Source organism: Eucalyptus grandis, chromosome 2 (assembly GCF_016545825.1).
Source record: "Eucalyptus grandis isolate ANBG69807.140 chromosome 2, ASM1654582v1, whole genome shotgun sequence".
NCBI classification, from domain to species: Eukaryota; Viridiplantae; Streptophyta; class Magnoliopsida; order Myrtales; family Myrtaceae; genus Eucalyptus; species Eucalyptus grandis.
The window spans coordinates 55,557,472-55,615,845 of NC_052613.1; the positions used below are offsets into that span (position 1 = coordinate 55,557,472).

The 58,374-nt window shown below is 40.4% G+C and overlaps 5 protein-coding genes across 12 annotated transcripts; 2 read left to right on the forward strand and 3 right to left on the reverse strand.

The window, feature by feature from the left end:
• The first annotated feature begins 991 nt into the window (after positions 1-991).
• On the forward strand, positions 992-6,138 carry LOC104433916 (calmodulin-like). Its single transcript, XM_010046821.3, has 3 exons — positions 992-1,256; positions 2,523-2,892; positions 5,958-6,138. The coding sequence occupies exons 1-3, from the start codon at positions 1,181-1,183 to the stop codon at positions 6,070-6,072; spliced, it is 561 nt and encodes a 186-aa protein (XP_010045123.1). The 5' UTR covers positions 992-1,180; the 3' UTR covers positions 6,073-6,138.
• On the reverse strand, positions 6,134-15,222 carry LOC104433915 (probable peptide/nitrate transporter At3g43790). Of its 5 annotated transcripts, none has more exons than XM_018869219.2 (17): positions 14,673-15,222; positions 14,010-14,050; positions 13,443-13,503; positions 13,193-13,295; positions 13,010-13,112; positions 12,834-12,887; positions 12,680-12,742; positions 12,080-12,129; positions 11,904-11,979; positions 11,141-11,347; positions 10,567-10,654; positions 9,937-10,022; positions 9,726-9,833; positions 9,125-9,169; positions 8,902-8,990; positions 7,498-7,541; positions 6,134-6,506 (listed from the first exon to the last, which is right to left on the reverse strand). In XM_018869219.2, the coding sequence occupies exons 1-17, from the start codon at positions 14,953-14,955 to the stop codon at positions 6,394-6,396; spliced, it is 1,614 nt and encodes a 537-aa protein (XP_018724764.1). In that variant the 5' UTR covers positions 14,956-15,222; the 3' UTR covers positions 6,134-6,393. The 5 variants fall into 5 exon arrangements, with proteins under 5 accessions (XP_018724764.1, XP_018724767.1, XP_010045119.1 ...); XM_018869222.2 differs by having other exon boundaries at positions 9,125-9,179; XM_010046817.3 differs by having other exon boundaries at positions 6,198-6,506; positions 14,799-14,955.
• Positions 15,223-15,819: 597 nt separating this feature from the next.
• Positions 15,820-19,240, reverse strand: LOC104433917 (UBP1-associated protein 2B). Its single transcript, XM_010046822.3, has 2 exons — positions 17,764-19,240; positions 15,820-16,070 (listed from the first exon to the last, which is right to left on the reverse strand). Exons 1-2 carry the CDS (start codon positions 19,116-19,118, stop codon positions 16,064-16,066), a joined length of 1,362 nt encoding a protein of 453 aa, XP_010045124.1. The 5' UTR covers positions 19,119-19,240; the 3' UTR covers positions 15,820-16,063.
• A 1,051-nt stretch (positions 19,241-20,291) lies between these two features.
• On the forward strand, positions 20,292-32,943 carry LOC104433918 (la-related protein 1A). Its single transcript, XM_010046824.3, has 14 exons — positions 20,292-21,020; positions 22,488-23,016; positions 25,038-25,191; positions 25,656-25,746; positions 25,936-26,007; positions 26,260-26,717; positions 27,949-28,015; positions 28,862-28,960; positions 29,044-29,366; positions 29,539-29,682; positions 29,835-29,898; positions 30,530-30,675; positions 31,019-31,123; positions 32,367-32,943. Exons 1-14 carry the CDS (start codon positions 20,748-20,750, stop codon positions 32,509-32,511), a joined length of 2,670 nt encoding a protein of 889 aa, XP_010045126.2. The 5' UTR covers positions 20,292-20,747; the 3' UTR covers positions 32,512-32,943.
• A 1,039-nt stretch (positions 32,944-33,982) lies between these two features.
• Positions 33,983-41,324, reverse strand: LOC104433919 (protein argonaute 4). Of its 4 annotated transcripts, none has more exons than XM_010046826.3 (23): positions 41,154-41,324; positions 39,407-39,666; positions 39,097-39,302; positions 38,806-39,027; positions 38,589-38,725; positions 38,417-38,514; positions 38,245-38,342; positions 37,976-38,147; positions 37,729-37,845; positions 37,517-37,624; positions 37,364-37,426; positions 37,177-37,290; positions 36,669-36,834; positions 36,474-36,586; positions 36,243-36,380; positions 36,038-36,168; positions 35,818-35,883; positions 35,497-35,560; positions 35,311-35,422; positions 35,157-35,230; positions 34,867-34,961; positions 34,743-34,774; positions 33,983-34,510 (listed from the first exon to the last, which is right to left on the reverse strand). In XM_010046826.3, the coding sequence occupies exons 2-23, from the start codon at positions 39,662-39,664 to the stop codon at positions 34,335-34,337; spliced, it is 2,760 nt and encodes a 919-aa protein (XP_010045128.2). In that variant the 5' UTR covers positions 39,665-39,666; positions 41,154-41,324; the 3' UTR covers positions 33,983-34,334. The 4 variants fall into 4 exon arrangements, with proteins under 4 accessions (XP_010045128.2, XP_010045131.2, XP_010045129.2 ...); XM_010046829.3 differs by lacking the exon at positions 41,154-41,324 and adding an exon at positions 40,685-40,793; XM_010046827.3 differs by lacking the exon at positions 41,154-41,324 and adding an exon at positions 40,641-40,662.
• Positions 41,325-58,374: the final 17,050 nt, after the last annotated feature.

The window sequence follows — 58,374 nt, forward strand, 5'->3', positions numbered from 1 at the left end:
ATGACCGATCTGTATGAAATATATTTAAAGCTTAAAGAAGAAGATGAAATTGACATGTGTGTTTGGATTTGATAGAATACGACAACAAATTTAGGTTGGGCCTTTCTTTATATTCCCACAGCTCTTGATGTATATAAGGACACGCGATTGGCGATGGACACGATATTTCAACGAGAAATCTTGTTGATCAGCATGATAATCTAGGAGAATCGCGATTGACGATGTGCCTTGAAGTGTCGATGGAGGTACAGCACTTGAGATATTTGGTGTTACAGTCTTTACTTTTTGGAGGAATGAAGAGATGGCTTTACCCATGCCAAAGCTCACAAGCGCAAGATGGGGCTTTTTCAAGAACAATTCGATGCGTGGACATGATGAAAAATGCCAATTTCAGATGCAAACGGAACTAACAGGAATAATGGATAAATCCAATTAATTAATGACTTAAATGAGTTTGAGTAAATTTCAATTCAATTAAAGGGTTTCCTCAGCTAGATTCTTGTCTTCCCTGCTCATAAATTCGATTCGCATTATCTCAACAGTAAATTTTTTGATATTTTTATTATCGATGAAGCAACGAGAAACATGAGGTTCTTTTTCCGACTTTAATTTTCGATTTTTAGGGGGTGAAAAAGGGAAAGGAATAAATAGATAAAAAAAAAAAAAAAAAAGGAGAGGAGGGCAAAAAGTGAGGAAACCGCGCCAACCTGGCACGCAAAAAAAAAAAAAAAAAAAAAAGGAAAATTACAGGAAACGAGAAAAAGATTTCGTGAGACAGATTGAGAGAGAGAGAGAGAGAGAGATGCCTTTCCTCGTAGAGTCGAAAGAGTTGCCTTGGAGGGGCGGCCGAACTTTTGTCCTTTTTCCTCTTTTTCCGGCCTTTTTATTTTTTATTTCATTTGATTATACTTTTTCCTGATTATTTTTATTATTATTAAAATTAGAAATCCCACACTCTGCTGGGCGACTAGTATTAATTCAACTCCTCCGTCGTCCTAGTCCTCTCAGACGAACCGGACGCGGACAAGGACGCGAGCACGACTCTCTCTCGTCTTCGCCTTCGCCTTCGCCTTCGCCTTCGCTTTCGCCGCCCTTTCGAATTCCTCCCCCATTTCCAGCACCAGCAGCAGGCGGCGCTGCCGCGTCGGAGGTTGGGGGGGAGAAAGAATCTCAGAGGAGCATGGTGGATCAGCTCACCGAAGATCAGATCGACGAGTTCAAGGAGGCCTTCAGCCTCTTCGACAAGGACGGCGACGGTCTCTCCCTCTCTCTCTCTATCTCTCCGCGTTAGATTTTCGCGACGTTTCTTCGCTTCCGGTTCGCGCGTTCGGATTTCCGGCTTCCGGTTCGATTTTCGTCGTTGTTTCGCGACGTTTCTTCGCTCTCGACTGTTTTGATTCGGTTCTCGGAGCTGTTAGAGCGGCCGATGGATCCTTTTTTCGGTGTTGGTTCTGGTTTCACGGGCTCCGTCGCGGCTGGTCCGCCGTGCCGTGCGGACGGTGGCCTCTGAATTTTTTTTTTTTTTTGGGGGGGGCTATCGTTTGTTCTTAGTTGGACTTTTCTTATTGCGTTTGAGCTCGTTTGATGTCGTTTTCGAGGAGGGGATGGCAGGTCTGGCTCCGGTTGATATGTTAGGGCTTTGACGATCTCCGGTGATTCAAGGTGAATTCGGGAGGTTGTTCGTGTTGCGTACAGATTGTTCGGTCGACACGTAATCGGATTTGCCTCCTGTTAGATTTTTTCTGTGGAGTTTGACTTTTCTTTCCACAATCTGTATGGAGTAAAATTTCCATGGCCTTGAACTCGGTGTCATCAATTATTGGCAGAAACGTGAGCTGGAAGATTAGGTGCTCCATTACGTGCGTAGATGGACTTTCGTGTGCGTGAGTTTGTCGAAAATCTTCTACAGTAGGAAGCATTTCTTTGTTCTTTATGGCGAGGTGTCGAGATCACTTTGTACCATTTAAGAGAAACTTGTTTATCTACTCTAAATTGACAATAGTAGGTCCTCTTGCTTTGACTAGGAATCGATGAAATAACACAGTAGGATGTAGGATCTTAAACTATTGAGCGATGATTAGCAGTAAAATTAATTTGTTTGAAGGTCGCTTTTGTAGGTTTGGTGTCCGTCATACTTGAGTTCAGTATCTTCTCTGACAATCAGCCTCTGTCATATTCCGGGATCTTTTATTTTTATTTTTTGGCAGACATGTTCCAGGCTCTTGATGTTAAAAAGTGAAGCTGGGTGCTTGATCATGTTGTTCATCACTCCTATGTACTTTAGTACTCGCTGTTACAAACCTGGTTGCTTAGGAGGGGAACTTTCGTTTCATTCTTGTCATTCAATGACATTTCTTTGTCAGAATGTCGGTAGTCTGGAATGTCCGGAGCTGAATGTAAGTTAACGCATGGGAAGATTACGGGAGCAACAATAGGAAATAGTTCTAGTGATGATTAATGTCACCTTTGTTACATGTCAAACCTTCCACCGATGTCCTGGCTGATGTTCAGCTTCATTACAGGTTGCATAACCACCAAGGAGCTTGGGACTGTCATGAGGTCACTTGGACAGAACCCAACTGAGGTAGAGCTCCAGGATATGATTAATGAGGTTGATGCTGATGGCAATGGGACAATTGATTTTCTAGAGTTCCTCAACTTGATGGCGCGGAAGATGAAGGATACCGACTCCGAAGAGGAGCTTAAGGAAGCCTTCCGAGTTTTTGACAAGGACCAGAATGGCTTCATCTCGGCAGCTGAGCTCCGCCATGTCATGACAAATCTCGGTGAGAAGCTGACGGATGACGAAGTTGATGAAATGATCAACGAGGCTGACGTGGATGGTGATGGCCAAATCAATTATGAGGAGTTTGTCAGAGTCATGATGGCCAAGTGAGAACACACCTAAACCAGTCTTCTAATTTCGTACGATTGAATGAAAAGGGAACAGGACAGATAAGTTGATGACGTTTTATTTCGTAGGTGCTAATGAATTGTGTCAGTAGCTTTTGTTTAGGTGGTTGTTTCTTCCTTAATTTGCATCCTCGAGTGGCACTCTTTTGTCTGTATGTTTACTTGTTTGGTCTGCTTTCTATGTTAGTTTAGTCGGACCTTTAGTTTTCTTCTCCTTTTCTTATATGCCACTTAGTTTGGTACATGAATCTAGAACAATTGGAGAACAGCATGTTTTCCCCCTTGTTTATAGCAATTCTGGTTGCTAGTTTAGATCTCTGCAGTTTTTGCGTGAATACTTTCTGTCTTTTAGGGAATTGGAGTTTCATAGTCTCCATCAGTGGCTTGAACTTTTTGCTTGCATATCGACAGTGATAGGGCGGTATCTAATAAATTTCACAGCTGAGCACTTGTTGGTTGATTTCCTATGGAAATGTGCCGTACAATAGCAGGCTTCGGATAAAGGTAACCCAGAAAGCTGGATTTGATTCCTTTCTATTTGATGGCCTATCCCCTTTGGGTGATAACTGATATCATTTGGTGCACGTATTCTTTGTGGGATTGATGTGATTGAAAGGTTGCTACCTTTTGCCTCTTCATGTCTCGCCACTTTCTTTGACATGACAATGGAGAATTGATTCCATTCGCTATTCTCCCATATCTTGCTCGCGCACATTATTTGCTAAAAGGAAATTTATTTCCGTTACAAGATCCTCCGAACCTTTATAGAGGCCTGGAGAGATGGTAAATCATCTTCCTACTTGTCCAAAACTGTAACTAAAATATCGATTTCTTTATCCAAGAACTGTCATGAGTTTTGTTGACTAGATACCGGCTTAATTGGTCCATGGAGTAACGGAGGTGCATGTGGGTTTTGTTCGGGCTGAGTAGGGGCTTTTAATGTTTGTTGGGTTGTGGTGGTTGAATATGTTTGTGAGGCGGAATTCGTCTCCTTCAAGTAATCCACATAAAGGTGAAAATGAAAACCAAGGTGGGATACTAATCTAAGAGCAGGAGGTGGATATTATTATGCTCCAAGTAGTTCCGATGAGATAAAGCATTGGTCGGGTTAATTGCATAAATCGGCCGCTTGGATGGCATTATCTTGCTCGTAAGGTAAAAAGGCAAGACAAAGGAGGCAGCCATTCGCAGGAAATTTGGGTACTCGAGTAGTTGCAATTCCGATGAACTTGTGCGCACTTCGGTAAGCTGGCATTCGGTAAGTTTTTGGTCTTCCTGCTCATTAAGGGGTGAACGGAGAGCATAGTTATCTGCGCGTCATTATTGGTTCGTCATGCAACACCGGCTCGTCCTATTTCAATCTTTCTAGAGATTTCTACATTTTTCGAGATGATTCATTGCATCCTTTACTCTGGTCTTAAATCTTCATTCCCCAGCTTTTTGAACATATACTTTGGTGGCGTGAACTTTGTTCGCGGCCAAGTTGGGTGGGGTCCCAATAAATTCCGTTGGGGGAATATGTTCGTGACCCTTTCTTGTGTTCGAAGATCAGTGAATTTTGCCAACCCTTGAAATTCCAATTCGCCTTTTTTTTTTTTTTGGGGGGCGGTGGGGAGGATAGTGTTACTTTTGTATATGCAATTGCAATGACCGCACGACCAAAAAGTCGGTAAAACGAATGAAAATGCAATTCGTCCGATCTAAGAGGTGAGAGTGAAGATAGAGGATCTCGTGATAGCTTTTGTTTCCTTTGGACTCATGGCGCGATTTTTCCATGGAAATCCATGGCGAGGGATCGATGAAGTATCTCGCCTTCCTCGAAATTTATGAACTTTTCTTCCAATTTCTAATGTCACGTGGATACATCTATAGGCTTGTGTTGTGGGTCTTCGTGAGTCGTATAAGGCTTCTCCGTGGATTTAGTGGGATGATACTGACGTCATTTGTTCGGTTTAGATGGTAAGTTTGTGATATGTAAACTGGGAGAATTCGGTGGTGTCAATAAGTAGGGGTCCCATGGGCTAGAAAATCAACGCATCTTTATCTTGATGGGCCTACTTTGGTTACCAAAAGCTTGATTGACCCAGTTGAGGACGCACTTCATAAGAAAAACTTTGCAAGTGGAAAATTTAGAAAAACATATAAATGTTTTAGGATTTCTGTTATGTCCTACACTAGTGTTTGTCAAATTTCGACACGTCATTCGTCCAGAGTTTTTTTTTTCCTGATGATTTTTGCATAAAGGCTAGAAATATTTTTCTAAGTAAACCCTTGATTGAGAGTTCTAAGAATCCAAGATTATGACCGTCTAATCATTAAGCACGAGGTACCCACTTAAGCACGAGATATTGATGCAAATTATCGTGACAAAAGCCTCCATGAGTAGTATTTTATTCGAATATAATATCTAATATCTCTTCTTATTTTTAGATTGAATATCTCACCTCTCTTTCTTTTGATCTTTTGATCTTTTGATCTGATCACGTGTTTTTAATTTCAAACTTGATATGAATTTACTCCTTATTTTAAAAAAAAGGCATGTGGAGCCATTGTACGATATGCCAATCTCGACGGGTACCATAGTTGCAATGCTAGAGAACATTTTCCTTGGCCTCCTCACTTGCCATGTGGACCTCCACGTTAGAAGATTCGCTGGATGTAACATGGAAAATTTCACAAAGGAGAGACTACAAAAGAGAATTTCACTCGGATTGCTAAGTCCGCGTCCGAATAGAATTTTTCTAAGGGGAGCCTTATCCTTTGCAATCACCTTTTACGCTCTTCTTATTCTTCCATTGTTATGGTTTGCGGATTGATACTTGAAGCTACTTGACGCATCGTTTCCCATGTGCTATATCTTTTTTCTTGCTGTGCATCATAATACCTCATGTAACGTAGCGAGGACAGAAAAAAATGAATCAAGACAATCTTTGTCTTCGATGCAGAAACAATAGAAAACAAAGAAAGAAAGCAGGAAAAGAGATGGCCTTCCGATTTTGTTCTTTCTCTGTCACCTTAACGATCTCTATACCTTTTAATGGCAGGAGAAGGCAAAGGAGGTTACATAACAAAGGGGCCGGCGCAAGCAATGGCACTGGCAAGTCCTGGAAGAAAATCCGTCGCAAGAAGAAGCCCATTTCTGATTGCTTCTTCCTCTAAAAGCCGAAACGTCTGCTGCCTTATTCACACCGTTTCAATCTCGGCTTTCTATCTCCAACCCTTAAAAAATGCCCCAAAGTCTTATTTCTTCAATAAGCGTAATGATGTGCACCAAATGGACAAGCAGACATGTCCAGTATGATGAATACATTTGCATAAGCGTAAATCTTATTTTATCTAGGCATTTTCCAGTGCTTCACACGTTGGGATCTTGTATGCTTTGCTATGATACACCTGCACGTCTATGATGCCCACTGCTAGACTAAAGTCTAAGGTATAGAAGAGTAGGCTTGTAGACATATACATGAACCTCCTGTTGCTTTAAGCAATGGAAGCTGCTCTTCGCTCATGTGGTTGGGCCAAGAAAGGCTTGAAGGTGAGTATCAACCCGATCATCTGAAGCAAGTTCAATACGAAGAAGACCATTTGATCACCTGCATTCCAGAGAAATATGAGGCGTAGGCTGCAAAAAGCAATTTGGTCCTATGGAATGCAGAAGCGCATGGAAGAGATGCGGATATAACTTGTGGTATAGTCACGACCATCTTAAAGCTCAGAGAGCTGATTGGTAACGTTACATCAGCATGCGCCACCTTTTGCACATGTCGTAGCAATATAATAAACATTTAAATTAGCAAGGTTGATACTGGTAGCATGGAAATGAGACGGAACAAATAGGATTATACTGCAATTTTTAACAGGTTAATCTGAAATGAGAAGCAGCACATGTTCTGGCATTTTGCTCAATCAAATTCGGTGCAGGAAACCAGATAAGAGATCCTCTAAATCATGCAAAATCTTATAACATACAAAGAAAGTTAAATAATTACAATGATGAGCTTTTGGTGAGATCGAAATTACAAAAGGCAATAGCATCCACAAACCTAGAATTTAAATCTACATTTACATAATCCAAAATTTCAAAATATATTAATCATCAGATTAATAACATGCAAAGTAATCTCTGGATTATTAATAATCCCAAGTTCATACGAAAACTGAGCTCATACACTCTAAAGGATACACAGAACTGAGATTTTTAGTTGCCACCCTGTATGATCCTAGCAGCTTGAGATCCTAGCTAAGATAGATACTTTCTTATGCTCTACTTCTTGGGATAGTGACATCCTCCGATGCAAACAGGATTTTACTTACTGTAAAATGTCATGCACGGCCAGCTAACTTAAAGAAACAATTGTTTTCTTGTCTCTTTGTCTGAAAGCAGAGTCAAGAACTAGTTAAAATTGCTACGGTACTAGGTAAAGTCGTGCGACTAGATAATTTTCAAATATGGGGAAATAATTATCCACAATCCATCAATAGTAAAGGTGCATACTGAGTTTATGCCGAGCCCTCACACTCAAACATGTGCTGAAAGAACGTGGTTTTAAACAGACCATAGACAATGTGAACATAAATGTTTACCAGGCAGGAAGGTCGCTACTTGCCGCTTCTGGGCCCAAGAAAACCTGCAGAGTACGGAAGAGATTAAGAAAAAGAAGTTACTGGAGCAGTGACATTCACATACCGCCAGATATACTGCCTTAATATCCATGAATTTTTAGCATTGACCAAGTAAACTTACGGTACAAGCACTTACGTGCAACTCTAACTAGACAAGCTGGTTCATTCAGATGAGATGATATGTAATCAAAGGAAAGCAAGCTTAAGAAAGGCTAAATGAGATTAGGAATTATCCTAAATTCACCACAAATCTAATTATCATAACATGAATGAGATTGATGGAACCTCCTTATAACGAGAGTACGGCGGAACTAGTACACTTGTACCTGAAAAGGAAAGCTATCCCAGTCTCAGATACACAGTGGCCTTTTTCTGGCTAGACACTAAGAGTAGAGACAATGCAAGAATTATAAACGCTCGATGCTGGATCCCAGACCAATTGTGACTCAGTTGTCCATGTTCAGACGCTACCACAAGCAACTCTTTATCCAGAATCATTGAGCACTGCCCATTGCTTTGAATACTACAGCGTTAATCTTACATTTGCAGGACTCCTAATCAGATATCTCCAAATATTTCTATTAATTAACTGAACAAAGTGCCACATTTAGATTTATTCTATGTTAGCAAAATAAGGTACATTAATGCCACTTTAAAGGGGTTTCTTAGTTTTGACAGGGCAATTTTCAATTGCTTTCTTATTGCCGCCTCTGATGATCAATTTTGCTGGGACAGAGACATACCAAAACCAATTGACAAGCCTAAAGGAGGAGTCAGATGCCCATGTTTAAGAAGATCTAAGAAGAAAAAAATGTGGCTGTCCAAATCTGTCCCTGCTACTCACCCCTCTGCAGAAGTCAACTTCGCAGAGGAACTAAAAATTTACAGCCAATACATAATTACTGAAGCAATGGAGATTGACCGGGAAAAAAAAAAAAAGAGAGTAAGGGAGACAAGGAATACAGAGGCACTGCATGAGAAGGAATACAGAGAAAATGATTCTTTGACCTCCCTGGCAACTTATTGGCTGATACGGAGGGAAAACACTAAGAATTTTGACACTCCGAGAGCTGAATTGTGGAATTTAGAGTCACTTAGCTTTGTACTTCAATTTTTGGTATCAAATAGCATGACTTATGTAAATGCTATCCTGGACCTCATGGACTCAATATTGTCGGAATGATTTTGTAAATGGGTAGGTGTCCCCTTGGTGCACTTCAATAATCTGATAAAAACACAGGAGGCAGACTGCTGCTTAGCACTACTCCTTCAGTGAGTTGGCTGCTGCCTCTACTGCAAGCTCCATTCAAACTTTTTACAACGAGCAGATATCAACTAGATCTTAGTTGCATTAACTTGACTTACAGGGCACCTCCGCATGCAGGGCCAAATGCCTTTGATATAGACATTGCAGTCATAGAAATACCATTTGCAGCTCCTCTTTGGTGCTGGGGCTGCAAAGCAGTAGGTGAAAAGATTATATGTTTTAAACACAACAATCGTGCTAAGCTAGGTAGTTCTCTCACTAAAAAACAAATGAAACAGCATGCCTATTCAAATTATTTATAAACGTGGACAGCAAACTTACCACAGCATTGTTGAGCAATATGAATATTCCTGTGACAACAGATACCTGCATAGGTCTGATAACATTCATATCGCTTGATATACAATGGAAAGGTTCCCACTCAAGAAAAACTCATTCAATTACAATGACGACATGAGCAATAGCATGAGAGAACATGCCATTGCAAGAAATTTCTCAAAGGAGGCCTTATCAGTATCAAATTATTTCTAGTCTGCAAACTGCTAGCAAAATACCCTCTGGATTCAGTCTAAGCTAAGGACACTGACAGGCTGATAGAACAATTAAAATGAAATGGATATGTAATTGTGAAAATGTAAGTGCTATTCCAATCCATCTTCGTCATGATGGCTCAAATTATCAAGAGATATAGGAATAGTACATATATGTACATCTTTTGATTAAGTAAACGTTCTGTGATTTCCCAGGAAAAAAATCACTATGACATTGAGTTAAGTTAAAAAATATTGTTATGTAACCAGATAATACATGAATTGTGATTACATAACTTGACAACAAAGGCTAACTAGAAAATGACAAAAAGAGACAAGACTTGAGGCAGAAATGATTATCCCCTGTACTTGAAAGAGTGGCAAATACTCACAGAAAGAGCATTCCTTAACATGGATGCAAAATTTATTGCTATGTGAAGTGTCAATCCAGAAAGCATGGCTATATAAGGGTAACTTGACAGCAATGGGATAGATATGCCCTGGAAACAAGTAACCAAAAAACGTTAAATTTCAACTCTATCACAAAAACTACATTAAAAATAAAAATGAAGTGAAGAATCTAGGTGAAAGATCAAACTTTACAGCTGATAGTCGAGTGATCATTATTGGCCCAAGAATTTTCTCGACCCGCGGATATAGAAGAAGTTGAAACAGTAAAAGACCAAACCCTGATGACATTGCCATTCCCAATGGTTAGTTAAACTGTCGAACAATATAATCTGATAATGCAAATGCAAGTCAACCTAAGCTTACAGTATTGAGTACTGAACTTGATGATACATTAGAATCCACACTTAAAGAATAAACTTTTTAATGATAGTACAGTTGCTGCCTCTTTCTTCAACATCCTGTCCAACCCCAAAAAAAAAAAAAAAGAAGAAGAAAAAAACAAGGAAAAGAAGCAAAAACACATGCACCATCCTCTTTCACTCTTGCTACCCAATAGTAATTTGCCTTCTTTTCAGGCCCAGTTGTTCCCACTTCTGCAACAACTTGAAGAAAAATTAAAATGACACAGATGACAAAGCAACCCAGTTACTCAAGAATAAGAAGCTTTTCTTCGTCATTGCATAAGGATCTTTTCCTGATATTCCAAGTTGGCAAGCACATGTTGCAAATAGACCAAACACGTAGTTATACTGGCAAAGCAGTTTTCTATAACATGAGCCTGGTGGGAAATTCAGATTTGCGCAGATCTACAAAAATATGTACCTGAAATAGCTAGAACTTCACCAACATCTTGAGATGAAAAGTTCAGCCCTCCAAACTTTCTTTCACTGACAGCCCACAGGGAGAATATCTGAATGAATGAAAGGGCAATTGATTTTACAGCATGTCATTTTTTCTCAAGACTGAGAACTCGAAAAAAGCAACCGGTCCCAATCTTGCACAGTGTCATGGACCACAAGAATGAAATATGATGAGAGAATTCTTGAGACTGAAAATGCACAAAATGTTTGAAGTTCAAACAATGATTCACCATCGAACAAAATACACCAACTTAAGGCAATAAAGACACCTATGAAACAACTGCATAAGCAGAAAGCAGATGCCCTAAACACGAGTTAGACCCTGAATCAGGAACTTATAGTGGATCTTATATAAGCTTAGGCAGATAAAAGGATCAGCCTTAGATACCTATGATGTCAATCCGAGTTGTAGATCATTGACCTCGCAATTTGTACAATTGAGTAGATTCTATTACTTAAAGAGGATCGATATATATATTACGCACCATGTCTATGAGCACTGTCAGAGAGATATAATGGATAAGAATAGAATTCACCTCTGAGTAAGCAATTTCTTGAAGCGAAAAAACACAATAAACAATGATTGTTGACATCAAAGGCCAATTCTTGAGGAGATTTTCTTCGTAAGTTTTCTGTTCCTCAACTTCGGTGTCATGTTTTGTAGCATCAGATGAATCACAGGAAACTTCCACCTCATCACACGAGCTCCTACCATCTGTTCTTTCATGCATGTGCAGTGTTTCCTGCATTTTCATGTATATTTTATGACAACTTTGCAAAAGCAATTACCTCTAAGTTATAACCAAGACATATTTACAAGTGGAATGGTAATTCTGGCAAAACAACAAAATTCAGTACTATCGTGAAGAATAATGGCCATTTTAAACAAGTAAAGTTATTATCAGCTTCATTTCCCCTACTTAAAACTTTTCTCACAAATGAAGTTATTGATGACTCTACATCAACAGATGGGCTGGTCCAGACTCCCAATGATTCAATAAAAGAAAAATCATGTCCTTGAGTTGCAAAAGGAATTATTCTATGAACTTGGGCAAAGGTAACAGTGCACATAGAGCATATGCATATGTGCAACAGTCACATTTTTACTCCAGTCTATGAACCTCTTGGTTTCATATCGGATAAAATCTTATATGCTGCTCGTTATCGCTCAAATTTCATAGGGACAAAAACATGCCGGACTTTTGAAATATGACATCGAATTGATAAATTCAGATTTACAAGCCGAAAACTGCCATTTCCTGATTGAATGAGATTACTAGAATGTCATTTGAAACTTACAGGTAGCCACCAGCAAGAAATAAATACTCCTGCCGCGTAAATCGATATTAGGAGGCACGGCAAGAAGTAGGGATATCTGCAAAGATGCATATATGCTTGAGAGGTAATATTACCAGCATGTAAAGATGGATAGAAAGGTTATCTATGGAATCCTAATCAAGATGATAGTTATATACCTTCCAAAGATAGAGCTTTGAGAGAACAAACCCGGATATTTTTCTGCAGGCTGATGCACCCAAAGATAAACTGTAAGAAATAAGTCCAAAAAGATTTCCAGACAGCTAAAGGGATAAGAATGAGATTAAGAAAATTCAGAAATGCCTTCCATAAAATTGAAGCTCAAGCCCTGGCACAATTGAAGGACACTGATTCATCAATCTCAGTTTGTTAAATAATAATCCTTTTTAAAATTACTTCTATGGAAAGAAATCACGTGAGGATTAAAATTTTACCATGCAAGCCAATGGAAAATGGAGATTGACAGAAAATCATATGTGCATGTGAAGTTAGCAATAAGGAAAAAGTACAGGTCACCAACCTCCACCTTCCCAGCTCTATCTTACTGGTAAAGTATTCCTTGAACATCGCATTCAGAAATATTGAGTCGGTAGATTGAGAATTATCCAACAAAGTGTTTTTCCCAAAACACGTTAAAGGTAATTCGATCTCACAACAGTGTTTTCTCATGATTTCAAGAATATCAGGTCAAAAGTATAGGGCTTGTAAACTCCTCATGCATGATGACAAGGGAAATTGAGCAGCAGCAAAGCCCACACCTGTGCAAAGAAACCTCCGATAGCAGGGCCTATGATGAGCCCTATGCCTCTTGATGTACTGACCTGAAAAGAAAGGCACTTGCGTAAATTACTACTGCATCAGATGCTGTTTTTGGGTCATGATCACCTGGAGAACAGATGCAAAACTTCTTACAACTGATAGAGTGAGACCACGGTGTTCTTCTGTACAAATCTCTACTGCATAAGCCTAAATCAGAACAAACCAAAGGACCAGCTGCAAATCAGCATTTGCGGAAAAGGAACCATATAACCTTGCACTATGGTGTTTATAATGCAAATAAAAGCTAAGCATACAGAAAGAAACCATACCCTTATAGTACCGAGTACACTGTTGAAGCATCCCAGAAGAAATCGTGTACAAAGGGCCATCCAGAAGCTGGTGCTCAGGCCAAAGAGAGCATTGAGGACAACCCTGATGGCAAATGAATGTTAACAGGCTTTTGAATGAGCTAGTTTCATTGCTATTGCAGTTGCCAGAGGAAAAAGGCTAACACTGAGAATGTGCCGATCAGAATAATTGGTTTTCGACCATATCTATCTGCTACTACTCCCCAGAAAACAGAGGTCAGAGCTCTTCCCACCATGAATGAAGACCCTAGAAGAAGATCCTCATCAATATGTAATTAAAGATTCATTGCACACTGGGAACAAGGTAGGTTATGTGAACTATCTTTTTTCTGGAAACAAGATCCCTTAAAATGAAAAAAAGAAAAAGAAAAGGGAATTAATTTCTCAGCATTACCTACAAATCCTGCATAGAAACCAATGTCTTCCTCTCTCTTTGCGATATGGAAGTCTCTGATCTGACAGTAGAAGTCATGATTAACTGTCCTGGGAAGATATAGAATGGGAAGTCCAAGGGCAGAATTTAAGAAATTTATGCTCCTGAGGAGCTTTGAGATCTAGCTTGAAATGGCAAGAGGCAGATCACTCTCGACAGGTAACTCATTCGACATGTCATAGTTACCATCACAGTGACCATATGGGCTTAAATTGAAGCTTCCAGAGACATGTTTAATCTACCTTGGTCAAAATTCGAATTGAAGTGAGAGACAACCCTAACCAAGGTCCTCCGACAAAGCATTTGGTACCAACAGAATGACAAATGCAGGATCAAGAATAATGTGCAGAAAAATTCAAGGTAGGAATTGTAACAAAGTCCTAAAATGAAGATAGTGCCTGAATGGGACAACAACTTAATCTATCTTTTTGTGCATGCATACAAATTAAGAAACCAGCAGGAGAAAAGGATGCACACTTCATCGCACAATGACTAAAGTGAGTTCTTATTAAAAATGGAGATGCGTACCATGAAGTACACAAATGGAAAAAGTGATGTGATCGGGAGAGCTGAAAAAAAAGCAGCAAGATGAATTATCAGAGCACAATTATATCATTTAATACTGCAGAAGAAACTATGATCCCCCCATCATCTATTCATAAAGTTATACATAATAAATTCGAAATTAAATAAAAATAGGTGCTTTTACATAAATTCAGGAAAAAGAATCGAACGTGACAACATTAGAACCGACAAGTTAAAGGTGAAGAAAACAAAATAGTACTGAAACACTGGTCAAAGAATAAAGTGCCTCGTCAAAACTTCTTATATCGTCCATCGTCTAACATGAACACTCGCTCCAGTTTGAATCGACCCCAAATCCATCGATCGACTACTCATAAACAACCAACTTGTCCACAGTGACAGAGAGGATTAAAGCACGAGGTATAAGAAAATTTAAAACTTAGTTTTGCCACTGCCGCCTCTTATCCCAGTCATGTATGTTAAGGCTCAGATTCATCAGAGGGCATACATGAGACAGAACAACTGAACGCACTCCATTTCACTGTGCAGTACTCAAACCGAAAAAGCATCACGCACCATATCGCAAACTAGCTTAACTCGATAGCTAAATTTGCGTCAAACATCCCCCTAAAGTTACAACCCTTCAACGCAGGATCGGGAGCATACGCAACCGTTTCGCGAGCCACGACAGTTCGTAACAATCAGTTGCCAAACGACAAGTTCCACAGGCTCTGCAGAAGCTCGAAAGACGAGGCTCCTGAACGCGAAGGACAGAGGGAGACACGGGCTGACCAGTGCATAAAGAGACGATCCAAATGTAAGAGAGGTCCCTGTAAGGGATCCCTCTCCGCTCCCGCTTGAGGCGGTCCACCTTGCAGCCGGGACAGTTGTCGTGATAAGCCTTCTCCAACAGAGGCGCGGCGTCCCTGGACTCAGGCCCCTCCGCCATGGCTGATTCGAGAGAGCCCCGATTCGAGAGCTGAGACGCGCTAAAACTCTCTCTCTCTCTCTCTCTACCAAAACGAAGACGAGCTCATCATCAATGGCTGAGAGCGAAGTCAGAGTGACTTCAGGAACGGAGCTTTCCACCGACAGTTCGTCCTGTCGCTGTCTCTGTTTCGTCAAACGTGGGGATGCGCACTCCCGACTCCTCGGCGATTCGCGGGCGGGTCTTCGTCTTCGTCTTCGTCGCGCGTCGCGATCTTTCCTTCCTTTTGCATTTTTTTTTTTTTTTTTTTTTGAACAAACTTCCTTTTGCATTTCGCGTGCTGATTTTTTTCCGCCCGCCATTCGTCAGGCCATTCGTCAGACACGCAAGACAAGACGCGAGATCCAATTTGTCAGTTAGCGAACGCCGCGTCGTTCAGTCACTTATTTACGCAAAACGTGTGACGTGATGAATGACAATCGACTCCCAGAAATTTTTTAAACGGTACGGGGCAATTCGGACCGTTCCTTCATAGGCGATGTGGATGCACATGGACTCGATTGGCTTACCATATTCGTTAGATTGCGTGAACCGCGTGCCACCACATCTAAAGACATTGGACGATTTTTATACGTGAATGTTAAAGCGAAATACCAAACCCAATTTCCCAATGCACCGCACGGGTCTTTGTTACCAGTTACTAAAACGGTTTCAAGATAAGGATTCCAATTTGACGCTTCATCGTGGTGAAACTGCTCTGCCAAAGCCGAGAACTCAATCCAGCCAAGCTTTCCAAGGGTTCGAAAAATTGGGGCCCATTGAATTGGGCGCGACATGGCACAGTCGTCCCAACTTGGCAGAGAGGGAGGGAGAGAGAGAGCCCGATGAGAACTAAAAAGAATCAAATAGCTTTTCTCACGATGAACAGCTCACCAGTTGGTGATCTACACTGCCAATCCAACAAGTCAAATAAGTGATCCTCAGCACATCATCGCCTCAGACCAGAAACTACATTGTCAAATCAACAATGTACAGAAAGATTTTGTGAACATCTGGAGACGATTACTACACAGTTGGCTTTTGAGACGGCATTGCAGCTGTGAAGGGTCCATGGACTGATAAAATCCTTTCAACCGCTGCAATCACAAAGGGAGAGTCGGTTGAGTTTAAGTGAATTCTGAAAGTACCACCCACAGGGTTATCAAAAATCCCAAATAAAGCAAGAAAAAGGAGAACCAACTTTCAACAAGCTGCTCACTGGTCGTTTATTACGTGCCTTAGCATCCAGATTAATTTACAACAAACGTCGCGAAAATGTAATCTAGGGTATTGTCTGAAAGAAGTCAGATACCATTCATTCTAACCATTAGAGCTAAAAGAACCTGAATAGCAGCACCTAATGGACTTTCCTGGTTTTTAAAACCTGCAGACTCATAACCACCCCCAAACCATGAAAGAAGTTTCATGTTGTGCAAAACCAAGATTTGTAATCAACAGAAAGGACATTATAAACACGATTGCTCCCCTGATGCAGAAGGACAATCCCACTTAACTTTCTGATACTGCTTCGAGGATATTGCTGGCAGTTTTAATGGCTTTACATGAGGACAAAGGTGACAGCCTTATGGTAGCCTCAAGTTCTCCGTAAACTCAATATAACTTTCTACTCTCTAATAACTTCAGCATTTAGGCTTTTATATTATTATTATTATCAGTACAATTACAGTTCCCAACCAGATATTTGCCAAGTGCACAAGGGCCTGGACCTATCATGCTTTAACATTTCTAGCCCTTACACAACTCACAATGCTAAAAGTCTCCAATGAAGCATCTCAAATGAAAAAATGGAAATAGAAAAGTGTCTCCTATGCCATTTTGCCATAGACAGCCATTTGGAAACAGGACAACAGTCTTACTCTAATACTTCCATCTCATTAGCATATCTGCCACTTTGAGTTTTGGTGACTGATCTCTCTAATGGCAAAGCTTCTTATACACACAGAAAAAGAATGACTCAAAATCTACAACCTGCGAATAGTAAAAGAAGTCTTTCTTAAGGAAAGATTTCTTATGACATCCATGGACAACATGATGAATTTTCTCCAATTACTGGATCTCAAATCATCATTCACAATCTCAACCCTCATTTCATGACTTAGCCGAACAGCAGAAACTCTTATAGAGAATTGTGACATACAGGCTTTTCTCAACAACGACCGATCAGAGGTTTGAAGTCACATGCTTTGCAATCCTTTGATGATTACTTTGAAAAGGTCACTCTACTTTCAACATTTTCAACCAGGTTATTCTTACACAACTTGGACTCATGATCCACTAACCACCCATAAAAAATTTGATGGAGCACCAGAGCGACATGATGTGTGATGCATAAAGAATGTGTTACATCAGCTTTTCATTTGTAAGAATAATCATTTGATAGCACATTCTGAAAGGTCTGCGAAATTAGTAGAAGTAGCCACGACATTGCGTGACTACTTGTGCAATGCTCTCAGACTTCATAATGAATCACGATACACTACCATTTGCATTCGACCGCCAATTCTAAAATACAAATTGACGCTCTAGGTTAGATATGCCTCCCAAGTCAAGTCTAACCGCATTCTAATTTCTTGAACACTCAGCACTGGGTGTCCACAAGGACAAATGGTTGATAAATATCTCAACTTCTCAAGCATACACGACAAACAAATGACAAATATGCACAGCTTCTACGCATATTAGGAACAAAGATTACAAAGCAAAGCAAATCACAGGCAAAGAATGCCAATAAAACAACTTCAAAACCAAATTACGAAATTAATAACCTACCTAGCGCGCCCTAGATTCGGCCCACCAGATCCGGCACCGGGTTGTCCTCTCCCTACTGATGATACCCCCGAAGATTGGGTCTGACCCAACTGGGAGTTTTGATAAGCACCCAACCCTTGCAAAGCAGCCTGATTATTATATGCATTGATCATACCTGGGCTCATGCTATTAATATCCTGTTGCACGCCAAAACCAGGATTCAATCCCATTGAAGCGCCCGTGTTTCTGCTCAAGGGCGCCGAAATCACACCAGGGAATGATGGGTTCATGACCATCTGGTTTAAGGAAGCCCCGCCAAATCCCAACAAAGGATTCAATAAACCCAAACCGGCATTCTGCCCCAAAAGAACCGCTGCAGGGTGGTAATTCTGACCAACTAATCCCTGATTCAATCCAACCGGAAAATTCTGAAACCCGACATTGTTTGGGCCAGCCGAAGCACCCGCACCACCCACTGCACTGCCCCCTGCGGCTACTGCAGCTGGCACAGCCTTCTTGACGGTTTTGGAATTTCGCCCTTCCACGAAAAGAGAGCACTCTAATTTCGTGCCTTCAAAATTCTTGACAGGCTCTTGCAACGCCTTATTAATACCTTCTAGGGTCTTGTACACGATTACAGCAAATCCCCTAAACTTACCCGTCACTCTATCCATACCCGAAGGCCCATCCTCAATCTCCCCGAACTTCGCGAAGAAGGCCCGCAGCTTCTCCGGGCTGACCAGCGGCGCGACGTTCGCAATGTACATCTTCCGCGAGCTCGCGTCCGACGAGACTGGGGCCGCCGACGGGGGACCGGAGGCCGCGAGCTGGCACGAGGCCGTGCGGTTGCCGATCCTCTTCTGCGGCTCCTTGAGTGCCTTTCGCGTCGCGGCGCGCGTCTTGAAGAGGACGAACCCGTACCCCTTGCACCGGCCGGTGGCCTTATCGGTGACGGCCTTGCACTCCTCGATCGGGCCGAACGGCTTGAACGCGGAGGTCAAGGCCTCGTCCGTGGTGTCCCAGCCGAGGCCGTGGACGAAGATTTTGCGGTGGACGGGGTCCGATTCGGTCGATTTGATGAGCTCGGACAGCAGCGAAGGGTCGTTGGCGGAGGCTTCCTTGAGGATGGCGATGAGCTGGTCTTTGGTGAATGGCTCGAGGAGTTGCTTGATCGTCTCGCTCTTCGACGCCTCGTCTTCGTCCTCGGAGGATTCCGATTCCGACTCATCTTCGTCTCCTTGCTCTTCGGAGGACGACTCGCCCTCTTCTCCGTCTCCGTCTTCGTCCTCGTCTTCTTCTTCTTCTTCTTCTTCGGATTCCTCCTTCGGAGGAGGCGGCTGGGGCTTCGGTTCTGCGGCTTTCCTCTTCTTCGCCATTGAAATTCCACGGACCAGCTCAACGAGTCCTAGGGTTTTGCTTCCGCCGAGGAGACTCCGGACTGCGTTCGTGTGCTTTCCGGACGGCGAGAGCAGAAGCGAACCGTGAGGAGCGAGGGAAGAAGAAGCCAAGCGTAAAGCAGAGCTGACGCGATGATGCTTGAATTGTGGGCCGAATCGTGCGTCGTTTTGGGCCTGGCACGTGTCATAGTTCTGGGCTTAGCCCAAGGCAACCTGCCATTGTAGGTTCATCGTCCTTTCCTTCTCTTTGCTTTGAATATTTTTATAACTTCCATTTTCGATAGGGCCCGTTTCTCCCCATAATGTTTTACGAGGTACATTCGATGCACAAACTACCTAATTCCCGAAATTTGAGATTTTCGGATATTTGAATATCCAATTTACTCCTCCATTGATAGAAGCAATGACGGAGTGCTATCAGTTCGACTTCTCATATCAATAACGAAAGGGAAAAAAATAATGATGAAGAATGGTGCACCCCCTTGTCAAAATGTTAAATTTTTCGATCATATTTTCACATTATTGGGGGGGAGAAACTCGGAAGCCAATAGAGGGTCCACCCCAGTTCGGTCAAATCCACAAGTGTCTAAAGGCATGTTCGGAAGCCCTGGGCTTTTTATTTTGGCCCAATCCGAGGGCGACCCGAGTCCAAGTTTACCCATTGGTCATCTCCACAGGCCTAAAGAGAAGAGCTCGCCAACAAAGATCTCAAAATGCTATGAAACCGACAATTTTGTCCTGCGAAAAAGACTGCTCGCGATATGACACTATAGTTTTTCTGACATCTGAATTCCAAGAGGAAGTATCGCCCACGATGGATGCTTCCGAGTTATTCCAGGGGAGGCCCACCTCATCCGACAGCACACGTGCATCGGACGCGCATAATACTTTTTCCTACTCCCAAAATTGCGTAGTTCTCCGACCAATTTGGGCCTTTGGTCCACTGGGCCCATCTACTAAAGCCCAACTGTCGCTCGTCCTAGGGTTTATGCATCGACCGCTGGCCAATGAAAAGCTCGCATTCCAATTTTCTCAGGAGCACGCCGAGTTTTGGCTACTTCCACTCCGATAAACCCTCTCCAGCCTCCTCTCATTCCCTCCCAGTCCCCCACACGGCCCTACATCTGGAGACAGCGAAAAATGAGCCGCGGCAGCAAACGCACAAAAACCCCACGAGAGAGAGAGCGAAACTGGTGGCTTGAATCCTCCATTCCCACACTAGTTTCCACACTCCTGTCCCCTCCGCTGCTGTCGATCTTGTCCCAAAAACCCTCGCACTCTCTTTCTCTCTCTCTACTCTCTGTCTCTCTCTCACCGTCTTCAACCCTAGTCTCCGTTACGCGCACGCACTCCCTCTCTCTCTAGGATCTCCGTGGCTGCTTCAAGCTACAAGCCTCGCGCGGTCGGTCCTCTCGTGCGCCGGTGATCGTCGGCCGGAGCTGGATATGATCGGCGTCGTCGGAGGATTCGTTTATAGAGACTCGTGAAGGAGGAGCCCTCCCACCGCTCGCTCGCTCGCTCGCTCGCTGCTGATAGGGCGGCGCTGATCCTTGCATTTATCGGTTTTGATTCGGGTGATTTGAAGGGCGCTCGCGAGATCGGGGGGCGATGGTGACGGCCGAGAACGAGAGCGTCGACGAGCAGAGGGAGCTCGCCGCGCCGAAGTCGCCGTGGAAGACCCCGGCGGCGCCGGCCGCGGCTGCGGCTGCGGCTGCGGCTGCGGCGGCCGACGGGGGCGCCGCGGATGCTCCGGTGATGGGCGCGGAGTCCTGGCCTGCCCTTGGGGATGCTCCGCCGCCGCGGACGAAGAGCGCGGAGTCCCTGGCAAAGCCTCCGGCTCCGGTTGCTTCCGACAGAGGAGCTCCCCCGCCAGCCGCTCAGGTTTGGCTTCTGTCCGATCGCTATAGATTAAGCTCGCTGGGCTGTACTTGACGGCGTTTCGGTTTCGACCTGCGATGATCGGTATTAATAGCGGTGTCATTTTGACGTGGCGTTTTATGAGTTGCTCGCTGCATTTGGAACTTGTATCCTGAGGCATATTCGCTCTTGATTTGCACACGCGTCTGTAACGTATCTGGCAAGTGAAGCCCTTTTAGGAGCAGTTTAGCCTTAAAAACGCGAAACCACACTCGAACTTATGCTCTTAACGAGGGATGGCTTGAATGATGTTCTCGATGATGAATTTGATGGGATGTTCTAGACTTTATCTTTATGTGCTACCTATTTTCGTTCTCACATAACCTTCAATTTTCCATTTTTTTTTTTTAAAATCTTTTTATGGGTTTATCAAGGAAGCTTTACCGGTAGAATGTCCAGTTAGTAAGGGGATTGTAATTTTGATAACCAATACTGGTTTTAGTGCGCTGCTTAGGGGTTAGGACGCAGGAGTGAGTTTGGCAAGGCAGAAGTGTTTGCGACTTCCTATTTTCCTTTTATGCTTGTCCAATATCTCTTAAGTAAATAGACAGGATCAAAATCTGCTGCTTGCAGTTTTGGAGTGCTGTGTGTGTTGGAGAATAGGAATTTCCGTTTGCCTCCTTTCTTGCGACATGCTGAGGCGCCTAACATAATATCAAGTTGAGATCAAGTATTTTAGTAACCTCGATAGGTGAAGAAACTTTGGATGGGAAGAGTCAAAAGTATTGCAACTGGCGTCTTTATTATCTGGCATGTAACAAAGTGGATATAGGCAAGATTTAGACAAGTGTAAAGTGGTAATGAACAGATAAACTCATATATACCATGCCATTCAAATGCATGGATCGTACGTTGTCTTATTTGGAATAAGTTTGAGAAAATTAACTTGTTTTATGGGTATCATTTTATCAAGATTGCTGAAATGAAATGATCGACAAATAAGGTGTTAATTTCTTTCCGTTTGCAGATTGTTGTTAACCCTTGTGATAAATTGCTAGCTCTCTGTGGTTTCAGTAGTACGTACTTCTCTACTTTGAACTATGCATGATCAATGACTTCTTTTTTGACACTTAAAGCAATGACAGTACGACCTGTTGTTGGTTTTGCATTAAGAATATTTCTTCTGTTGTTTCTCTCCTTTTGTGTTTGCACATTTGAATTTGATCTGATGCTAAAATGTGAATGTTTTATCACTAATTTTGCTTGAGAAGTCTAAAGTTTTTGAAACTGTTATTATAAAGAAGTACATGCATCCGGTTTATGCAGGAAAACCGGTGGATGCATTAATTTTGATGCTGGAATGTACTTCAAAGAACTTGTACTTTGTTGTTGTGCGTGATTGCTAAGTGTTGCCTTTTCCTTTGCTTTGGTGGAGCTTCATTTCATAACCTGCTGCATTTTCTGTTTCTTTTACATTCACCATTCATGCAGCCTAAGTCTCAAGGGTCTGGAAACTTTAACTCACAGAAGCATTCATCAACACGTCATCAAAAATCAGGTTCCAAGCGCAACCCAAATGGTGGCCCTCCTTTCCCTGTACAATTACCATATGGTCAATTTCCTCCTCACCCCATGTTTCATGCTTTGATTCCTGGCCCCCAAATGGGCGTCCCCGGATATGTTTGCCATCCATGTCCTGGACCTTTTCCAAGTGTTGAGACTCCTTTGGTGAAGTCAGGAGGTGAAACACCTGGACAGCCTTTTATTCCGGGTGCTAGTGGCGTTAATCCCAGTAGAAGTCAACCTTTACCACAAGGAGATCCTAATGCTTCTGCTGTGAATTTTGCAAATAGAAGACCTAATATGCAGCAGTCTGGTGGTCCTTCCCAACCATGGAATCATCGAGTATTTGGCCCCGGAGACACCATTCCAATGCAACAGGTTGTTGGACCAAGAACGTATTTTAGGGGTTCATTCTATGGTCCAGCTCCTGGATTCATGGTTGGTCCAGGTTTCCCTGGTAATAATACATCCATGGCTTCTCAGCTTTAACTGGTGTGTTTGTTTTTATTCGTAGAAATAAAAAGAAGTTGTGTTGTCTTCCTACCAAAAGTTATGATATTATTCAAATTGAAAAATGTATGACTAGATTATATCTGAATTTACATGTATAGATTTAAAAGGTGCGGAAGTTTCAAGTTCTGGGATTAAATAAAAGGTCAAAGTGCGTAAGTACAGGATTTAAAAATAAAAATAAATAAATAAATAAATAAATAAAAGAGCAAAATGTGAAAAGTAAAAGTCATTCTAGACACTCGCTGTATAGGTTATTTAATCCTTCAGTCCGTCCTCTTGTAAGGCAAAGGATTATCAGATGATCTATTCAGCATTGAGAGAATGAACCCAAAAGGGATATTTGGCCTTTATTCGCTTTTCTGTCTTAATTATTTGTCAAGGTGCATGGTCTATATGCAATACTCCAGTTATTTCGTTGGGAAAGGTATGAATTTGGGCCTGGTTCCTTTTCATGGTGGCAATAGATGTTCTTGTATCTGTTCATATAGTTTATCTTTGACTTTTTGACTGGCCAGTGACCTGGCACCTGGAGCACCTTGTTGTGAGAGGTAATCAGCTGCTGTAGTGATGGAAGAAAAGGAGTTTATGAATGATACATCTAATTGAAATATCGCTAAAATTGAGATAGCATCCAAAGCCATGATTGGAATTCATTGAGGGGATAGGTTGCTGGATCTTTTCTTGTTTCTTCGAGGTGCTTGGAATAGTAAAAACCTTTCAAGACCTGGTTTTTACCCTGTATTTCTGATCTGGATTTTCTTAATGGAGTCATGAAAAATTCAGTGGATATGAATAGGTGCATTATCAAAGTATACAAGATGTATAATCCAGAACCATCTAGAAGAAGAGCGAGCTCCAACCATTATTTTGTTCAAACAAGTGATGTATATTAAGTTTCTTGGAAAGTTGAAACTAACTCTTGCCCTCTTTCTTCTTCTTTTCTTAATGTAAAAGCAAATTCATGTACTTGATCTGTTGCTTTGTTATTATTTTTTAACCTTATATGCCACCAGATTAAAGCACATGTTTCACTTTGATGATTATGTCACTTGTTATGGAAACATGGGTCATCAGAGACCAAGGGTTGGTTCGCCAGATTCCATCCTTTCCAAATCCTAGACATGGTTCAAGTATCACCATCCCCTCTCTCACATTATCTGACCGACTTAAAAAGTTCTAAAAATCATGGAGAGAAATATATATATTTACACCAGAAAACCGGAACTTTTCTAGGTGTGGTTTTTTTGTTTTATCATCCTTTCTCCCTTATGTAACGGACTTTTAGTTGTCATTAGTTATTTCACCAGAAAAAAGAAAGCGTGGGTATCATAAAAAAATTCAAAGTGTAATGTGATGTAAATTTATCCTCTAGGTTCAACATATCTGCATTAGCTTATGGCTGGGTTAGCCAAAATGTCCTCTTCTTCATGCCATTAGCCGAGGCTTCTTCTCTGACAAGGGCTTCTTATCAGTGCAAGTGTGCTCATACTTGGTGAGGTCCATAGAAAAGTTGAAATTATCATAAAGATTTATATGGTTGGACTTCTAAATAATGCTGGATGATATTTACTGCAGGATATGAGAGTTGAAGGTAAGAAAAATCCTACTAGGTAATGGGTTGAATTGGTATTAGTGTGGATACAGCAAAATAATTCTATTAGATCAAATAAGTACCTTGTGTTAGAATTGAGAAATTCTATGGCTAAAAACTTTAGTATTCTCTTGTTTATTGCCTGTGTTTACAATTTAGGTAGAATACTGTCACCCATTGTTACTAAAAAGTTTAAAGAAACCTCAGAAATGGGAGAAGGGAGGAAAGCGAGGAATTTCCTTCATATCTCCTTGCTATTTGTTATCTGCCTTAATATTGTTTATTCGGTTCCTTAGATTGCTTGGTCATTTCGATATTATGTTTTTGCCAGGTGTTTTATTACCTCTGAATTAAATTGTTTGTCTCTGTCACAGGTCCTGCATCCATTTGCTATGTTCCTTTTGCTCCTCGAGGACCGTATCCTCCACAATTTGTTTCACATCCTGGAAATCCAGGGGCTAGCACCCTACCCCCAGAAACACTGGCATTGAAGTCGAACATTATTAAACAAATTGAGTATTACTTCAGGTATTGCTCCTTTATTACTTCTGCAAATTAAACCACTGTCTGTGGACCTCTGGTTTCCTCCTCTAATGAAAAAGAATCTGAGCGTGAAAAAGAATCTGAGCGTTATCCATCCCATTACCATCAGGTGCACAAACATTAACAGTGTGCATGCTGCTGGTAGTGCTCTCCAATAAATTAAAATATTTATCAAATGACAGAGTATGTGTACGCAGAAATCGTTCATGTTTAATCAGCAACGCATGGAATTTGCTCTCATTTTCTTAATGCTCCTTTGACATTTCTATTTTGTGTGTTTGCCTTAGTAATTTACTTGAGGGTGTGCTCCGTGTGCTGTGCAAGACATGATAGACATGATCCAGAAAATGCTGTTAAAAATATCTTATGGTCATTGCAGTTGCACGATTGTTTGCTTGCTTGCAGAACATGTTTCTGCTAGTGTAATTGTTGACTTTTTCTTGTTGCAGTGATGAGAATTTGCAGAAGGACAATTATCTAATCGAGTTAATGGATGAACAAGGATGGGTTTCAATATCTGAAATTGCTAACTTCAGAAGGGTATGTGTTGATGCAATATGCTATTTTATTTTGCTTGGAAGGTACATTAATGCTGTATTTGATGCATGTGCAATGTGCATCAGTCAAGTTCATTTTACAAAATAATTCACGTTAGTTTTCGCTTAATATTGTTAGATGAAACACCTTTAATAGTCAAAAGGCTATTCTTTGTTTGATGTGTGGTTGCAGGTACAGAATATGTGCACCGACATACTATTCATCCTCTATGCTTTGCAAAGTTCAAGCACTATTGAAGTAAAGGTATGATTTTGGTGTTCAATAGTTGATGAAAAATGTGTGCTGACAGGATTGTGAAATGTTTCTTTTGCTAGATTACTCTTTCCTTTGGTTGGACTATGATGAAAAACTTAAAATGCTTACAAAATGGCTTTCCGACAGTTATGCATGATTTGATCATTCTTCTTCAGTCGTTCCAAAAGACATATCATCCAAGCTTAATGCCCTTTCAATTTTTCAGTGTTTATGGGCCAATTTGCATTATTGAACATGCAGGGTGACAATATAAGAAAGCGGGACGAGTGGTCAAAGTGGACTCAGAAGAAGAATGAATCTACTTCAAAAGCTGAGACTCCTAAAAGTCAACTTGGTGTTGATTCTTTTGAGGATAGCAAAGCAACTGAAGATAAAGCAGAGAGTCTCCTACAGGGAAGCTGTGCCACACATCCATCATGTGATGCAGAGTGTACTTTGAATGGGAAAACTTCTCAATCAGCCGTCAAGTGCATAAACCATGCTACTGGCACTACTCCTTTTCCTGATGATGTACAAGAGACAGAATCAACAACATTGGGCGATTATAGGAAACAGAGAAACCAAGTGCTATCAGTTACGTCTAGAAACATTAATGTTTCTGACTTGTCTGACGACTTCTCTAGCACATTTATGCTCGATGAAGAGCTGGAGCTAGAGCAAAGTACTGTGAAAAGAGACGATCTTTCTCTAATTAGAAGGTGCCTCATGCTTTATCCTTCTTGCTTCTTTCATATGCAGTTCAAAAATAGTATTTTCCCAAGAAGTGTGTTTTCGGCAGCTGGGATTGTTGGCAGTCTTCTGAATTGTTTTTAGGCATCAGGGATGTCAGCATATAAATTCCGCTTTTGCAAATGTTACTAATGGAACTAAAAAGGATCTCAAGCATTAATATATTATGTGATACGTATCCATGGGAAAGAGCACTGATGCATTAATTATGAGGACACAAATATCTGGGGAGATGTTTATTTTTTCGAAAGATGTGCAAGAGGAACTAATTCTAACTGACATCAGGTTTTAGAAAAAGTAGGTCAATCTAAGCACTTTTAAAATGGATAATATAAGATGCAGCGCCAAGGGTGCTGATTATTTCTAGTGATTACATAGTCCAATAGCCTTGAGGACTAAAAACAATTTTTGTACAGTCTTATTAAATGATGATTCTCTTTTGACCTGGGAGAGGACTATGTAATATATCGTCATGCAGTGAGTCATACATCCATAGTTACAAGTGACAAGGAATTATAAAGGGAAAGTTGGAACCTTGAAGTGTAGCTAGTACCTTTCAATGATGTTTTGCTAGTCAATGATTTTTATTTCTCTCCCTCTTATCTTTATGCTCTTAGCTTTCACTCTTTTTTTTTTTTTTTTTTTTTTTTTTTGTGGGGGGACTCAGGAAACTTATTGGGGACTTTAGAATTTTCATTTGGTTTATAGAAAATGGAGATTGCGGGAATAAGCTTGTTACAGTGTTTTCTTCGGCATTTTTATATGAAATTCTCATTTATGGATCTGCTGCTCAAGAACCGAGATAAAAGTTTATGTTTTTTCTTCTTCCTTTTTTCTAAAATCAATTCTCTAGTAGTTGAGCATAGTTAACTTTCAATGTCTTATCACCATCTAAATATCATAATTTTCAAACTAATTTCTATGCTAAACAAGAAATGACCATGTTGGTTTCAGTACTTGTTAACCGCATCATCATAATGTTTCTTTAAATCAGCTGACTACTGATAATTCATCTTTGTTCGATCTTATATTTCTGACTGCAAGACTTTTGTCAGATAATGTAAGACCTTTTGTTAGGCATTTTTGGACCAGATGTTCAAATGTCACCATGTTTTTGGGTAATGGATTCTCGTTTTAACTCTCTCTCTCTCTCTCCTCTCTCTCTCTCTCTCTGTCTCGTTTGGGCTTATGTTTTGGTAGAGTTGATGATGAAGATGAGGACGTGGGCTATGATCATGATGTTCAGAGACTAGTGATAGTAACACAGGTATTGCTATTTTTTCAGCAAAAAGAAATGTTTGAGTGAAGAACACGTGCATTGCTGTTCAATCTGTGAGTCGAGGTGTCGTCAGTCACTTCTCTATGTTTCTTGTGGTTTTGGACAATTTTGTTATTTTCCGGTAGTACTAAAAACATGCTTTGTCTGGAAATGTGGAGTTCTAGACTTAAAATGCTCTTAATTGCCTTCGCTATTGATTTTGCATGCTTAAACGTGCTTTAAGTTTACAAACAGATGTTGTCTACTGAACATGATTTTGTCATGCTTGTGCAAGAAGAGCATAATTTTGTAAAGAAACCACGTTTCATTGACCTTTAGCATCCCACTCTTTTGTTAGCTTATGGTTGGGAAGCTGCTTTGATCATCTTTCATTTTTTTTTTAAGCACCTGGCTGAGGTCTGATTCAGAAAATTTTGAGAGAGATTAGCTTGTATTTATTTATGGAGTCTCTATCTGTATCTAAACTACATGTTATTTTTATTCCTGGTCCATACGCTCTATCTCTCTTATGGTCTCAGTTGATAACAGGGATAATCATTAGACAGTTTGGTGCTTGAAAGCATCACCCATTTTGTCTGGAGTGTAACTTTTCGAGATATATAGTCTTGATAGGAAGCAGTAAGTATCCAAAGACAAACAGAAGCTCACCTTTTTCTTCATTGTCTCTTTTTCCTCGTAGGGAGAAATGTTCATCGACTTCACTAGAAACAACTGTCTTTCAAAAGGAACTTTTTTGTTTCTCTGTTTTTTCACTGTCTGATGATGATTCACTCTAGAACTTTGTCCAGTGCTCCGGATTTGGAAGTCGCTGAATCTTTTCTGTGTGCAATGCAGAATGGCAGGATATGTTATGAAACTGGAGGCAATGAATCAAAGTCAATCTCTAGTGAGCTTGCTTCTGCAATTGATGAGGGTCTTTACTTCTATGAGCAGGTTGGAGAGAATTTCTTTATTTTAGTCTTTCATCGCTAACTTGAAGTTTGCATCATGGATGATGGTCTTTTCACTGCTGACAGGAACTGGAGAAAAAGCAATCCAATCGTCGAAAGAACAACTCTTTGGAGAATGGATCTGGAAAATGTGGCCTGGGCGTATCAAACTTCAAGCCAGGGGAATATTTTGCTGCGTCCAGCAGTCCTGTTGAATCTGGCATTACTAATCCCCGCAGAAAGCAAAATAAGAGTTCCTCTAAGCAACACACATCCATTAAGCAGCGTTTTTTTTCCAGCAACTTTAGAAATCATGGTACCGCTCGAAGCACTATAGGAGTGATATCGGAGAGTCCACCAAGCAATTCCTTTGGTTATTTCTTTGGGTCTACTCCTCCTGAAAATCATGGGTTAGTTTAAAATTTTTGCTACTATCTTTGTGGTCTCTCCTAATTTTCCCAATCAGCATATTGTAGAAGGAATTTTTTCCCTTACGTTGTGCCAATCTGACTCCAGGTTTAGGTGGTCTTGCTGGTTTAGTTTTTTGTGAGTGTAACACAAACCTAATCGTGACATTTACAGGCCTAGGTCTTCAAAATTGAGTAATTCACCTCATGGAAATATCTCTGGCTGTAGTCCACCTGTTGGTTCGATGCCAAAGTCATTTCCACCATTTCAACATCCAAGTCACCGTCTTTTGGAGGAAAATGGTTTTAAACAACAAATGTAAGGGCTCCTTGTTAGACTTGCTTGTTTAATTTGAGGTTTGACTCACACGGTTGCTCTACCCTTAAGGTAAAACAGCAAATGTAAGGGCTCCTTGTTAAATATGCTTGTTTAATTTGAGGTTTGACTCACACGGTTGCTCTACCCTTAAGGTACCTGAAGTATCGCAAACGGTGCTTGAATGACAGAAAGAAGTCAGGAATCGGTTGCAGTGAGGTGCGTCCGTCTGCTTTTTGGCTCTTTGTTTCTTAAGAGTTGAAGATGAGCTATATATGTTGATTGCAGAAGTCATTGTCGTTTGAGACCTGGATTGTGAAGGCTCGTACTTCTTTCTACGATATACCTACTTTCATGTTTTTGTTGGAATGTTTCACCAGTCCTGTTTAACATTGAGATGCAAATGGTGGAAACTTTCCTCTTTGACCCTTTCTTTCGTAGGTCTTTTCCCTGTTAGTTGGTAAAGAAGCCATGATTTTCTTGCTGATTCCTGTGAACTCATTAAGAAACACACAATTATATTGGGTCAATATAGGAAGATGAGACAAAAGGCTAGCCGGTCATGCACTTTCTGCTTTCCCTTCTATCTGTTATTATACGAATGCCTTCGGCTTCTTAGGAGCTCAATGTTTATGGCTTCCCAATTCCAATGCTTTATCATGCTCCCAGGAGCTTTGCTTGCGGAACCCTTTTGCTGCAGTGTGATGGCCAGTCTGCATGAGCTTAATTTCTCTAAGCACGAATCATTTGGCTTCCTCATTGTCAGCTCGCGCAGTTGATTTATTTGGGTTTTGGTATCTGTGGCCTTTTCAACCACTCTTCCTTGGAGACAATTGACTTTTGTGTGCAGGAAATGAACACACTCTACCGGTTTTGGTCGTACTTTCTTAGAGACGTGTTTGTTCCTCCTATGTATGAAGAGTTCCACAAACTTGCACTTGAAGATGCTGCGGCTAACTACAATTATGGACTAGAGTGCCTTTTCAGGTTCTATAGGTATTACAGCCAGATATCCTTTTGTTCTATTCTTTAATTGACTTGTTTATATTTTGCTTCATTCTGTCTTTTGAATTGATTAGACACTCACTGATGGTAGCATCAATTCACTTACACCAGAAATCTACAGTAGCTGCCTTCTCTAATTTTATAGTCACTTAGCTTAAACTTTATTGAGTTGATAAAATTTAATGTCCAGCGGGCCTTGCCAGCTGATTGGTGTACTGGAGACTGCACTATGGCATTTAGCACATCCTTGTACCATCTGTCTTGCCTATACTTTGTAGGCCACTGAAAATCACGTTGTACATTATCTTGTCTTATGAAACTTTGTCCATTGTAGTTATGGCTTGGAGAAGGAATTCAGAGAGGATCTGTATAAGGATTTTGAAAAGCTCACCCTCGACTTCTACCATAAAGGCAATCTCTATGGCCTTGAGAAATACTGGTAACTTTTCCCCCCGCCTTTAACTTTTACTCAGATTGATTGAACTTTCTTTGTGCCATTTTATTTGGCACATTGTGCAATTTTTGCATTGACCAATAAAGCAATCTAATGTTTAGCTTAGTTATTGCACCATAAATTGGTTTATTAAGAGGCATTTTTTTCTTCTTAGTTGAAGCGAGTTAGAAGCTTCCCTCTCTGCGTTCTTGCCTTCTGTTGTGTATCAGCATCGTCGAGAATTTTCATAAGCAAACAGGTGTTCTTCCTCTATGTTACTTACTTGATTAACTCCAAAATATTCATATCAAGTTACAGCTGTTTGTTTCTTTTCTTTGGCCACCATGTTCACAATTCCACTTTCTTCACTCTCCTTCACCAATTTTTCAAAAGTGGCTTTGCTCCTCTTTAGAAGATGTGGGAATGACAATGCCTTGGATTCTCTGTTGATATGCTTTAGACTTATCTAAGTTAAACTGACCTGTTGAAATTTCTCAATGAGATGTGAAACTTTTTACGCCGGAAACTGCGATCTGTCAACTTCTAATATGCAAGGATGTCATGGAATAAGCTTGAGCTAGCCTTTTGAAGGAGTTTAACTATTTATCATCAAGGGCGAAACAAATGATCTTTCTGATCTTTAACGTTGAACAAATAACACCAAGAGGAATAAGAGCTTTGAATATGGTAAAAACGATTTCCAAGTTCTTCAAGCGAGTATAGAGCGCGCTCCCATTGTCATAGACTATTTTAGAACATTCTCGGCACCTTTCCTTTTTTAAGGAGACATTAGCCTTGGCCATGAAGTTGAGATGGAAAATGCCCAGAGAATCTGCCTTTGATTACTAAAGTTCTAATTGATCAATTGTGGAGTGGCTATTTGTAGAGTCGCTTCGGACAAAATCTGATTCTGGAGTCCTTCATCCCCTCTATTTTTTAATGCAAGGCCATTTTCCTCCATCCGAACATGAGAAATTCACATTCTTTCTGATTGTTTTGGAAGCACAAACTGTGGTATTCTTCAGTCTCCCCCTTTGCCTTGCTATAATGATATTGGTTTGGTGTGCAAATCAAGTATAGTTATAGACTATAGTTACTAATTTTATCTTTCATTAATACACGGATATATGCCTTGATGAGGCTTCATGCTTCAGAATTCAGCAGGTTTGTGTTTTGTACATTGCATTATTAGTAGGTGTAGAGTCTTTTTCTTCCTGAATTATATGTAGAAGTAACTTTGGTGTGATAGGGCATTTCACCATTATCGCCACCAGAAAGATCCAATCAAGAAGCAACCAGACTTGGAGAGGTTGCTCTCAGAGGAATACCGCACCTTGGACGATTTCCACGCCAAAGAGAGAGCTAACACCACCGTGAAGGAAGAGGGCCATTAGGGAGCAGTTTGCTCGTGTTCCGGCATGGCAACGTCCAATTTTGAAAGAGCACGCTAACGATTTGACTGAGGAGTTTGAGATAATGCAAAGCTCCTGTTTTTGGCTTTGGGTGCAAAGAAGTGGTTCCTGTGTTCTTTTGGTGTTCTTACGGTCACCGAGGCTTTTTCTCTTTTTTCTCCCCTTGGACAGTTCTTTCATCTCTCACGTCGTGTCTTTATTCTTGTCCACAGGCTTAGAGAGGTGCCCTTTGTGCGCATCCTCTCGGTTGTAATTTGTATATAGAGGGGGAAAAACCGGAAACCGAACCAAAAAAATGAAAAAAGAACAGAAAAAAAGAGAAGAAAAATAAGGTTGCAGTTTTAAATCTCGTCCGGAATGGAACAATAAGAGATTGCGATGCTGGTGTATTTGGCAGCCACCTTTTTTTTTTTATTCTTTACGCAATGTGATCGGCGATCTTGAGGTTGGGCTATTGCAGGATTGTCAGATTAAAGCTGCATTCCAAAGCAGCGCATCCTCCGCTTGCTTTGGACGTTGGTTGATTCTCAATTTGTGGGGAGGTAAAGCAAACGGTCACCCTGAAAATGAGAGGTGATTATCTGACCCAATATCGTGGAGGATAGGATTAATTGATTAGATATTCATGCCTTTGATCATTTATTTGCGTGTACCTGCAGTAACACTTAAGTAATGTCCTTTGATTTCGCCTGTTTCGGTGATTTGAAAATTGCTTCGGCTCAAAATAAGAAAACGGTTTCTCTAAACGCATAAATGGTTGAGTTCACGTTCTCATCATGTTTCGTAAAATCAAGTCCGAAGATATTCATAAACTGCTCAACCGTTGTTCTAAGCGAATAACCCGAATTTAGGTTTAATTGCACATCCTGGACGTCCATACTTGTTAAATTTCTCTCGACTTTGATGTCACGAGGCGGGCCTTGAAAAGTTGAAACTTTTCATACGGGAAGGAGGGATTTGCAGATAATAATAACATAACCTCCTTGAAAAAGGTCTAAAGGACAAGTTACGTAACATATACCATCGGGACTTCATATTTTTATAAAAAATGATGACACCTTGTACTGAAAATGCGTCGCGCTCGAAGCTATCTTGCAACCTAACAATTGATCTCAGAATATAATGATTTCGATTCGTTTCCCCGGTTTCACCTTTCAAGAAAGGAACCCCATAAATTGGATCTACGGCTTCTTTCTAGACTTCCAAAAGTGCAACTTTAATGTTCTCTTAGTTGAGTAGCCTCATTTTCTGGAAAATGAATAACAAATGATCGCCACCGCTAAAGGGAAATAACAATTCTGGACATCCTCCGAGGCCGGAGGAATCTAAACGGATATAAATGAATCCGAAATTTCTCGATCTCCACGGTCGGGAGAAATATTCCTAGACTGTCCATTTTTTTGTTATCAGTCATGCTCAAGGAATGGCAAGTGTTGCCAAACAGACGACGGTCTACTCACAACGCTGAATCTTCAAGTGCCGAACTAGGTGATAGTAACAAGTTTAATAAATAACAAAACCAAGCGTTCCTGTTCATGGCAGTCTGTACGGCCATATATAGTATCAGGGCTGCTCTTCCCTAGTGTAAGGCCACATCCGAAGTACCTAAGCATAATATATACAGAAAAAGAAACCGCCGTGTCTGGCCGAGTCACGGAAAATATCCAGATGGATAAAAGGCCAGAGCTCAGCCACCACAAAACATGAAAGGAGTCTTCGTGACCCAGAGGTCAATCAAGCAAAAAAACCTGTACTGGTGAAAAAAGCCGCGTGCCCGGAGGAAGGAGGAAGGGCGAGTAAAGCCTTCAACAGAAAAACATGGAGTTGCACACTTTCTCCTGCAACCTGGGCAGCTGAGGAACGGCAACTGGTCCTGCAGAAGTCAGCCCGCCTTGGCTAGATGAAGTCTCCGAAGCATCCTCAAATTTCATGAACTGACCCATTTGAGTAGCCGCTAAGTGAGCATAGCAAACTGGTGCAACTGGATTTAGGGGGAGAAACAGGGAGACAGTTAAGATCGTAATTCATATAAACTGTTTAGTAATCAGAGAGCTCCATTTGCCACTGTCAATATTCTAAGATATATGGCACAACGACCACCATGAAATCTTTAAACTATGCGTTTCTTTTTTTTTCTTTTTTTGGGGCAAGTATGGCATTGTCATATCATGAAAGACTTCCTAAAAGAATATTTGCAAGGAGATCTTATTTACCAACGGATATAGCAGTAGTGCTTCTCTGATACCTGCAACATCATAAGCAAAATTTTCTCAATGGATGCGCCAAAAGTGCAAGCTCAAAATCAATCCAAGTGGAGTTTCAAGAGTTTTTACTTACACGTAAGACAGTGAATGAACAAGCTCCTGCAGATCATCGGCTGAAAAGCCAACCTCATCCATTAATACATGGTAGTGAGTGGGTCTGGTTGTCCCCTGTAATGTATTATATTTAAAATTAAAAGCACGCAAAAGACATAAAACATGAACGCATTTTCAGGTTGGTACTACTGCATGAACATTCTTTCCCATTCAGAGCTCAACTAGATGAGAGGAAATTTACAAGGATTAAACAGCAATCAATTCTAAGGAGAAGCAACAATCACGAGGAATATTTTCTTGTTTACTCACAATCATCCCCGCATGGGCACAGAGATAGAAGTCATTGTTGCGTGGATGACAAACTTTGTTGTCTATGATTGTCCCTGCAGGGAAAAAAAAGAAAAATTAGGTAGACGTCTTATAATCACTTTATTCCAATTTATAGTCACGGAAAGGTTTTTACCAGGAGGAACATTATCCGGCGATCCGGGCTGGAAGAACTTGGTATGATGGTTTTTCTGAGCAACAATCACGACAAACTTGGGGGACCATTTCTCATCAAGAAACTTGCAGGCCTGAAAATTTCTTAGCATAAACTAAACCATTTTTCCAGAAATATTTTCTGCATTAAAGTCATTTGGAAGCTAACCTCAATAATCTGATCCAGTTCAATGTTTAAAACCTGATTAAACTGGGACTCGCTGACTCCATCCCTGGAGCAAGCACAATAAGAGAGAGATGTGAGCTGCATAGCAAGAAACTACGAGTGCACTCCCACCAGATTGAGAATGTGCACTACGATGTGCAAATTCCATAAATAACACTTAAATTCACAGAATAATCTTTCGGAATGTGCACTACCTGGAAGTCTACTTGAATCAAAATCAAGAGAAAGAATAAAAGTTTTGAACACTGGTTTTATAGGATGTAATACATGATGTCCATTACGATATGACATCCAACTCCATACCTGAATATGATGATTTGCTCGGGCTTCCTCTTACCTGAACTCACATAGAAGTCGAGGAGAAGTTCCCTGGGGTAAAGAAGAATAGAGGTGAAACCGTATATAGCTTGTAGACAAATGGAATCACAAGCCTGGTGAAGAATGGATAGCTACTAACAATTCTATTTAAAAGGAAATGAAAGTTACGAAAAAGTACTACTGAGTGAAAGAACTAAGAGCAAACCTCATTATCCCCTCATCCACAGTATCAGACACCTTCTTGAATAAGTTGTCGATCATCTCAACTTTAGGAGATTGTGTCCGCACAGAAGCCCGATAGCGAGAAATTAGAGGCCATTGGCGGGAGCTAACAACCTGGAGAAGCAAACATCAAGTTACCTAGAGAACAATCCAAGATATTCACAATGCAAAATGATCCAGCATGTTACCGCAGCAATTGATGGAATATCTGATTGCCCAGGAGAGCCATGCGATACATCCATTCCAAGGATTATAGTGGGTAATTTAGACACCAAGGGTATAGAAGGAGAATGCTCAACGGCCAGAACTGAATTCAAGCCCCCAAGCTGCAATGACACTTAATCAATATCTAAGGTGAAAATGATTAGGGGCGTGCGTGCACGCGCACGAGAGAGAGAGAGAGAGAGCAAAACACTCACCTTTGCATTGATTTTTAGGAGAACATTAGTGAGATACTGATCATTAACCCTCGTAGGAGCAATGCACTGAGTAACAATCCCAAATTCAGCAAGATTCTTTTTCTTCCACGGACCTAGATATTAGATTAAACTCAACATCAAAGAATCAGGGCAGATAAATAAAACTGGCAAGATTAACGAAAGAGAACAGCCAACCATAGAGATCAGAATTCTTTCTCTCAGGAAGCAAGCAAAGAAGGAATTGTGGTGCACCAGGAAGCTTTGACTGTATCTCCTCAAACATCTTCTCCACTCTAACAACAGGTGGAGCTCGCCTAAATTGCTGACTCTCCTCAATTACTTCAAATGGTTGGTCGATATGCTACATAAGGAGGAAAGAATTCATCTAGCCCTATCAGATTGTATGTATTTTGAGCACAATACAAAGTGTCAAAATGAACAATAAAATTGCATCTGCTGCAGGAAAAAAAAAAATAGGTAGGGCCTTTCCATATAAACATTCATTCATCACATAGAAACATTCATCCATCACTATCAGAGTAGACATATTTACAAGTATACTTTTAAGGCACGCATAGGATTTAGAAACAACCGAAAGACTTTGCATCTGCTGTAAGCATAAAGGTAGAGCAGAGACTTTCATATAAAACCTAACATAACACAAAACCTTTTTGACCGAAAAAAGAAAGAACATAAAACCTACAATTCCTTTCATAGCGCCACATTTTATGAGATCTCTAACGAGCCCGCGAACATCACAGCGAGCAGAGAAGTTCACAACAGCCCATCTCTCTATCTTCGTTGGCTCAACCAATTTCTGAAAAGACATTTCATAAATTAGCAAAGGGCAGTTTGCAAAGTGGAAATCAGCCCACAGGAACCAGACATACCTTATTGTTGAAGTTCCACCTCCCATTGCGAGGAAAAAAATCTTCCCCGTTGCCTACTTTCAGCTGCACAAAAATGACGGTATGGAGATTTAGAGTGAGGAAGATGGCTAGGGTTCCAACAGATAATTACAGTTGAACTACAGAAAATAATACCCTGGGTGCAGGTAAAACACGGCCTTCGACTTGAGTGAACTTTGTATTGATGGATACCCCACATGAGCGCAGCATCGGCTCAGCATCGTACCTGTTCAAATTCAGAGCCTGCCAAGAGAACCTTGAACTTAATACATAGAAATATAAAAATAAATTACCATACGCTACATATGTACATATATAGAACAATAATCAAATTGGAGTGCACTCACATCAGACAGAACTCTCATCCGCTCTTGTGGCTTTTGCCGTGATTTTTCAACCAGAGAAGCCCTTTGAAGATTAGTCAGAGCTTTGGTGTAGCGTTGCAAGGATACCAACGTGCACAGCTAAGAAGATCAAAGTTTGGGTTAAAAAATATCATCGCTCTTTGTAGTTCCCACTAGTATATTACATAACTTAAAAAATATCATCACTCTTCGTAGTTCCCACTAGTATATTATAGAGCCTATCCTATACCTCTAGAGGAATAAAAGTCGGTCGCTTTGGTTTGCCAACATTGATGCATGGGAAATCTCCAGAATATCGCAACTCTATGTGGCGGTGGCTGACAAAATAATCATACACCGTCACTTCTATGGTCTCTGCCTCACCATCTGCATCCTTTTTGCTTTTCTGCTTCAAAGAAAACCTGCAGAATGATGGCATAAGGCATATTTTAAATGCTGATTAATAATATACAAGAGAGAACAGAAAGGGAAGGGGAAGTGAAGGAACAAAGACCATACAATTGCTCCTTGCATGGCCTCTCACTAAGGCCAGTTATCTTGTATTCCATGTTGGTTGGACTTGCCTTGATCCTCAAATTTTTAAGGGTTCGTTTAGCCTGCAGGCAAACGTTCAGAATCCAGAATACAGAACAGGTATTGCATTCTGATCTAATGTACAAACGATCATTACCTTAGCCCAATCAACAGAATAGGGATCTTTCACATTTTGGTTCGCGATCAAAAAGTCCACTACTGGTCCAGGCTGAATTATCATAGTGGTCGATACATCTGACAAAACAGGCATTCATTTAAAAAAATCCCATCAGGAATAGAAAGAAAATGGGGCAATACACCAAACCCACCAATGTTGAGAGACAATCCTCCCTGGCTTGTTCTAAAACTTGAATGAAATCCTCTGCATCCAAGGACGCCTCCACCCACATCTGTGAAGTTTCTCGGGTCATTGTGAAAGAAAGATTGGCGAACAAGTAGGCAGCCCCTGAAACAGGCAAATTTAGTCTAGGTCTTGATACAGCAACAAGACCATCGCAACAGAGTTGATGCCAAAGAGATTCTTACTGCTTTGACGCATGCTGCCTCAATACGATATCCAGCACCCTGAGAGCTTCCTGAGAATTCTCTGATTCCTGACCGCGCAGGGCATTGCCAATTGCCTGCATGGGAATCTTTGCTGCAAAGCTAATCTCTACTTTGAAAGTTTTCGACTGATACGGGCGTCGTAGTCTCTTTCGATCACTCTCATTGGGACTTCCACCATCAGGACTAGCATTACCATTATTTCTATGCATAAAGGGCGTAGTTTAGTACTTGAGAACATATAGGGAAAGAACCAAGTAATCACATGTATACCTGCTAGAGGTAACATCCTCAAGCACAACAGTGAATTCAAGCTTGTTCTGAGGGAGGGGACCGACAGTGAACAAGCTCTTCTCACCGTCATATGCAAAGTCCTTTCCAGCTAACTCGCTGCTATAGGTAGCTTGTACTTTATCAATCACTTTTCTACCAACTCCCTTGCCATCAACAGGACGGCCATCCTCATAAGAAAGAGATACCTAATGCAGCAGAACAAACAAGAAGTGAAACCGCTACATAACTCAACCATCGAAGCAAATCAACAGAGGCAGAATCAACAGGAAAGATAATTGATGATACATACCGAATAATGGAAGAATTGACCGTCAAGATTGGTAACATTTACTTTGAAGTGATTAGTTAGCAGAGGTATCTTCTGGCCTTTAGAACCAGGGCCCCGTCTAGCAATTGGGACCCGAGAAACTTTCTTCTTTACAGGAGGTGGAGGAATCTCATGTTCAACTCGCTCAGGAACAATATCTGGCGGAATAACAGCAGGAGGTGGCGGTGGCGGTGGCAAATCATTACCCGCCCCATTTCCATTTGGCTCGGACGAGTCCATATCTGGTCAGTGGATACAGGTCACGTGATTTGGGTAAAACACTATACAAGCAATTAATGCAACCAAATCTTTTTACTGGAAATATTTCCCAGAACAGAGTAATGTCGGCAGTGCAGAAAGATCAACTGGCTACTAAACAACACAACTGTCAATCATCTTTCTCTATCAAATAAATCCCAGCGAAAATCTGCATAGATGAAGCACATGTGACTCGAGAGGACTACTTAATGTTGCTTAATCGATGCGAAACACATATATCAGGTCAGTGGACACAGGTCACATGATTTGGGTAAAACGCTATACAAGTAATTAATGCAACCAAATCTTTTTACTGGAAATATTTCCCAGAACAAAGTAATGTCAGCGGTGCAGAATGATCAACTGGCTACTACAACAACACAACCATCAATTATCTTTCTCTATCAAGTAAATTCCACCGAGTTGCCAAATTTCCCTACTCCATTATAACTCAAAAGTCGAACAGAAGGGCCAAGCCATCACATGAAAAAAATAAAAGAACCCATGATGTCAGCAATGTGACAGAATCAGAACACCACAAGGAACCATCAAACAAGATCAAGCGTAAAGGAACGCAAGAACAAGAAAATCCTCCATGCGCTGAGCAATTTCTGCAAAATTTACTCTGGCTACCCAACATGCAGCGAATATTTCGGACACTGATGACAATATTTCGCAATCCACGTCACCCAGAAACTGATTCTGACAGAGGAGCCCCGGAAAACAGAGCTAAAGAATCAAGAAGAACAAAACCCCAAAAAAAACACGGGACGAACCCCAGAACAGCAAACGCGAACACGAGCAAATAACAAAACGAAAAGCGCCGATTCGACTCGAGAGCAAACAAGCACCGCACGAGAAACGAAGCAAAACAACGACAGTACCCCCCCTAGAGCAAAGCCAAAAACACCATAAAACACGGGGGGGCGAATCGAGGGGAACAAAAAGGAAGGAGCACCTCCTCCTCTGGAGAGGAGGCGAATACGGACAAACACCTCTTACACAGTCGAAGCACCGCTGATGCTGCTCCTCCTCTCAGACGACAGATGCGACGTAAAAGACCGTCAAAGAAGAAAAGGCATCATTACAAAAAAAAGAAGCAAAAAAACAAACGTTTCAAAAGAAGTCAAAAAGAACGCCATAATCAACAACAACAGAAAAAGAACAAAGAAAAAAAGTAAAAAAAAAAAAAAAAAGCAAAGCAAAGTCGCCGGACAGAGCCAATATTCTAACAAAGCCTGAGACGAAGAGAAAATCGATTAAAAAAAAAAAGAGCGTGCGTCGGAGCAGGAAACACGAAAGCCGTCCCCGATCGAGCGCGAAGAGAAGCGGCATTGCAGATTTCGCGCCTCGGAAGCACCGAAGGCGCCGTCGCCGTCGATGCCCCCAGAAAAACGACGGCGAGAAAATCCTTCCCGAAACCCGCGACGATCGGAAGACGACGACGGCCGCGAGTTCAAGAGCGCGCTACCTGGAGGACGGAGAAGGACCGGAGGGAGAGAAACCCTAGGCGGGGGGAGAGATTTTCCTCGCTGGAGCTCCCTCCTCGCTCGCGCTGTTTCAACAGCGAAATCGTCGGACAGTCTCTCGCTCTCGCTCTCCCTCGAACAGCGCCACTGTTTTGCTAGCAAAAAGCGACCCTTCTTTTACAGGGTGCTCAGCATTTATACCGCCCATGACGTCCTGCCTCCGTTAAAACCCAAGGTCCGGAAGGCCCCCGTCACGGTGCGATGCGAAGTACGGGGGCCTCCCGTGCGCTCTCCACCGAAAAGCTTCCACGTCGCGGCGAGATCTTGGCTGGGGACCCATTTGGTACCGCGATATTTTTGTTTTTGCTCGCGATAATTTCATGGACGGGATGTGATTGTACAAGGTGGATTACAGGCATGCTCTGTTAGATGACCCGCGTTTATATTCTAATTTAATTATATGATTGAATTCTTTCACGTGTTGACAATTCATTGGATGATGACGTCTTATGTTTGAATTTTAATTATTTAACCTGAATCTCTTTCTTACTAATAATCCAACGGTGAATGTAGAAATTAATTTTTACGCTGAAAGTAAGCTATAAAAAGTCATATTAAATTTTTACTACCTAGTCAACTTTCCAAGGGCGTTCTTCTTTGCAAAGTCGATAAATTATTTTTCCTGTATTAGATCTATTTCCGCCATTAAACGTTTTGCTATATAATTGAAATTATAAAGTTTACAGCGAAATTTTTAGTAAATTTCATAACTGTGTTCGGATTTGGTCATCGCGAAAGGGTTAATTTGAATATCTATGCGTTGTTGTTTTAATAAATGGTGGCCGTAAGTGGGGACTTGACTAGTTTAAGGAAAATCATATTTAGCTTTTTATATTTGCTTTGATTTGTTCCCTTTTTCTTAATACTTGCCTAATTGTGTTGAGAAGGAACGGATATTCTTGACCGATATACTTAGATAGTCTAAATTCTTACCATATTATGTACTCACTTTGATTTCTCATTGCTTCAACATGATATTTAACGAGCTTTTATTTATATCATCAAGAGTTTGATAGAATATCAAATTAAAAATCTCGCAAGTAATTTCTCATTATATTTTCAATTTTCACCGCACTTAGAAATCATATATAAATTCATCATATTCCTTGAGTTTTTCTAGCTAGATTATGGAGCTATATTTTGTTATTGCAATCCAACATTTTTAGAACTATATCAAGGTCGCCAATTCAATTGGGAACCGGTCTGCCCTTTCGATACATTCCATAACCCTGCCTTTTTTTTGTCGAAATTGGACAAACTATTCGTATTGACTCGTGGAAAAATCCATTCAAAGAATAATTAAATGGATGAAAAATTGCATTGGCCCACCAGCTTAATTGAGCCAAGGCTCTATAGAGCCAATAATGCAATAAAGTTACGGCAAAAATGTCGAAGTTTTTGTCAATATTTATCTATGTATTCAACGTAATATTGATAATCACTTCGATAAAACATCATCATGGGCGGTATTCAATCAAACAAACTAGGTGAATAACATTAAGGACAACAACATTCATATTCAAAATATTTTGAATTAGTTGATATTTTTATATTTTTAGTTATTCCTGTAATTATTACTATAACCGACTAATTCAAAATATTTGAATTAGTCCATTCATATCTCATATAATTAGTACTGTAGTTATTACCATAATTGACTTATTCAAAATTCAAAAAATTTTGAATTAGTCTATGTAATTATTGTAAGAGCCAAACATAAACTCTATGAATACAGACGCTATGAATTCAATTGATAAGCGAAACTCATACTCAAATTTAGAGTTTATTTTTGCATGGTATTAGAGCATATTGAGGTAGACTTTTGTTTCGTTCAGCATTTAGCGTCACAACGTAGACTCAAGGTTGACTTCATTTCTTCACCAATCCTCTTATATGATGTTGCCATGATTTGCTTGAATCCAAGTTGAAGATCATCCAAAAGACCATCTTCAACTTGCGAGGGCCTCAATGCATGACTTATTTGAATTCAAATATTTTCAATTAATTAATACCTTTATCGTTTTGTTATTATTATAATTATTACCGTAATAGACTAATTCAAAATATTTGAATTAGTTCATTTATATCTCATGTAATTATTATCGTAGTTATTACTATAACGGACTAATTTAAAATTCACCTCTTATAGGATGTTGCCATGATTTGCTCAAAGCCAAGTTGAAGATCATCCAAAAGACCATCTTCAACTTGCGAGGGCCTAACCGACCAAAAATAAATAAAAAAACCTGTGAGGGCCTCAATGCATGACTTATTCGAATTTAAATATTTTCAATTAATTAATACATTCACCATTTAGTTATCATTACAATTATTACCTTGACTAATTCAAAATATTTGAATTAATTCATTTATATCTCAAGTAATTATTATCGTAGTTATTACTGTAACGGTAATTTTGAATTAGTCTATGTAATTATTATGATAGCTAGTATATAAACTCCATAAATACAAACATTATTTTAGAATTAAAGGACAAGTGAAACTCGTGCTTAAACTTAAGAGTCTATTTTTACAAATAATATCCTCCGATTCATGTTAGCCATATGATAAACCTGCCTACTAAATCAATAAATAGATCATTGACCCCGATGAATTTCAAATTTAGGAGGAGTGGATTGGTTCGAGGTCAAGCAACATCTCTTCGAAAGTCGCGAGCTAATCTCGTCTCGCGGCTAGCTATTCATCCTTCCCTTTTCCCACTGGTCCGGCTCGTCTCCATTATCTCGGCGAGATCTCACCCTCTCGCGGACGATCGGGAAGCGGGGTTGCAGAGCCATTACCATGGACGCGCGCAGAGGATATCAGGCGCCCTACGTCACACCCGCGAATCAAAGCGCACGCTCAAAGGCGCACTAACAGCGTCACTGCACGCCTCGGTCACCCCGTCTGCCCCGTGGCAAGTCCTCGATTTTCCGATGGTCGGTTTGGCCCCGATGAATCTCCATAATGCCCGTTTTGCCCCCCCAACCTTCTTGTTATTCATTGCATCAGGTTAGTTCATTCAATTTATAGGATCACTTTGAATAGATTTAAATTTAGAGGGCTACATTACGCATTAAATTAAGATCATGAACTATAAATAAATATAAAATCTAGGGATGAAGTCGTGCATTTAAATCATCAATCATCTTTATTTATAATGATTGTTTACGTGATTTTATATCAACAAAAAGAGTTTTGATTTATAATAGCAAAATCACTTTCTATTGAAAAGCAAGTACCAAGTTGGATTGATTCATGTTTGAGTTTTTTTTCTAGCTAAATTTATGTCAAATAAGGAATCGTAGCTGTCGTATCAAGTGAGAGCATTGTTAATTCCCATTATTTTTTATTGCTATTGTCTCATTTTGAAATCGAATTATTTGATAAATTAAAAATGTATTATGAAAATTTCCATTCGCACGACATCCAATTCAAATGATGTTTTCATTGACTGTGGAGTTCTCACAATAAGGTTTTCCCTATCCTAAAGCATTTAATTTAAAAAGGAACAATGCGTGGTTTGTACGTTGTTATCTAACAAAACCAACAAAAAAAAAAGAGTCATGTAATTTGCAAAATATATGCTGATTTTGAGTAGTTGACATGCGTCAATCTACATCAGAGATAGCCGGGTGGTTGATAGCTAATTTTTTTTCTTTAATGAAAGACTTAATTTTATTCCAAATGAAAATTCACTTGGATCTTTTTATTTTGAGAAAATATGATCATTAGTGTCGAAATAGGATATGTGGTATAAAAACGGAGCCTCCATTCTCTCTTACTTCGAACAAAAAAAAATCTCGAAGATTATGTAATGCTTACTTTCAAACTCTTCGTTTCCATAGTAATCTTCATCTTTGGAATTCTGACTAATGATCCAAAACGTAATTCTAGGCATGAAGAATAAAAATGCATTTCTTTTTACTTGCTTAATCTTTAGAAGTTCTTACTTAGGATTTTATCTATTGTACATCTTTATTTATTATATGAAATGAAAAACAAAAGTAAAGGAAAGGTTATTAAAAAAATAAAATAAAGCAATCAACGGAAACGGAAAGAGAGGAGTGGTTTATCCCTTTTTTTTCATCAAAGCCAAAAAAGAAGAAGAAGAAATCATGTAATTTGCGAAACATATGTTGTGCTTTCGAGTAGTTTACACACGCCGATCTTACGTGAATCCTCGCGGGCACACCGCGCGCGCGACGAGCGGGGAGAAAACAGGCCGGGGGGGCAAAACGGTAAATTGGCGTCGGAGGGGAGGTAAAACGACGGTAAAAAAACACGAAGGGGAAAAGGAAAAGGCGAGTACGCGTCATTATCCAAAAGGGAGGCACTGGGCCCCACAAACTAAATGCGATCCGAAACGCCCGATGTAAAAAAGCGAAAAACCGGAATGGAATCCGAAATTTCTATGCCGATTCCAGGACCCCCCTCCTCGCTCTCCTCGCCGTTTTTTCTTTTCCTTTCTTGTTTTTAATTTTCCTGACGTCTTTTCTTTTTGCCGCGAAAAGTTTCAATAGGTGTCTGTTGGCGGAAATTATTATTTTTTTGGACAGAAATATGCTTTTATTTATCTCATAAAGCTGGGCTTAGCCAGCATAGCCCAAAACAGGGGCATCATTACAGAGGAGAGCCCAATGGGCCTGGGGTGGGAAAACGAGCCTATTTACCGGAAGTTCTTTTCTTCCTGTTGGCACGTGCAAACTGATGTGCAGTGTCGAGGACACTTATCAGATCTAACCTATCTGATTCAACGAGGAAAGTAATTAGATAATACTTTATCTGGACTCGGGAAGAAAGAAAAACCTAGGGAAAATAAAAGAAAGAAAAATGAGGAGCATAGGGGTGTGCAAAATACTTAAATGGCCTAACCGCTTGAGGGAACCTGGTTCAGGGAACCCCAATTTTTCGAAACCAGTGGGTACCGGTTCCTGCCGGGCCCATGGGCGGATCCACTCACCCGGACCGGACCGAAACCTTTTAATATTAAAAAAATTACTAAAAAAACCCTATATTAGATTTCATCTCCTCACTCCCTTCATCTTCGTTCTCTCTCTTTGTCTCTTCCTCGGTTCCTCTTAATTCTATCGCCATTTCAATTCCTCTCCGAGCGTCGACGCTGCCGCCGTTACTCTTCCGCCGCTGTTGTTCGCCCCCTTGCGTCGGCCGCCACCCACCATAGCCGCGGAAAAATGTTTCGCAACCGTTCTATGTTGAAAACCCAACCATAGACCTCTCCTCCTTCCCAACTCATAGACCCGACCATTTATGTTGAAAACCAAAATTATTTCCGCGTCAAAATTAGTTCCATATATCCACCCGGAACCGGACCGACCGCGGTTAGGTTCCCGAGTGAATCTATGCAATAAACGGGTGGATCCCGATTCCAATTTTTCGGAACCGGTCCTTAGCGGGCGGTTTCCGGTTCTAGGTTGGGAACGCCCGCCCGGACCATGCACACCCCTAAAGGAGTGTTACTCGGGATGAGAAATTAGAATCGATGGGCTTCTCATTTTTCACGCATGAATTACTCAAGTGAATTCTTTATGCGATGTTATAAAATTGATAACTCTGAGTTAGATGGAAAAGTAAGATAGCATTTTTTTTTCTTTTCGTGATCCAAATCACAAGAGTCTCATTCTATTAGTCGATTTCAATAAAATAAGGAGAGATAGAAAAATCGAGGACATTTTCGTTAGTAAGGGGGCGAACACCAAAATTTGTAATTAGTATAGACATAGATGTTGTTCGGTATAATTTGCCTGTCGCAACTTTAGCTATGAAAAGGGGTATCGTAGTTTTGATAAAATTTTAGCAAACATGAAAATTACCGAACATAATATTATCAGACATAAAAATAATAACACTTTAAAACACAGCTACAACTCATCAATGGTCATGTCTAACAAGCTCAAAGTACGAAGATAAAAGTGGCTATTGAGAACAATCAAGGAATTTCACTAAGTCTAGCTTTTTAAGGGAAAGCAAGTAGTTAATTTATCTTTTCTTTTTACCGTTTGGTCCTTCACCCATTTTTTTCACCTTAAAAGTAAACTGCGTAACGATATTGAAGCAATATGGATACGACTCATACGAGGGCTAAATGGAAAATCTAAAAACGAAACAAATAAATATTTTTGCTTAATATATACATATCAAATCTTCTAAAGTGAATCTCAAATAACTGAAGAACATAAGCAAAAGCAACTTTAATCTTCTTCAAAATATCCCAATAGAAAACTCGTGTCTACATCTTAAATAAAATTATGCCCATACACAATTGTAGATGGGTGAAATCGAAAGTTACTTTAGTAAAACGAGAAAGATCCATTAGTGGTCGCCTTCAAATTTGAAAATGAATGGAACTAAACAATAATGAGAGAGAGAGAGAGAGATCCGTTGTAGAAGATCCTCCTCCTTAGATCCATTGTTGAAGATCCTCCTCCTTGCCCCTTTTTTTTCGGAAGAAAAATTGAAGATCTCACGGGTTGTCTTTTGGATTCGAAAGGGAGATAGAAGAGCCCAACTCTCCTCCATAGGCCTCGTCAAATCCAGCACTTTCGATGGTATGTTCAGTAATGCCAAACGATGTTGGGAATGAATGCCGCGACGAGTCTGGTTCGAATTAGACGCGATTGGTTATACCAAACAAAATCATAGTGCGGAGATAGAAGTGATAGTTGAGAACAACCAAAGAATTTTACTCAGTCGAGCTTTTTAAGGGAAAGTGAGTGGTCAATTTCTTTTTTCTTTGGGATAAGTGTAATAAATGTCATAAAATTCGTCACGAAAATGTAATTGAGTCATAAAACTTGTAAAAAATGCAATCAAGTTTTAAAACTCGTCAAATTATTTTAATTGAATCATAAAGTTAATACCGTCACCTTTTTAATGGAAAATACTGACGTGGCGCTGATATGATGTTTAAAATGATTTTTTATTTCCACAGGACTTTTTATTTTTTTTATATTTAAACTAGATTTAAAAATTAGAAAAGAAAAACTAAATTTTATTTAAAAAAAATGGCCAGCTTCCTTCATTGCCGCCCATCGCTAGCCCTGGGTGGGGGTGATTGGCCCTTGCTCGGTTAGGGTAGGCAGCCATTGGCCCCTTGTGAGGGCTGGCATGCCCAGATCTGGGCTCCCTCGCCCGAGCTTGGTGAGGGTCGCTAGCCCTTGCCTAGGGCCAGCAAGGGCAAGCCACCCTCGCCCGTGGTCGGCAACCGTCATTGGCCCCTTTAGCGATGGGCGGCGGTGGTGGCGCAACGGGAGGAGCCGCTAATTTTATCTTATTTTTTTAAAACAATTTTTTAAAAATAAATTTTAACTTTTTTTTAGTTTTTAAATCTATTTTTAAAATGAATAAAAAATAATTTAAAAAGGCCATGTGGAAAAAAATTATTTAAAATGTCATATCAGCCGCTTACGTCGCATTTTCCGTTAAAAGGGCCGACAATGTTAACTTTAGAACTCAATTAAAATAATTTGACAAGTTTTAGGACTTAATTGCACTTTTTATAAGTTTTAGGACTTTTATTATACTTATCTATTTTTCTTTTTACTCTTTGGTCCTCTGGCCGAATTTACCCATTTTTTTCACCTTAAAACCAAATTGCGTTGACCTTTTAAGAACATACTTAGGTCCATCCTTTTGGGGGAAGCGAGTGGATAATTTCATTTTTTTTTTTTAACAGGTTGGTCCTCTAGCCAAATTTACCCCTTTTTTTTTTTGCCTTAAAACTAGGCCGCGTTACAATATCAAATCAATATGCACATAAGGGCTAAATGGAAAATCTAAAAACGAAACAAATAAATATCTTTGCTTACTATATAGTTATTAAATATTCTCAAGTGAATATCAAATAACTAGAGAACAAATGTGATAACAACTTTAAAATGTCAAATATTTTTAAAAATATATCAATATAAAGCTCATGTCTACATCCTAAATAAATTATGCTCATACACAATTGCAGATGGGCAGAGTCGAATTTTGCCTTAATAAAACAGAAAAGATTCATGATTTTGTCGCCTTTCGAATTCGGAAATGAATGGAACTAAACAACCGCGAGAGCGAAATCCATCGAACAAGATCCTCCTCTTTGCCCTTTTTTCCGGAAGAAAAATTAGGATCTGGACTTGAAATATACCACGGGCCACCTTTTGGATTTGGAAGGGAGACAGAAGAGCCCGGTTCTCTTCGTTAGGCCTCGTCAAAACCAACACTTTTGATGTTATGTTATGAAATGCTGAATAACGATGAGAATGAATGCTAGGACGAGTACGGTCCGAATAAAATAATCTCACCTAAAAGGTGGGGTAAAGTCGGACTAGCCCGCAAACTTTATTGTGGTTCAGTATTGAAGTGCTAATTAGCCATCATCCTTCCCTCTCTATCTATCAAGTCTGTGGTTTGATGCTATAGACTTGGGATCCGAGGCTTGCAACCTTGGATCCAAGGTTGCCAGCCTTAGAACACTAGAGCTGGGGCACTTGATGGTGGGGCTTGTGCTTTATGTTGGCCACGGCTAAAGGTAGAGGTTACAACCATGATCTTACTTTGTTGAAGCTAGTTCGTGACAAAAGCTTGGAGGTTACTTGATGTGACATGGTAGATTTTCCGATCCTAGAATTAGGAATAGACTAATATGGGATTTGGGAATTGGAAGTTGGGCCGAGCATTGGGCCACAAAGTTGGGCCATTCATGGAAATTTGGGCCGCGAGTTGGGCCTGATGGGCCATGCTTGCGTAAAGCCCAGGATCAAGTAAAATATATTATGGCCCATCAATATGGGCTTTGAGTTAGTAGTGCACCTATCTATTTTAGGTCTTATACGGCCTCGATTTCTCTTGAATATTCAGAAATGATAATCTATGTGGCGTAGAGGATTAACGTTGACCTTACAAAACTTTAGGAGATTTGAGGACACATTGCAACACAGTTTTCATGAGTAGTAGGATCATGTTACTTAATTCACCTCATGGAAACTAGACTACCGTCTCTTCCACCATTGCTTCTTAAGTAAGAGCCGATTAGGATAGGGGCGAACGGGACAAGTGAGCTTTTGTAGGTATTAATGATTAAGAGAGCAAGAAGAACTCAATTAGCTCTAATGATCTCCCAAAATACTCATCCTAGGACAAGTGTGGGCGTGCATTTGAAATTTTGGGTAAGGAATGCACGCAAGAAACTCTCTCTCTCCCTTGTCATTTCGGTCCTCGGTTGCCGAAGTAGGGATTGCAGATTTGCAATCATGAGATTTGCATTGAAACTTATGAAAACAAGACCAAATCCTCCAAGCAACCTCCTCTCTCCCTCTCATTTTTCCCTCTCTTCACCCTCGGCACAACAAAACGTCCCTCCCCCTTCCTATGCTTTTCTCGATTCCAGCTTTTAGGAGCTTCCGTTCTTGAAGAACCAGCAAGGACAAGGAGCAAGGAGGGTTGAGTAGCAACTAGGTGAGGGAAATAGTTGGGTACTAGGCCAGGAAAATCCTCTTATTGCTCGTGAAGTGGCTGGTCGCTTTTCTCGGTTCCGGTTTGGGCTCGGTTCCACCTATCTTTTGCCCGTGATGTGCTGTTCTTAGGTTGCATGTCTGTCTCAAGGCTAGAACAGACTTAGAGGTCCAACTAGGAGGCTGCGTGTGCTGCCTCGTTCGAGTCAAAGACCATGCATGTTTAGGAATAGGACTGCTTGTTGTTTTTTTGAAGCTCAGGAGCTTTGCATGCGAAGTAGCTTGTATTACTGGTTGCTGTGAGTGTCCTAGACGACTGAGGTGCGAAGTGGACATTGCATGAGGCTTAGGACTCCTGATTTGAGTGTGTTATTGGGCTGTGACCACGATTTGTGGATGCTTTGCAAGCGTTTTGTGTCTTGAGTACCTTTTTCCAGAACTGGCCTCTACCCGACCGTCTCTGTTTTCTAATTTTGGTGACTTTAATGTGGAGTGAATTTGATGACGTTTCCTTCTTGAAATTACTCCCACCGTCCTAAACTACAACATATATTTTTCGTGGACTTTTCTGGATTAGTATAAGTAGTAAAAATATGCGTTTTTTTCTGTGGTGATATTCTGCCGAGATGTGAAATAGGGGGACATCAGTGTACTCTTTGATTTTTCCGTAACTTTTGAGATAGATTTAGGTCATGCTCTCTTCATAAAAATCATAGGGTATATCTGTTGGAATTTTGTTTGTTAAAACAAAATGAGTGTTTTTTTCTTTGTCTCACATAGAAAAAATGGAAGGAAATGGGCCAATTTAAAAATGTGGGATTTCCTTTTTGTAGTTAAAGGAATGATTGGGTGGGGCTAGATCCCACCATATCCACGTGGGTGCGCGATTTTTTGGCGCTAATCCATTTATTTTTATTTTATTTTTATGTTATTAAGTTTTAATAAATTCAAAGGTTGCCTTTTATTTTCAGAATTTTGAAAAAAAATGAAAATTGAAATTCTATTAATTTTTTTTTTCGAATTTTGTTTGTGTCTTTTCAAGACAACCTTTGGAAAATTACTTATTCGGTTTTAACTTTTCCCGAAAGGTTGCAATTGTTCGTTTTTCGACTTCTTCTGAAGAGTCGCATTTGTTTATCCGAACAATTTTCTAAAGGACGTGTTTGTTCATTCTTTGGCAATTTCACGAAGAGTTGCAAGATTGTTTCATATATATACTTGTCAATTTTCGGAAGAAAAAAAGTGTGGTCATTTTTCGAGTCTTCTTTTTGAAAAATTACAGTCAATTTTTCGATTGTTTCCTAGAGAGACCCTGGAGAAATACTAGAATTGCTATCTAGTATTCTCATCCAAGACTTTGTTGTATCCTGGATGATTTTTGCCGGTGACCATTAGCAACGTTGTGGGGTAAATAAATCCTTAAAAAAAAATGATATTACGCCTTAAAGTCCGAGTTGTTTTACTCGATCCGATTTCATTGTTCTACCAAATTCGAAGCCATATTTGGCAAACAATATCCTCACATATAACATACTAAAATTTTGTAGCAATTGGTAGAGTTTTGTGTGTCGAAATGCCTCTTCTTCAGTGTGTAACGGTTCTGGGAAATCTGACAAGTTTGTAGGTTGAGTCCGTGACTTACTGCTCTTTGTACTATGAGAAATAGGTCTAATGTCCCCATAAAAAACACTTACTAATGTCTTCTCTATAACATACTAAAATTTTATAATTTTTCGAAGTGATATTTTATAATTTTTCAAAGTGATTTACTATAGTTTTGACTCTGATATTTGTAATCGCGCAATTCTGTCCATTTTCTATCTTAGTCCAATTTTGTGAATATTAATGGGAAATTGATTGAACCTTTTTGGTGACCTTTCGATGATCATGTGGGCACTTTATAAATTGACCTTTGGTGCATTTCTCTTTTAATGTAATGTGCTGTCATTTAGTTAAGGAAAGTTTAGTGCTCACGTGAGTGCCTTGTGTGCGGAGTAGATTGCATTGAGAAGTTACGTGTGCAATTGCATGAGGATGGGTTTCTAGCATGATCAAGAGGTATTGAATGATGAGTATACTAATGTGGTGCGATTAATCCAAGGTGTGGACAAGTGAATTGTGTGAAATGAACTAAGTGTAAGAGATTTCCATTGACTTTGTGATATCAATAACGCCCTGGAGAGTGGGATGCTCATGCTGTGTGATAGTGGATGCCTTAATTTCGTAATACCAAGATGTCTCAGTGAGATGCCCTTGCTATGCGATTGGGATGCCCGAAGTGGGATGCCCTTGCTATGTGATTGGGATGCCTCGATTATGTGATACCAAGATGTCTCGGAGTGAGATGCCTATGGTGAAGATTCCATGTAAGTCCAGTTGGTGATTCGGACGAGTGGACTGGTTAGCGACTCGGTGTAAATCCGACTTCAGGGTGGATATCGTGAACGCATGATAAATTAAATACATATGGCGTGTGAGTTCACGTGGGGTTTGCATGCTGTTTGGCCTGGGTGTTTAAATGGGAACCGTGTGCATGATTTTCGAGTTGTTTATTGTGCCTTACTTGAACGTGCATGGAGATGGTATGTTACGGCAATTGAGTGTATTATGTATTAATTTACTTTAGGCGATGTGTGCTATTTATTGTTGGACCATGCATCTCCCCTTGTGATTGATAGATTGCTTGGCTCAAAGCCTTATTGTTTCCTTTACGGGGCATTGTTCATCCCTTTATTTTTTAGATCCCTTTATTTTCTAGATCGTTAGAATGAATGTTCCTCCACTCATGCGGTACGGGGCTCATACCATGATGTTCATGACTTACATCCGTTATGAAGCTATTTTATGGATGGATAACGGGCGCTCTGATTGGATACCAATGCGTTTCGTTGCATGGTTCCTTAACCACGATGGAGACCTGTTCAGGCCGCTTCGCGTCAGGGACGATGGAACAGGTGCTAACGCTGCTAGTGCTTGGGGTAGTCGGGACTCGTGGGAGCAAATTTTGAGCTAGCATGGAGTGGTTTGCTGGGTAGAGAAGGTAGGCCCCTTCTCGACCCTCTTCCCAGATACGTTAATGCATACACATTTTGGAAACAAAACCTATAAATATACCTTATGTACGCATGTGATGATATGAGCTCCCATGTAAGTGAAGTAAGCATGGTAATGAAAATTTTATGTTGTGAAATTGGCGCCCGTTGCTTGTTGTCTGTGCGGGTTGCTGACATGTGGTAGGAAAATTTAATTGAATGCTTAGTCTTTCCGTTTGTATGAATATAGGCGTGAATAAGCGGGGGCGAACAATTTTCTGCGCGTTAGCCATTTATCCATTTATCCACACCCCCACCAATACCCATAATATTAGTCTTCCGCTCACATTTTAGTAAGTGACGCTACTGGGACGTCACACCTGAGGCTAGGCCTCATCCTCATATTTGTCATGGTCTCTCTGCTACGGTTGGTGGAACATTGCCTTGCTAAGAAATGCTAGGAATGTTGCTTCGGTTAGCATAGATGAAAGATAAGTACAACAACAAGGTCCGAGTGATTGAGACTTGAAAAGATTATAATCAAGTGAAAAGATTGCCACATGTGTATTGATTTGAATATTTTGTGATAAAAAAAATTAGTTTGAGAAAAATTTGTTGTAAATATACTAGTTTAGGTTTTTTTGGTTTTTCATGTATTAACCTTTAATAAATCATGTAATAGAAATTTGTTGTAAATGTACCGATTTAGGTTTTTCCGGTTTTTCATGTATTAACCTATAATAAATCGTGGAATAAAAATTTGAACGGCCAACCGCTTCCTATATCCACACAATACGTTGTTTTAACAGTAGATTATTTGGCTTCCTAGATATATTCAATTATTCTTCTCTAGATATCTCGAATACACTAATGATATAAATCCTGTATGCATAACTCCTTTGCATATCCAAGATTGTATATGGTCCACATAGGTTCCTCAAGTCAATTACAATCTTTTTATTGATCATTTCAAAGTTCTTTTTCAACTTGAAACGTAATCAACTTTTTCAATTGTCAAGATTAATATAAATCATAAATAGTTTTGTCAACTTCCAAATATGGTAGGTGGTTCTGAGCATTGCAGCTGCTGATGTGCATGATGCGTTTAGGGTTTCGAGTTCGTTGGAGACTTGGACCGACTCTCTGTCTAGTGCCTAGATTGGATTCTATCTGAACACGCATCCTCAAGTGCATTCGGCGGTCTCTTGTGGTGCAGCAACATCAGTCGCTCTCACCTGCCTCCGTCTCCCACCATATGCTCATCCTTTGTTCTCTGCTGGCCCTCTGGACCTTTAGGGTACTCCTCACGTGAATTCACTCTGATTTGAGCAAATGTCTCCCGCGAAAAAGGCTACCCCTTTTTCCCTTCGTCTGGGAAATTCTTCCTGGCAAGAAAGGGGTGCTCATGGGCGCGCCCACCTGCGCATCCATCTGTGTGAATCGCAAGGTGTTGCTAATGGTCGCATTGGTAATTGATGGTAGCACATGTTTCTGTTGCACGTCCGAGTCCAGCATCATTCACAGTACGCACTCGGTCCCATAAGGTCCAGTCATTGCTGAGTGGCTTGTGCACTGCCAACGGTCCTGATCATTCACGATCTCATCGCACCGACCACATGCACGGAGGTGGGAGTTCTGTTCTCTAAGCAACCCACCAACCAACGCGAAAAGCTCGACACCTGACTGGATTCGCTCTCGATTGACTAAATGGGTCGATGCGAAAACTGCAGGTGATGGTAAAGGCCACGGCTCACGACCGCTCAACCGCGCTCCACATCCAACTTCATCTCGTGTCTTTCAAGTTTCAAGTCAACCCCACTCGCCGAGCATGAGAGGACGGTGCAGCGATCATGAACGGAAGTGCCCCGCTCAATCATGAAGCCCCAAGACAGCGAATGAACAGATTGGAGGAACCGGATCATTGTGTGGCGAGGGGCCCGACAAAACCACTACCAAATGCCGTAAAAAGGTTAGGTCCCAGGAAGGAGGTTGACTTTTCTGCTCCTGCTTTTCCTCTTATGAGATACGCGCGAGTGCAGCATCTCTCCGGGGCCACATTTCGAATACTTCTTGTTTGGACATGATTTGCTCCATTATAAAGAGACGAGAGTAGACTCCGGAATTCGACGCCCGGCGGATAATACCTCCTTGAAGGCGGTTCTACATTGATGGGCGACGTTGCTCTTACCGGTCAATTAGACTTCAGATTAATACATCTTATTGCCCAACCACTCGTACACCCGTTAGTCATTAACCCATATAGATATTAAATGGATTAATGTTAAATGAGTTATAAATGAGTCATGAATGGGTTTACAATTTATTTAAATCCAACCCATGACTCTCTCTTCATTCTTTATCATCTTCACTCAATTTCACGATCATTCAATACACACTCTCATATCAATTTATGTATAACTTTTCATAACTTGGGTTAAATATGGAAGCGCTTCAACAATATGAATCAAGTTGATTATGGATAATTAGATGAAAATAGGTCAAAATTGGTTAAAAGGGTTTATCCGGATCAACCAATTTTCGACCCAATCCATCTGTTTGATAGGTTTATCACCTCCCAGTCAGTAACTGCCCATTAACAGGATGAGGCGGCGGCAAACTTTTCTACCAATGAGAGGAAATTCCCATCGAAAAGATAATCTCATTGTATATATTGGCCTACCTTGTCCAAGTATGCATAAGACATCTCTGCTCTAACTACCAAATTAATTTTCGCTCTTATCACTTATCAACTTAAGTATCGGAGGGTCAGTTCGAGTGACAAATCCAAAACTTGATTGAAGCTCCATAAGATCAAATTTGTATCTCATCAATTGTAAAACTAATTAGGTGCTCTAAGAATTTCAAACACACAACAATATTAAAAAATAATTATCATCTGGCGATCATTCTGGACTCCCGTCTATTCTATAATCGCATGCATTTATCGTGTGCCACAAAAGGGGATGAGTGTAAAAAAATATGTACCCATTGTCAAAAATAGACGCACATGGAAAATCTGTTTGATATTCATTCCTTGGTTCTCCATGATAGAAAATCCAAACTTTAGGCAGTTTGAATTCTCATGTCACTTTTTTGACCACGGAGTCCTTGGCTTTTCGTCTCACCAACATTGTTTAGCGATTTATTTACTCAGTCAATTCGAATCGCAATTTAATTGAATAAAATCGCCGACTATATACATCTGTACACGACTACAGCACGCTGTACTTTGAATATTTTAACATATGATTTTATCAATGGTCAAATGCTTCGAAACCCGTCGTATTGTAAACGCGGTTTGGGAAAAGTGAATGGGATTATCCATTACTTGCCATCTGCCCTTTCCAAGGTGTAAAGGAGTGTCCGCGTTCCTCCCACTACTGATCAAAAGGTCATATATTTCTAATGAAATTCGAGAGACAGATTCCCGTAAAAAAATAAATAATAAAAATTCAAAGCTCACATTATTCAAAGGAGTTATATAGTTGATTGAAAGCACGAAATTCCTAACGATGTTTGAATTTTTCGTCTGCGGCGTCTATGCTTGTCGAATGGTGTGCATACTTATTAAACTCTCCGCTAGTCCGATAGTTTAGATAATCATAAACTGCACCGGTCAAGGCCCATTTCCCGAGTTTTCGCCCCCAAAGCCTCAACACGTTTCTCTTGCGAACCTGCCTGGAACCGGTCAGGTAATGCCGGGCCGGTCAATTACTTGCTCTTCAAGGCTATAGACTTTCTTGCGAGGGAAATCTATGTGCTTGTGTTTGTCGTCACTAGCCGTAACTATTCACCGGTCATGTCTTCATTTTCCCCTATCGACGACACTTAACCTTAAGTTGGATACAATCAAACAAAATGTCTAGCTAGCATGAGAAATTTGGCGAGTATCGATAATTCACTGAAAAGACGGGCAATATCGATGATGTATACCGTTGACTCTCAATGTTTACACTACACAGATATATTAGATTCTCTTCACGAGCAACATCTTTATTTTTGACATCACTAACCAGAATTGTACAATGAATAACATTTTCCCCTATCCAAGATACCTAACTTGAATTTAATCAGACAAATGACTTAAAAAAGAAGAAGGAAAATCTATTAACTTTCAATGGTTTGATGAAAAAGAAAAAGGCATGTACTCTAAAGATTGTCAGGGAACATGAATTAGTTGAGGTGAGAAAACTGAGTTAGACACTACGTCAAAAAGCAAACCGATGGATGGGGCCCACGCATGTTTTCCCATTGGGCGGGCTCCGATCTTGAGCTCCCCCAAATAATCACTAAACTAGATACATGAAACATAAACACGTATATAATCAATTACCACACTGCAGTAGGCATTCAAAAGCAGATCTAGAGTAAACTTTCTATTTTCATCCTTCTTCGCTATCGCTAGCCAGACCTATACGGCACGATGAACCGTGTTTTCTTCCCTATCCATGATGCTTTAACTTGATTTTGGTCAAACAAATGTCTAGCACATGAAATTTGTCCGACTTTCAGCGGTGCAATGCAAAAGAAAAGCATTGTGCCGTGGGTGAAAGGGAATTCATGTTGCTTCCAAAGGAATCAAAATCTATATTGCAATGTCGATGATGTAATATTATTCATTATTTGATGGATTCCAACAATGCAAGAACCATTATGGTTGGGTGAAGTCTCTC

Bases quoted from the DNA above. Each gene is read 5' to 3' on its own strand.
- LOC104433916 (XM_010046821.3), top strand. From the start codon at position 1,181: ATGGTGGATCAGCTCACCGAAGATCAGATCGACGAGTTCAAGGAGGCC. The intron at 1,257-2,522 runs GTCTCTCCCTCT...GCTTCATTACAG, and splicing joins CTTCGACAAGGACGGCGACG to GTTGCATAACCACCAAGGAG. The intron at 2,893-5,957 runs GTGAGAACACAC...TTTTAATGGCAG, and splicing joins GTCAGAGTCATGATGGCCAA to GAGAAGGCAAAGGAGGTTAC.
- LOC104433915 (XM_018869219.2), bottom strand. From the start codon at position 14,955: ATGGCGGAGGGGCCTGAGTCCAGGGACGCCGCGCCTCTGTTGGAGAAG. The intron at 14,051-14,672 runs GTATGCTCCCGA...CTTTTTTTTCAG, and splicing joins GTGGCTCGCGAAACGGTTGC to CTCTCCCGATCACATCACTT. The intron at 12,743-12,833 runs GTAAGAAGTTTT...CTTTCTTTTCAG, and splicing joins GTGGTCTCACTCTATCAGTT to GTCAGTACATCAAGAGGCAT.
- LOC104433917 (XM_010046822.3), bottom strand. From the start codon at position 19,118: ATGGCGAAGAAGAGGAAAGCCGCAGAACCGAAGCCCCAGCCGCCTCCT.
- LOC104433918 (XM_010046824.3), top strand. From the start codon at position 20,748: ATGGTGACGGCCGAGAACGAGAGCGTCGACGAGCAGAGGGAGCTCGCC. The intron at 21,021-22,487 runs GTTTGGCTTCTG...CCATTCATGCAG, and splicing joins CTCCCCCGCCAGCCGCTCAG to CCTAAGTCTCAAGGGTCTGG. The intron at 26,718-27,948 runs GTGCCTCATGCT...ATGTTTTGGTAG, and splicing joins GATCTTTCTCTAATTAGAAG to AGTTGATGATGAAGATGAGG.
- LOC104433919 (XM_010046826.3), bottom strand. From the start codon at position 39,664: ATGGACTCGTCCGAGCCAAATGGAAATGGGGCGGGTAATGATTTGCCA. The intron at 35,884-36,037 runs GTTTGCTCTTAG...TCTTTACCCCAG, and splicing joins GTGGATGAGGGGATAATGAG to GGAACTTCTCCTCGACTTCT. The intron at 34,775-34,866 runs GTAAGTAAAAAC...ATGATGTTGCAG, and splicing joins GTTCATTCACTGTCTTACGT to GTATCAGAGAAGCACTACTG.